At 53.0% G+C, this 70,394-nt stretch overlaps 1 protein-coding gene and 1 non-coding gene across 3 annotated transcripts; one reads left to right on the top strand and one right to left on the bottom strand.

Moving 5' to 3' along the window:
• The first annotated feature begins 9,070 nt into the window (after positions 1-9,070).
• On the top strand, positions 9,071-9,175 carry LOC131925922 (U6 spliceosomal RNA). Its single transcript, XR_009383415.1, has one exon. It is a non-coding gene; the product is annotated as a U6 spliceosomal RNA (small nuclear RNA).
• A 13,086-nt stretch (positions 9,176-22,261) lies between these two features.
• Positions 22,262-52,844, bottom strand: Cdk18 (cyclin dependent kinase 18). Of its 2 annotated transcripts, XM_059280615.1 has the most exons (16): positions 51,968-52,843; positions 29,962-30,110; positions 29,678-29,757; positions 29,084-29,209; positions 27,762-27,818; positions 26,900-27,014; positions 26,650-26,744; positions 26,305-26,367; positions 25,551-25,674; positions 25,275-25,395; positions 24,651-24,748; positions 24,349-24,454; positions 24,200-24,242; positions 23,579-23,669; positions 23,251-23,328; positions 22,262-22,669 (listed from the first exon to the last, which is right to left on the bottom strand). In XM_059280615.1, the coding sequence occupies exons 2-16, from the start codon at positions 30,083-30,085 to the stop codon at positions 22,635-22,637; spliced, it is 1,356 nt and encodes a 451-aa protein (XP_059136598.1). In that variant the 5' UTR covers positions 30,086-30,110; positions 51,968-52,843; the 3' UTR covers positions 22,262-22,634. The 2 variants fall into 2 exon arrangements, 1 of the variants encoding a protein (XP_059136598.1); XR_009383214.1 differs by lacking the exons at positions 22,262-22,669; positions 24,200-24,242 and having other exon boundaries at positions 51,968-52,844.
• Positions 52,845-70,394: the final 17,550 nt, after the last annotated feature.

The following is a 70,394-nucleotide window of genomic DNA, read 5'->3' as shown; positions in this document are numbered from 1 at the left end:
TGTCCTGTTAACCCATTAATTCCTGTGGAGGGCTGAATGAGAACGGCCCCCATAGGCTCATAGGTTTGAAAGTTTAGTCACCAGGGAGTGGAGCTGTTGATAGCATTAGAAGGATTAGGAGGCGTGGCCTTTGGAGGAAGTGTGTCACTAGCGGTGGGCTTGGAGTTTTCAAAAGCCCACGCCAGTTTTGCTCTCTGCCTGTGAATCAGGATGTGGCTCTCAGCTACTGCTCCAGCACGTGCCTGCATATCGCTATGCTCCCCGCCGTGATAATGGACTAAACCACTGGAACTGTAAGCCAACCCCAATCAAATGTTTTCTTTCATAAGACACCTTGGTCATGGTGTCTGTGACTAAGATAATCTCTTAATCCATTATTCAGTGATTGGATTAATCCCCTCAAGAACTAAGCCCTAGCGACTTCTGAGAGGCCCCACCTAGTCAAGCCCAGCTCTGAGAGGGCTCCTCTCTCCTGACCTGTCTGTCACACAGAGCCCCACACTTCTACTTACCTTTAGGCTCAGTGCTTTCTTGCCCTCTGCTTTGGCTGAGACACCCCCCTCCCCCAACACACACACACTCTGTGACGTCTTCTTTTCTCTGTTCTTCACCTTGTTCTTTTTTTTTTTTTCCCCCTACCATCTTCAGGGTAGGCAGTCGGTCTCAAAATGCTGTTGCTCTACCCTCAGACCTAAATGGGAATTTTTTACATTTAATTTTTATTTCTGACCGTCCACACCACATGGACCCTGGCTGGCCTCAAAGTCTCCATCCTCCTGGCTCAGCTTCTACAGTGGTGATGATAGGTGTGTGTCGCCATACCCAACTGGATGGTAATTTGGACAGCTGAATGCTTTGGTCTAAAACAGCTGCTTCATAACATGCTAGAGGCATTGTTCTGGCCTTTTCTAATGAGAATCCTGAGGCCAAGTTGCTGACTCTTTTTTTTTTTAATATGTCCATGAGTATTTTGCCTGCATGTATGTCTGTACATCATCTGCATGCAGTGCCTGAGGAGGCCAGAAGAGAATATAGATCCCCTGGAACTGGAGTTACAGATAGTTGTGAGTCACCATGTGGGTGCCGGGAACTGAACCTGGGTCTTCTGGAAGAGGAGTCAGTGCGCTTAACCCAAGAATGGCCCCTCCAGCCCCTCCTAAGTTACTATTTAGAAGCACAGTATTCTGCTAAATATATTATTTTTAGACAATTTATGTGTTTATCTACATACGCTCTGAATTCAGAAACTATTTTAATAAAGGTTGAATATGCCTTAGAGGTAATGCTTGAAACCTGAAGAATTTCAAGTTTAAGCTTTTTTTAGACTTTGGAATATCAACTTACATATCTAAGGAGATGTCTTGTGGACGAGGTCATAACTTACTTATGTTTAATGTACACTTTACACACATGACCTGAAGTCAGTGGCGGCGGATGCTGCTGTTTCTCGTCCTCTTCTTTCTATTATCGACATCATCATCATCATCATCATCATCATCATCATCGTCGTCGTCGTCATCGTCGTGCTGGAAAGTGAACCCAAAGCATTGCACAGGCTGAGCACACACCACTGAGCTGTATTCCTTGCCTGGAGGTAATCTCGACGACATTTTAGTGTACTTGCGTTTTAACTGCAACCTGGCTGGCATAGGAGGGCAAGTGTGGACTCTACTTGTGATGTCCGCCAGCGCTCCCAAAGGTCCAGATTCTGGAGTATTTTGCATCTTCAGTTTAGGGATGCTCAACTGGCAGAGCACAATCTTGATTATGAAACATGAATTTTGCTACACTAATGTGCCTAGAGCATCAGGGGTTACAGTTCAGTGATAGAGCACTGGCCTCTCACGTGGGAGGTCCTGGGTTCATCACCAGCACTGCAAAACAAAACAAATGAAAATACATACTGCCCATACATATTGTTCTAATTCTGTGTATGTGGTGTGTGTGTGTGTGTGTGTGTGTGTGTGTGTGTGTTGTCTGTGGATGTACATACCTGCACAATCTGTGCACATTCATCAAGAGGCTACAAAAGGATGTCCCATGAATTCCTCTATTGCTCCCGACATCATTGCCTTGAGACAGGGCCTCTTACTGGACTGGAAACTTGCCTTTTCAAGTAGGCTGGTACCACTGAGCTCCCAGGATCCACCTGTCCTTATTCCCATTACTGGGGTTATAGACACACAGCCATGCCTGTATTCTTACATGGGTCCTTTTGAACTCAAGTCTGTATGCTCGCACAGCAGGTGTTGCTGCCCACGGAGCCATCTCCCTGGCCTCCTACAGTACGTATTATGATCTATAATTTTGCATGTGGTATTAGGGATAAACCCAGGGCCTGTGACATGCTAAGAAATATACCACTGAGTTATAGGGTGACATGGAACTTGAGAGACTTTTGTTTCAGCCTTCTCAGCCTCTGGAGTCACTGGGTCTCCAGCTTGGCATTATTACACTTATCTGTATTATTGTGTGTGTATGTGTTTATGTGTCTTCGTGTTTGTGTGCACCTGCATTTGGACATGCTGTGTAAGCATGCATGTGGAGGTCAGAGGTCAAGACTGCATGTCATCCTCTGTTGTTCCTTGTCTTCGTTTTTGAGGCATGTCTCTCCTTGAACCTGTAGCTAACTGATTCAACTAGCCTGGCTTTCCAGATATGTACCACTATGCTGGCCTTCTACATGGGTGCTAGGGATCCAAATTCAAGCCTCCAAGTTTTATGGACTGATAAATCTCTCCATCCCCCTTTGTATATATTTTTAAAGTTTTATTTGTTTATTTTATGTGTATGTGTACCTTAGTATATGTGTGTGAACCCTGTGCATGCAGTACCCAAATATTATCAGCTTTCCTGGACCCAGAGTTATAGGTGGCTGTGAGCCATCTGATGTGAGTACTGGGAACTAAATTTGTTTCCTTTGGGAAGAGGAGCAAGTGCTCTTAACCACTGAGCCATCTCCCCAGTCCCTGTACACTTTTTTTTTTTTCGAGACAGGGTTTTTCTGTGTAGTTTTGGTGCCTGTCCTGGATCTCATTTTGTAGCCCAGGCTGGCCTCAAACTCACAGAGATCCACCTGGCTCTGCCTCCTGAGTACTGGGATCAAAGGCGTGAGCCACCACTGCCTGGCCCTGTACACTTGCGGAACTGAGAATTTCATACACACATATAATGTGTTGTGATCAAATCCACCTGTATTACCTCCCGTCCAGTTCTTTCACTACTCCCTCCCCACTCTTCCCTGCCAACTACTTTGTGTGCTCTTTCTCCCCCCGCTCCTTTCTCTCCTCTCTCTCTTCCTCTTCTCTCCTCTTTCTGTTTAACCCACTAAATTCACTTAATGCTGTTTTTATATACACAGGTGTAGGACCACCTACAAGAATGTTTATAAGAGAGCCTGAAAGCAAAGCATCCAAGTGTTTATTGGCAGCAATTAATTAGGGGGTTTTGCACATGAGTAGTAGTGATTTTTGTTTTCTTCTTTGCCCCCCCCCCACAACCTTTTTTTAGACAAGGGCTCATGTATCCCAGGTTTTTCTTGTATTTCCCATGTGAAGGATGTTCTTGCTCTCCTGATCTTCATCCCTCTACCACACCTTAAGGTGTGACCACAGCTGCCACCACGCCAGTTTGTGTGACAGCGTGTGTGTGTGTGTGTGTGTGTGTGTGTGTGTGTGTGTGTGTGTGTGAAACCCAGGTCTTCACGCTCAGTAGCCGGTCACTCTTCCAGCTGAGCTGCAGGCTTCTGTTTTGCTCCATTTTTTTTTTAAAGGACAAACATATATTGCTTCTAACAGTCGGTAGGTAATGATAATACCCCCTCGGCCTGTCCTGCTCACAGGGCCTCTGCCACGTGCAGTGGGAACCCCTGCTTGTCCCCTGTCCTCCCTTTCGTCTCCTAGGCTCCCCACAAGGGAGGTCTTACAATTCTCGGGACGTTGGCGGTTCTCCCTGGTTCTGCAGAAATGCGCTCAGCTTTGGGGTCTGGCTCAAACGTTACCACCCTCCAACAGAGTCAGTGTCTCCCTGTGACAGGGCAGCCACCTGTTTCCTGCTGGTCTGGATTCCTCTGGTGTGCGGACCTGGTAGTGTGAGTCACTGTGCTGCCAGGGGCAGGCCGGGCCCTGGCTCAGAATGAGGATGAGTGTTCCCGCAGCGGGCGTGGGGCCAGACTCTGCCGCTTCCTCCATCTCCTGGCAGATGGGTGAGGTCAGCACAGTGGGGCTAGCTCAGGTCCTCCTGTCACTCCCATGGCTCCTTTCTGATGGCGTCTCGGGTGCAGTCTTGGTGTTCTGCCTGATACGGCTGCAGTCCATATTCACCCATTGCTGGGGCTCTCTACCTAGTGGCTGAGGGGAGTGAACCTACGACCTTTTTGTATGGGAAGCATGTCTTCTACAGCGAGTTACCCTACTCCTCCCTATAAACACTGACTTAACAAAGAAAGCCTTTTTCTCTTCCCTTCCCTTCCTCCTTCCTCCCTCCAGGGTTTCTTGTAGCCTAGGCTGGCCTTGAACTCCAATCCTCATGCTTCCACCTCCCAAGTACTAGGATTACATGTACTTACACCTAGCTGCTTGTCTCCCTCCCTCTCCCTCCCCACTTTCTCCTCCCTTCCCCTCTCCTGCCTTCTCCCCTTCTTCCACCCATCCCTCCTTCCCACCCTCTTTCTTCTGAGCATGAATAGCAGGTCCTTTCACACTCCACTGAGCCACACCCAAGCCCTTCACAGCATCCTTTAGGCAGACAGTATCCTTACACCTACAGTGGGTACCACTCTTCTCCCCGTGGCCTGTGCCGAGGGGAAGGACTCTCGAAGAATGGTTGGCCTGCCTGAGAGCAGGGGTACGCGGCCTTCTGGAAGACTAAGTCGTGTTTGACCCAGAGACTTCCATATACCTCCCGAGAACCTCCCCAGCCCCTACTCAGTGGGTAATAGAGCAGACAAGAAGGCCTGAGCAGGGTCCCAGCCCAGTAGAGCTCCTCTGAGGAGGGAGGTGACTTACTGTCCCCTGGACTCAGGCAGGACAGAGCTGGCCGAGAATTCCATTCCTTCTCTAGTTTCTCAGGTGCAGAGATGCAGAGATTCACAATCTGCCCTGCCTGTCCCCTTCGCATGCGCCACCCTAAGCGCTGGGAGCTGAGCCTAAAGAAGGAGAAGCCTGCTTAAGAAACACTGGTGATAACACCCGCTAACCCAGCCAGTGCCACCTTGTCCTGACTCTTAGTCACAGGGAGATTTACCAAGAGGAGAAGAAGGCTCAGCCTGAGAACTTGATTCTTAGCATTGTTTTCATCGTCACGGGCAGCCAGGGCAGCCAGGGCTAACCTGAGATGTGGGCAGGACACAAGCAGAAACTCAGTTACAGACTCCCCTACATTCAAAATCTTTCCATTAGTAGACAGTCATGACTAATACTTAATACTCCGTAATGTGTGTCAAGCATGTCTTGAGTGCTTTGTCTGGGTTAGGAAGTGGATACATTTATTATAGTTTACACATAGGATACTGAGGTACAGAGAGGCAGACTTAAGTGGCCCAGGGTGGCTCACTTAGTAAGGTGTCCAGTGAGGATATGAGCCCTATGCCCTTAACCCAAGAATTTGTCCGGCCAGGGTTGTGGTGTCCGCTTCAGAGTTTTGCAAACATAACCTGACACTTGACCCTCTGTTCAGTGGCATCTAGGTCATGACTCTGGGACCTGACTATTCCCTTCACACCCAGCTCTCAACTCCCCAGCAGGATAAGGTGAGCATGAACCACAGGAGCCCACTGGATCCCTCTGGTGGTGTTTCCTGAAACACGTGAGAAGGCCCTCTGGTTCACTCAGAGACCACTGCACGCCTACTTTGCAGAGTGTGCCACAGTGATGGTGGAGAGTGGCGAGCTTATCTCCTCAGAGGTGTGAAGGACTGGGGTCCGGTGAGGTGCAGTCATGCAAAACCGCAGAGTGTCCAAGCAGGACTCGAACACAGAGCTCTCATGTCATACGCTGGCTTTTTTGATAAATCCACAGTGTGTGCTTCGCCGGGGTGCTCTAGCTTTGGGGTCTACGGAGATACTCACTCCTCAGGACCCCAAAGCTGTTCCATTCCCACTTCTCCTCAAGCTTCACTTGTGTTGAGATTGCAGGGGAGAAATCTTAAAGGAGAATCACCATCCCCCAGGAGGTGGGCCCCAGGGCTGTCTATTCTTAACACACCCTCAGACACTGTGAAGCAGGAGGGTCTTGCACCCCTGGTTCTGAGGAATCTGTTCCCAGGCCCCGAAGCCCTCCCTCATGGCAGGGAGTCGGTCAGTACAACAGAAGTCTCCCCACGAGTGAAGGACCCATTAGTCTTGATTTCGTTGTATAGGTGTCTCTCTTGGGGTGTGTGTGTGCTGAAACGGTCAGTCCCACTTTTCTACTGAGAATGTCTGAATTAGGGTTTGTGCTGGTGTGACCAAAAGCAACTCCGAGAGGAAAGGGTTTATTCCATCTTAGGTCACACGCCAGCACTGAGGGAAGTCAGGACAGGAGCCAAGGCAGAAACCGCGAGAAAACTCACTGGTTTGCTCATTTTGCTTTATTTATTTATTTATTTATTTGTTTGTTTGTTTGTTTGTTTGTTTATTTATTTATTATGTATACAGTGTTCTGCCTGCATGTATGCTTGCAGGCCAGAAGAGGGCGCCAGATCTCATTACAGATGGTTGTGAGCCACCATGTGGGTGCTGGGAATTGAACTCAGGACCTTTGGAAGAACAAGCAGTGCTCTTAACCTCTGAGCCATCTCTCCAGCCCTCATTTTGCTTTCTTATATACCGCAGGACAACCTGCCCGGGCATGGCGTCACCACAGTGGGCCCTTCCATGTCAATCAATCTTCTGGAAGCCCATCTGATGTGAGGAGGGGGGGCATTTCTTCAGTTGAGATTTCAGGTTTCAAGATATGCCTAGGTTTGTGTCAAATTGACAAAAAAACCATTGACCTGGAGGACCAATAGGTGCCCTCAGGACCTGGGTCACCCTCTCTAGGGGAAGGTCCTGAGGACTAGCAGCTATCTGGGGTTCTCAAGTTCTCTGACTAAGCTGTGCTTCCTGGCTGAGGTCCTAAAGCAGAGCCCCAAAGTGGTTTCTTAACCTGTGATACAACCACTTCAGATTATGCACTCACTGGAACTTTGAGTGACTTTGCTTAGGACATGTACTTTGGAGTGTCATAGACTTGGGTTCTAATCCCAGCTCTGCCACAAAGTAGTTAAGTGGTCTGAGTCAATTCTTAACCTCCTTGGGACTCTATTTCCGCATCTATATGAAATACGTACTTCCCAGATTTTTTGGTCTTGCTGTGAGCTAATCCTCACAGAGGGACTAATCTCTCTCTCTCTCTCTCTCTCTCTCTCTCTCTCTCTCTCTCTCTCTCTCTGTCTCTCTGTCTCTCTCTCTGTCTCTCTGTCTCTCTGTCTCTCTCTCTCTGTCTCTCTCTCTCTGTCTGTCTCTGTCTCTCTCTCTCTCTCTCTCTCTGTCTCTGTCACACACACACACACACACACACACACACCCTGATAAAGAGCGGCACAGACATAAACACGTTCTCTGGGGGGAACAGCTGTGAGTCAGTTTACAGCAGTCATCTCCCGGCAAACACTGCTCCAAAACAATTCTGAGTTCCCATTTCCTCTGGGATGGATTCAGTGGAGTTTTTGAAGGTGACCAGGTCCTTTCCCATCCTCAGGTGGGAGCCAGCTCGGGTTAGGGGTCAGGAACTGTGAATAAAATACAAAGCAATTCTGGCTGTCCCGATGTCCCCAGCTGTGCGTCTGTCTGCCACCAACTCCCTGCCAGATCTCCTCCACTTCCCATTCCCAAGCCCCCCATGGGCATCAGGCCAAGCCTGGGAGACCTCCTGGGCAAACCCTCAGCCTGTCAAGGTCCTTGGAACCTTCAACTTCGAAGCTGGCCTCCAGGGACTCCGGAATCTCCATTGTTGTCCTTCTAGACTCTTGCAGCCCAGCCAACCCAAAGGCATGGCAGAGGTTTTGAAAGCCTCAGCGTTCATAATGGGCCACTCCTCTCCGGAAATGTTCCCCAACTCCGCCGAGAGCCTGCCAGGAGACTTGGTGACGGTTGCTCTTGGCACACACAATAGACTGGGGTCAGAACAATGTCGAGGAGAGAAAACATCCGCCTGTCGCCTGCCCGTAGGCTGCCGTCCTCCTGGGACACCCCTCGCCCCTCGGCCAACTTGGGGCTCCCAGAGGAGGGAGGGAGGGGTACACCTTGAGGCCAGAGGCCAGCTGTGGCAACCAGCAGGGGCAGCGCAGGCTGGATGCACAGCTAAACATTCCCAGCTTGACAGCACTCTGAGCAGATGTGTGAGTCAGATTAGAAGTCAAATCTGCTTATCCTGTCTCCCCTGCCAGCCCCGGGAGCACTGCTCACAGCCCCAACACTGGACAGGATTAAAACCTAAGCCGGCACACAGAACAGTCCCAAGTACATGACTGAGGAAATCAGGACTCAGCAGGTGGGCGTGCTTAATTCACCATGTACAGGGAGCTAATGCGCCAGATGTTTCCACAGTCATCAAAAGGAGTCATTTCCATTTGCCTTCTCCGCCCTTGGAAAAGTTTTGAAGCAAAACTGGGCTACTGTGCATGAAATGCCTCAGTACTTAAAAGGAGTTACTTGGTCCTCAAGTAGTATTACCACCCTAACCAAGGCCTTGGGGGGAAAGGCTCTCCTGAGGAAGAGCACAGCCAAGTAGAGCACATGCCCTCTTCAGCACAGGTAGATCAGTCCAAGAGAACACCAACAGGCGCTGAAACCCTGAGGACCGGGGGCAGACCACACGAGATATAGAATTTCGAGATCATCTGGATTCAAGGGCTAGCAATGCTATTTCTCCCCTAAGTTCTGCGATGTTTAAATTGTGGGTATTTGGGTGGCCTTTGTAACAGTGAGCGAGTCCCATGGCCCTTGGTGTCAGCATTGTTGGAGGATGTAACACCAAGAAGGGCTTCCTGGTGGAGGGGAGTTGGAGACATGCGGGGGGGGGGGGGGGGGCAGCTCATGAGACACTGAAGAGCTCAGTTAGGCAGAATATAGAGTGAAAACGGAATGAGACAGGGAAGATTAGCATGGCCCCCGTGCAAGGGTGACACGCAGACTCACGAAGTGTTCCGCGTTTTCTTCTAATTTTCTCTATGTGCATATTTATGTGGAAGTGAGTGTAAGCAGATGTCATGAAACTGAAAGGGGCCCATGAAGGGTTGGAGGGGGAGGCTTTAATACAGTTCCTCATGTGGTGGTGACCCGCCCCCAACCATAAAACTATTTTGTTGCTACTCCATAACTGTGATTTTGTTACTGTTATGAATCATAATGTAAACATCTGTGCTTTCTGATGGTCTTAGGCAACCCCTGTGAAAGGTCAGTCGACTCCCAAAGGGGTCGCAACCCACTGGTTAAGAACCGCTGTTCTAGAGGGTATCAGTATGACAACATCAGTCATAGCAAATAATGTGACCCACCTGGGCAGTGGCCCAGGTCACAGTGCCAACTACTTGACATGCAGAGCCAAAATTCAGAGCCTGGATGACACAGAGCTTGTCTCTAAAATAAATAAATAGCCCTACCCAGGTTCTTCCCCAAAGAAGAAGCCAATAGCTACACCTCTCTATCCATCCCACCTCCAATCCTAGGAAGCCCCAAATGTATCAACCCTTTCAGCACCCATGTCCACTTCCCAGTGATGTCGGCCCATGACTTAGTAGGTGTGGGCTAGACAGCTAGAACCAGGCAAGAGGACACCTGCCCCTGCTCCCTGCTGGACTGGAAACTCCACAGACAGTCCTCCTCTTCCCCCAGCATCTCCCTGGTTCCCTGATTCTCTCTCACCACTCCCAGTTACCTGCCAGGCTGTCCTCAGTACCAGGGTAAATGTCACTCTGACTTAGCCCTGCCTACTCTCAAGAGCTCTGTCGTCCGTGGCTTTAGGGTGTGGTTTTTGCCTCTTCTCATGAGGTTTCAGTCCTCGAGGGATGAGGGATTGCCCATTAGTCATTATTTGACAAGTCCCTGGCCTGTACATAGCTCATTGATAGGATAATTGGTAAGCATGTGTAGAGCCCTGGGTTCCATTCCCCCATACCACATAAATAATACAAATAAATTGCCGAAGACTTTCTTCTTTTGATGCAAAAGAAACTTTTGGTAATGCCTGTGTGTTCCTTGGAGGAGGACCTACTAGTCCCAGCTTCCGGGGTTCAGAGTTGCAAACGTGGGGTCCCACAGCTTCCAACCCCTCTCCTATCCCCAATGCTGGGTCACTGTGGGCATGTCACATGACTGCTCTGCACCTTCATTTCCTTCTCTGGGAAACAGCTAATGATGGCGCTCTTCACAGTCTTCACAAGGGCCCGGCACACAGAGACCTCCATGCAGTCGTGGCTTGCTGCCACCTCTCTGCACGTTGTTACCCCCTCCTCACACCGGGAACTCCAGCTTGCTCTCCTCCCAGGGGATCCCAGCCCAGGAATTAAAACTGGAAACCACATTCATTTTTCTTTCATTCTTCACCCGTGATCGGGTCTCAGTAAGAATGTGTTAAGTGGAATTTACTTAAAATATCTTGTGAGGGGGCTGAAAAGATGGCTCAGGGGTTAAGAGCACTGGCTGCTCTTCCAGAGGTCCTGAGTTCCATTCCCAGCAACCACATGGTGGCTCACAACCATCTGTAATGACATCTGGTGCCCTCTTCTGGCCTGCAGGGACACGTTCAGGCAGAACACTGTATATGTAATAAATAAATCTTTAAAAAAAATCTTGTGGGGCTTCAAAAGATGACTTTAGGGATGAGCAGTAATGATGCATGCCTTTAATCCCATCGCTGAGAAGGCAGAGGTGGACGGATCTCTGTGAGTTCGAGGCCAGCCTGGTCTATAAGGCAAGTTCCAGGACAGCCAGGGCTACACAGAGAAACCTTGTCTCGAAAGACCAACCACCACCACCCACAACAATAACAACAAAACTAAAAAAGAGATGACTTCATCTGAGTTTTTTAATTTAAATTTTATTTTACGTGTGTGAGCGTTTTACCTGCACGTATGTCTGTGCAGCACTTACATGTCAGGTGCTTGTGGAAGCCGGAAGAGGGCAATAGATCCCCTGGAACAGGAGCTGCCACCTAGGTACTAGAAATGGAACCTGGAGCCTATAGAAGGGCAGCCAGTGACCTTAACCACTGAACTATATTGCCAGCTCTAGGTGTTTGTTTATTTGTTTGTTTTGCATTGTTTTCCCAGAGCTTTAAATGTGTCTGAAGTAAACATAGGAAGAAAGTTCATGACAAAAAGCATTGGCTCACAGGTTACTCAGTGCAGCCTGGCTACCTTCTGAGGGCGGGAGTGCTCCATCCCTAAGAGCGTTCAAGCAGACTGGGGGACTGGTGAGAAGACTGACAATTTGAGGGACACCCCACTGACTCCGACAGGTCACAACAGGTTCCTGAGGAAGGCAGCCAGATCCACTTCTGGTCTGATTCTGTGCCCCCCCCCCCCCCCCCCCCCCCCCCCCCCCCCCCCCGTCCCTTGTTTTGAGACAGAGTCTCGCCATGTAACCTTGGCTGGCCTTGAACTCATAGAGATCCATCCCTCAGCCTCTCCAGTACTGAGGTCAACAGTGTGCACCACCAAACCCGGCCTGACCCTGTTCCTTAAACTTCTCCCACTTGCTACACTGGGCAGCCAGGTATAACTGGCTCGTTAGACAGTTTCTAGGATTTCTCTAGTAAGACCCTGCGGAGGAATATGTCTGGGGAGCTTTCTCTGCTTGTGAAAGTCCCTCCTCCCTGGACTTCAGGATGAAGCCAGCTATTGGCTCTCAACCAGATGCCCTGTGAGGACCACGGATTAATCTGAGGTTCTGGGATTCCTGAAGCCAGAGTGTATGAGAGCAGGAGCCTGCCAGGAAGGAGTGAGAAGGGAGGCAGACCTGCTCTTTCTTCCTGCCTCAGGCAGACATCCTCAAGTGGCCGCCTTCAGTCACCTGCCATTGCTGACGGAATCCAGTGGCCAGAGCCCCAGCCAGTCCGGACCTGCCAGCAACAGGCCTGCGCCTCCCAGAATTACGGAGCTCACACACACATCCACCTGCCTCTGCCGCCTCAGTGCTGGATTAAAGGTGTGTGCCCCAACACCTGCTCAAAATCATTTTTTATTAAAACAAGAGTGTTAGAAAAAATTTTTAGAGTCCAGCGTGGTAAAACACTAGAAGTTAAAAAGTAAGTACAGGGATCTTTCCTTATAGTCCGATCAAGGAGAAAGCAGCTGTTTCAGAAATGACGAGCACGGCTCCAGGTGGGCGCTGCATCTTCGTTTCACGGACTTGAGCAGACATAAACAGGGGGAGCCGCTGATGCAGGAGACTGCAACAGTCCGCGGTGGCCGCCGCCGCAGGTGTTTCCAGTCTCCCGAACTCAAAGGTGTCTGAAAGTCTAGATGGATTACCATAAACAGGAAGCATCTGCTATACTGGGAACCTGTTGGAACCCACCTACCCTGCCAGGCCCCCCTCTCCGAGCAGCATGCTGGGGCCCCACACGGGAACCCACCTGCTCTGCCAAGCCCCGCCCCCAGGGGTCCCACTCTCTTGAGCTCAGCCTCTTTAGACTTCAATGTGTTTTCTTGTTCCCGCTCTATGCCCGCAGGTGTTCCTAGTCACAGAGAGGCTCTGGGGAGCTTCAGCACATGCTGCCGGCTGGCCTGTTAGCATCAATAAGGGGCTGTGCCCACTCCTCAGCAAGGCACCCTTGTCCTGCTCCCTTTTGCACGCTCTGCGGTCTCACAAATCGATGGCCCACCTACCCGGAAGGGGCCACGCTCCCCAATCCTTTGCACCTCTTGCCTGGATGCCCTTCCTACCCCTCTGCAGCACCTCTATCCCAGTGCTACTCAGTGAGCCTTAGTCAGGCAGGCCCCTTGCATATGCTGGGGACTCAATGCTCCCATCCCTATCATGAAAATGGGCCCTAGATGCCTGATTGTCCCGGAAGTGCTGGGGATGGAACCCATGCATGCTGAGCATGTGCTCTACCACTAACGTACAACCTCGGTTCCTAAAAATGGGTTCCAGCCGGGCGGTGGTGGCGCACGCCTTTAATCCCAGCACTCGGGAGGCAGAGCCAGGCGGATCTCTGTGAGTTCGAGGCCAGCCTGGTCTCCAAAGCGAGTTCCAGGAAAGGCGCAAAGCTACACAGAGAAACCCTGTCTCGAAAAACAAAAAACAAAACAAAACAAAACAAAAATGGGTTCCAGATGCCTTCAGAATGCCCTCCCTGTCTTGAATAGCTTGCCAACCTATCCCTACACTGGGCATGAACCCAGGGATTTGCACATGCTAGACAAGTATTCTACTGCTGAGCTACATTGCCTGCCCCACTTTAATGCTTTTCACTTAATTTTTAATCAGCATGCAAAGTAACAGATTTCCTTATGAGATATTCTTTTCGTGTGTGTGTGTGTGTGTGTGTGTGTGTGTGTGTGGTATATGTATGTACAGGTATTTGTTTGTGTATGGCACACGTGTGTTTACCAGATATCAACATCACCTTTGTCTCAATTGCTCTCACCTTGTTTTTTGAAGCAGGGTCTCTCACTGGATGTGGAGCTCTATGATTGGCTACACTAGCTGGCCAATAAACTAGGGATGAGATTCTGCCTGTGGTTGTGTGTGTCCCTTACCCTGCTGCCCACCCCACCCAGTGCTGATCCTGGCTTTTTACCTGAGTGGGAGAACACAACTCAGGCCTTCATGCTTATGCCACAGGCAGCTTACTGACTGGGCCACCTCTCAAGCCGCTACATCACTTTCTTTTTAAGATTATTTTTGTTTCAAGTGTCTGGATGTCTGTGTAACATGTGCATGCAGTTCCTGCAGAGACCAGAAGAGGGCATCGGATTCCCCTGGAACTGAAGTTAGAGACAGTTGGGAGCGGCCATGTGGGTACTGGGAATCAAACCCAGGTCCTCTGGAAGAGCAGCTGGTGCTCTTCACTGCTGAGCCGTCTCTCCACCCCAGCCCCCATGGCATTTTCATACATGATTTGTTTCGGATGCCCCCTCCACTTCCTCTCTCCACCTCCTGGCTTATACCATTCCACCCCCAGAATCCCCCTTCCCACTTTTACACCATACATCTTCTATTACTCTCCTAGTACCTACGTGGCAGCTCCTGTTCCAGAGGATCTATTGCCCTCTTCCGGCTTCCACAAGCACCTGACATGTAAGTGCTGCACAGACATACGTGCAGGTAAAACGCTCACACACGTAAAATAAAATTTAAATTAAAAAACTCAGATAAAGTCATCTCTTTTTTAGTTTTGTTGTTATTGTTGTGGGTGGTGGTGGTTGGTCTTTCGAGACAAGGTTTCTCTGTGTAGCCCTGGCTGTCCTGGAACTTGCCTTATAGACCCGGCTGGCCTCAAACTCACAGAGATCCGTCCACCTCTGCCTTCTCAGCGATGGGATTAAAGGCATGCGTCATTACTGCTCATCCCTAAAGTCATCTTTTGAAGCCCCACAAGATATTTTTTTAAAGATTTATTAATACATATACAGTGTTCTGCCTGAACGTGTCCCTGCAGGCCAGAAGAGGGCACCAGATCTCATTACAGATGGTTGTGAGCCACCATGTGGGTGCTGGGAATGGAACTCAGGACCTCTGGAAGAGCAGCCAGTGCTCTTAACCCCTGAGCCATCTTTTCAGCCCCCTCACAAGATATTTTAAGTAGATTCTACTTAACACATTCTTACTGAGACTCGCTCACGGGTGAAGAATGAAAGAAAAATGAATGTGATTTCCAGTTTTAATTCCTGGGCTGGGATCCCCTGGGAGGAGAGCAAGCTGGAGTTCCCGGTGTGAGGAGGGGGTAGCAACGTGCAGAGAGGTGGCAGCAAGCCACGACTGCATGGAGGTCTCCGTGTGCCGGGCCCTGTTTACATTATGATTCATAACAGTAACAAAATTACAGTTATGGAGTAGCAACGGAATAATTTTATGGCTGGGGGGGGGTGTCACCACCACATGAGGAACTGTATTAAAGGGTGGCAGCATTAGGAAGGCTGAGAAGCCCTGTGATGGAATCACCCAGGAAGACAAGCCTCCAGGCACACCTGGGATTAGATTGTTTGAGGTGTGAGGACCCAGACCAAAAGTGAGCTTGGGCCCTGGGCTGTATGAAAAGGAGATAGCAAGCCAATCAAAAGCCTTCATCACCCTCTGCTTCGTGACTGTAGATGGATGAGATGTCACTTCTGCAGTGTGGGACTGGTCCTTGAACTATGAGCTGGAATAAATCCTTTCTTCATTTTCCTTTGTTAGGGTACTTTAAACAAGTATTTATTTACTATTATTATTACTCCTGTGTGTGAGATGGGTGTGTGTGCTTGTGTGTATCTTATCGCTCCAATGGAAGCTAAAACAGAAGATCAATTATCACTGCTGTGACCAGCCTGACCACGTGGTTCTTAAGCCTCTGGAACTGATTTGTGGGAGGAATGTGGAACAGTCTCAGAGTTTAGCTAAAAGGCCCTAGCATGGAGGAAGCGGAGCCTATGGGTCATTCTTGTGGAAGCTTGGAACACACGAATGGCGCCAGAAACACTGGCCATGGAGTTCTGGCTCCTGTGGTTTCTGAGGGGGGACAAAGACTGTATCAGCATACCTGAGGCTCATTCAATATTTGGACCCAGAATCTGGTGTCTTAATTCGGACCCAGAATCTGGTGTCTTTCTACCTGTGTCATGAAAATGTGGGTGAAATTGAATTTAAAGATAATGGACCAATCTGTTTGGCAGAGAACATCTCAAGATAGAAGAGCTCTCAGGCTGGTGCTGTGGAAGCAGCTGTATGAGGTCAGCACCACTGCAGGGCGGCCTTCTGTACCGCACTGGGACAGTAAGAAAGGTGTCCTGAGGGCAGACCCCACCCACCCATCAGAGGTTCCATCCTGAGCGATGGCCGAGCTTAGTAGCATTATCCCCATGGTACAGATTCTGCAGGCATGAAAGGTGCCAATTCCAGAGCAAACTCCAAAAGGCAGTCCATATATCCAGAAAGGAGCTCAAGATGGACCAGAGGATCTCTGGCAGTTAGATAAAAGCCAAAATTTCTCAGACACTTGTGAAACCAGTTCCCATCTGCCAAAAGGAGGCATTTCTCTTACCCCTGGCTTAAGGGACATATGGCTACCCGTGGCTCCTTTCTGAATATCAAAGCTCATGCTGACCTCCAGGCTCCTTCAGAATCACAAGCAGCTGTTACACATTTCAAAGTCCATGCTGGCATCCCAGCCCTTCTCACCTCCTCCCATACCCTAAACTCCCTCCAGCTCACGGGCTTCTCTACCCCTAGCCATTATAGCCTTGCTAGTCTCACTATCTATCTATCTATCTATCTATCTATCTATCTATCTATCTATCTATCTATCTATCTATCCATCCATCCATCCATCTATCTATCTATCCGTCTGTCTGTCTCTCTCTCTCTATCTATCTATCATCTATCTCTATCTATCTATCTATCTATCTATCTATCTATCTATCTATCTATCTATCTATCTATCTTGTTCTCTTATTCTCTCACTATGCTCTAGCCTCCATCTCTCTCTTTTTTTTTTTTTAAATTTATTTACAGCATGTATGACTGCAGGCCAGAAGAGGGCACCAGATCTCATTACAGATGGTTGTGAGCCACCATGTGGTTGCTGGGAATTGAACTCAGGACCTCTGGAAGAGCAGTCAGTGCTCTTAACCTCTGAGCCATCTCTCCAGCCCTAGCCTCCATCTCTTGCTCTCTCTATATCCACTACTCTCTCCCACTTCCCTAGCTCTCGGCCATGTCCAGTCTGCAGGCCATGCTCAGTCTACGCCTTCTCTGCTCTGGTTTCTCCAGATGCCTCTGGATATCCCCCCCCCCTTTTTTTTTTTATCTACAATAAAAGTCTTAACCATATCATGGAACGGTCACGTCGGCAGTTTCTTCACTGTGCCCCTTGCGTACAAGGTACAAGATTCGGGGAGCTGTGGGATCTTGCTCCATTGTTACAGAGAGCAGCCATGGCCAGGAGATGTGTGGCAGAGTCAGAGTTCCTGCTAGTCAACTGTGGGAAACTGTGAAGTGAAGCCTGAGTTGCTATGGAGATCACAGGCTCCTGGAAATGTGTGAAATGTGGGCTGTCCACTGAGGAAACCTACGTGTAGAGTTGGGCTGACTCGAGAGAGAGATGGAGGGGTGAAGGGATACCCAGTCCTTTAGGAGTCCAGTTGATTTCATTAGGAGCCCCAAGTGCCAGACCTGGAGCTACAGGATTTAGTGTATGGGTTTGGGTATCTGTTCTGATCATTCCTTGCTGTCCCCGGGTTCCTCCCTTGCTGGATAGACATGCTGACTCTGTGCCGTTATGTGTTAGAGGTATGTAACTTATTTCTTATTTTATAAGACCTCACATGGAAGAGATTGCTTTGAGCCTCAGATGAGACTTGAACTTTGGACTTTTAAAAGGTGTTAAAATTATTAAAGACTGGAGGGCTTTTGAAGTTGAATTAAATGGTGGGGTTTTTTGTATTATAAAAGTCATGAGATTATGAAAGGTTATGAGTTAAGTGATGTGTCTGTGTCAACTTGACGAAGGAGAGGCTTGTGGCGGGTGGTGTCAGCCTGGCATGATCTAAAACCGCATGGGAGACAAGCCGCCAGGCACACCTGTGATGGATTATTCAGCCTCCGGGCATGCCTGGCAGTGACTGATAGGTTAATGCAGAAGGGAGAGCCACCCTAAAAGTGGGCTTGGGTGCTGGACGGTCTAAGAAAGAGAAAGTGAGACACACACAAGCACTCATCACTCTGCTTCCTGAGGGTGGGTGCCACATGATCAGCTGCTTCGAGCTCCGTTGCCTTGGCCTCCCTGCCATGATGGACAGTGTCACTGAACCGTGAGCTGGAGCTGTCTCTCCCTTCAGTTCCCTCTGTCAGCGTATTTTATCACAGAAACGGGAGAAGAAACTAAGTCAGGGTGTGAGTGCCACACAGTCACTGAGTGGGTAGGACCTAGCATCCCAGAGCGAGAGAGAAAGACAGCCACAGCGGGACAAGAGCAAGCATCTGAGATGGAGGGAAGTGGCTGGGGCGTCACGTCACGTTGCTGTGCTTGTGCACGCTGGCCTGTCCGTCGGAGGACACACTCATCTGGAGCGAGCCACTGACCACCAGCAGAGCGTGCCACCAGCCAGTGTCACCGCAGCTGGAACAGGAACAGGGCCTGCTGCCCTTTTACGTGGATGAGGGGCAGTGGGCCCGGGAACCCAGGGGAGGGATGGGTGAAGGTAGGGACACTTGATAGAGCAGGGGACAGTAACTTCTGGCCACTGTTGGGCTGGCTCTGCTTTTGGCCTGTGTGTCTTGCTCAGTCTGGAGCACATGCTCTTCAGGACTTCTGCTGAACTATTCTCCCTGGCTGTCCACCCAGCTTCCCCCATTACCGTCCCTACCCCACCCCCATTAGAGGCCTTTGACCTCACCAGCATGCCAGCCCTCACATCTCCTGCTGCTGCTGCTGGTGCTGCTCCTGCTCCAGCTTCCCTCGTTGGACTTCTGGCCAGTGTCCAGCTGGGCAAAGCTCATTTCCCTGGTTGCTCAACTGCTCTATCCCCGGAGCCAAGCACACCACCTGGAGCACAGAAATCTGTCTGAAGACAGGCCAGCTTGACCTGCGGGTCTGGGCTATCGGAATCGAGGAGGAGTATCTTGTACCTGATGACTGTCCTGGTGCCCAGCCCAGGGCCAGGGAATGGACGCTGTGACCAATGCCTACACTGATGATTTGCTTTGCATACAGAGGACTCAAAGAGTGTCGTGGAGTCTCATACCAGAAGCAAATGTCTAAACAAAGGTGAAAAGAAATGGACCACAAGCAGCCCAACCACTTTGAGGAACTGAAGAAGGGGACCAGGTCTCAAAACAGTGCTGACTGACAGGTGGCTGGCCACAGAGGCCAAGAGCAGTGAACAAGGGTGGTTTGCCAGGCGTCAGCCGGACCTGCAGCTCCAGGCTTCAGAGCAAGGTGTAGAAGCCCCCGCATCTTCCAGAACCTTCCTGTGTGAGACATGAGTCTGTGAGGAGTCATCACACCCAAGGAGCTGGTTTAGAAGGCTGACAGGGTCTAGGGATGGATTCCGAAGGAGAGGCCTGTGGTACCTGGAAGAATGGGGCGGGGAGAGCCAACCCTAGGTCCCATCAGTGGGAGCGGCAGTCCTGCTCTGCAGCAGCCAACAAATGGGACCTAGTGACAGCAGCTGTTAAGTGGGCATGGGGGAGAGAAGGTCAGATGGAGCTCTGGGCATTCCTGACCCAGGAATGAGGACAGTAAATGTGATGCCAGAGGGGACAATGACTCACCAGGGACACCAGCAGCAAGGCTTCTGTTTAGGAGAGTTGCACATCATCAGGAAATGACTTCTGGATACCCAGGAAACAGGGCTCCAGGGTCTGGGACTGAGGTTGGTCCCTAGGGGACTAGCCTTGGCTCCTGGAGCCCACCAGCCCTGGCAGCTCATGGCTGGTCACTCAGCCTTGCCTCGCTCCTGTATCCAGCTTTTTTCTCCAGAGCCAGCATCTCTCCCGGTATATGCAAACCTGGGGTAAGCCTGACCTGCAGGGTCTAGCTCCCATCCCTCAGCATTATCGGCTTTCTAGGGCGAAAGTTCCTTGACCCAGACACCCCTCCCTGTATCTCCACAACCACAGCCACAGCACAGGGATGGCTGCATAGGAAGGCTCCGGAAGACGCAGGGGCTTCTGCTCATGGTGGGCCCACAGGGAGATAAATGTTGGCCTCCACGGTGCTGCTCCAGGAAGCTGCATCTTCTTCCTAGGCCCTCCTTGTACCTGCTTCCCAGGTCTCGCTGTTTACATGATCCCTTTCTCTCTCCTCTCCCCTCCTCAAAGACCAAGGAGGGCTGGGCTGCACACAGACCTGGAGTTCTGGAATTCGTTTTTTGCCGATCTTGTTTTTCCTGGTGCTGAGGATGGAACTTGGGGGCCCCTACAACGCAGGGTACATGGTACATGGTAGGCAGAGCCTCTACCTCTGAGCCACACCCCCAGGTCCTAACAAACTTGGGATTCTAATTTGTTATGTGACCTGAGGCCAGTCACTTCCTCCCTGGGAACTCCAGTGTTTGCATGTGGGATCAGGGAGAAAGGTTGTGGTGGAGACTTGGTAAGATGGACCCAAGCATTGGAGGTGGGCACAGGGAAGGCAGCTTCGTATATGGGCTGTCCTAGTCATCTTCTCCCTGGAGCTCAGCCTGTGTGTTGTCTGGCCTTTCCCTTATAGGAAGTGCTAATTATTGCCCGAGAAGTTCTGCACTTTGATGCTCTGATGGGGACCAGTGTGGGAAATGGTGTGGGGCCAAGGACCAAGTCCTGGCCTACTCCAACTTCCATGGCTTTGGCAAGGAAGCAGGAGCCCCCTCAAGTTCAAAGACACAGAAAGATCAGGAGGCCTGCCTTAGGGCTTGGCATCCTGATGATCTTGGAGCAGATTTGAGCAGTGGATTAGAAAACAGCTGGGTTCTCAGCACTTAAGATCTGTGTGACAGGAAGGAGGGCCAGATCTGAGGGAGGCATTTGAGAGCAGCAGGAAGTGGGTTCGAGAACTAGTAAGGTCTGCGCTTGCCACTGCCCTGGCCGTGGCTACCTCAACACCAACTCACCACACATTCTCTCTCTCTCTCTCTCTCTCTCTCTCTCTCTCTCTCTCTCTCTCTCTCTCTCTCCACACACACACACACACACACACACACACACACACACACACACACACCTGTCTCCCTCAGTCCTGGGGTTAAAGGTGTACATCACTACCCCCGGGCCAATTCTCTTTTTATCTTTGTGCCCTTCTGTCTCAAGAAGCCAAGGAGCCACGTGGTGTTGGCAAAGCAGAGTGATCCACGGAAGCCAGACCCCATGCTCTTCCTCAGGGTTCTCTCTGGGCTATCCTCACTGGTCCCACCTCATAGACACACCCTGGGCTAAGGACAGGACACAGAACACCGATGCCCAGACCTATGCATTTTCTGCTTCACCCCATGACCTTTGGGAGGCTTTACCAGAGTTGAAATGGCCTCAGACGTAGCGGGGAAGGTAATCCTGCTACAAAATCCCCCCTCCCCCCAGCCCAGGGCAGGTTCAGAGATGTACCCAGACCAGACTCTCTTCACCGGTTTGTATGTATGCATAGGCAAGCCCAGACACTTGAGTCTTTAGCTCCTCTGACTTTGGTATGGTTCTATTAGTCACCTTTTCTGAATGAGACTGCTCACCACTTTCCGTACAACATGAATTAAATATATTCTCTGTCTTTGCTCTGAGTCACAGGACATTCACAGTCAGTGGGGAAAGGGGGGGGGCAGAACCCAGGCTCCAAGGGGTTGGGATGGGCGTGGGGCCTGCGGAGGAAACATGGGCTTGACCTCCCCTTGGCCTTTGCCCTTCAAGTTCAGCCAAGTGTTGGAGACCCTGGAAGATGAGATGGGTGCTGAGGAAGGGTGCCTTCTCCAGGTTAGGCTGTAATGCCAGCACAGTTTCTCTCAGGACCAGCCTCTCTGGAGGCTGGTGCCAGGGCCAGGTGGACAGGTCTAGGAAGGAGGCGGGGCATGGGGGAGAGGCTGCACCAGCCCCACAGAGTCAAAGCCACCTTGGTACCAGTGTCAGGGTGACCTTGCATAGCTGGGTGCCAGCCTCAGGACCCTGAGACGGGGTCGACTTATCATCCCTCGGGGCTGATAACACCCGTGTGTGGGAGTGGCTTAGGGAGGAAAGGACAGAGGTGCTAGGTCGGAGCTCCCAGAACAGTGTACACTCTACCACCTGCCTGCTTAAGGCAACCCTTTCCAGACTGGGGGATGGGCAGGGGGACGGCCGAGGCAGCAGGAGTACAGCTGGGAGTCCCAGATCCCCTCCAGATGCAGCTGGACATGGGCAGCATGCTGGGCTTTTTTAGCCTTGGTTCAAGCCAGAGGGTACAGCGCTCCTGGCAAGCATATGCATGTTGGGGATGGTGACAAGAGGGGATACTTTTTTTTTTTTTTTTTGATGCTCTAGGGATGTCTGCCTTTGGGTGGGGTTTGCACACACACTGGCACAATTCCAGGGTCCCGGTGCCTTGTGCCTGGACTCTTCCTTGTTCTCAGAGGAGAAGAAGGTAAAGCGAGTGTCCAGAGGACAAGAAAGGGGTCTATCGAGCTGATGAGCCAGGCAAGCCCAGGGTCCCCAGATTCCCCCCAGCACCTCTGCCGGGAAGGGGTCCCAGGTCCCTCCTCGCCCCTCCCTTCCTCTCAGGGAAGTAGCTCATGCCCCATCCCAGAGTGGACGGCAAAGGGGTTGGTGTCCAGGTAGAGGCCATCCCAGAGGTGTGTGGCAAGCAAGGAAAAAGGAAGCGACCGCTACCACCAGGGCTGCCAAGTGGTCCTCCAGACTGGCCACAGGCGTTCATTGCTCAGCCCTCGGATGGCCACACAGGCCCCATACTTCCTGAATCCATGTTCCGTGTGGCCTCTCGCCCCGTGAGTTGCAGCAGGGTGGACGTAACTCAGAAGATGCTCTGCCGCCTGCTCTTCCCTCGCCCTGCAGAACGGAGGGGGGCAGGAAGGAACAGGGGAAGGGGACGGGGATCAGAGGGGCACTTGCCCTTCACATGCTCCGATCCAGTGAGCAAGGGCAGGCAGGCAGGCCCTGGGATTCAGGTCTCGTCTCTGGTGCTCGTGAGCTGTGTGGAACTGTGCCTTAACTTCCAGGGGCCTGGGTTTACCGAAGCGGAGAACATTTGGAGTGCCAGCCCCACAGGGTGTTTTAAAGATTGTATGGGACAATGCATGGGAACCACTGTCAGTCCAAGGCCACTGGCTGTGCTAAGGACAAAGTTTGGACTGGCCAGGAGCTCAGGGTCTTCACAAAGAACACACCAGGCACAGGGCACACCCTTGCCAGGGCTTCTGTAAAAGGCAGTGTTCCATCTGGGTGGGGGTAGGTGAGGGAAGAACCTCCCATAAGGTATGTATGTGGGGGTGTTGACTCCCCATCCCAAGGGTAGACTGCTGGGCCCATCTCTTTCTTAAAGGAGTGTCCTCCCCCCCCCCCCCCCCGCTGGGAAAAAGTGGCCTGCTTGGCTACTTCTAACAGAGTATAGGGAGAGCATATGGCCCTACCTGGGTGCTGGAAGGCCAGGCCACGATAGCCCGGGTCCTTTTGGAGCTGGATCTCTTTCAGGGAGAAGATGGAGGCGGCTGGGCAAGAGAAGAGGGTGGGGGAGGCCTGGGTGGAGCCACTCTGCTTGCTCCTGTACCCCACTTCCACTAAATCCGCAGAACCGAGGCACCCTCTAGTCCAGACTCAGTTCTCCAAATGAGAACCGTGAAGGGGAAGCCATGTGTCCGAGACCACTCACCTGGACCCGAGGGTCCAGCCTCTGCTATAGCCCCACCCGTGTCCGCTGCCCCTCCCCTTGTTCTGGCCGGCCCTGAGCCCGACACTCACTGTCATCAAGCTGGTGTACACGTTCTCCCAGAGACAGGAAGTAGGGGTGACTTAGGGCCGCCTCTGCTGACATGCGACTCTTGGATTCGTACTGAAAGGCACAGGGTAGGCTCTTGGGCCCTGCGGGAGAACCTTCTAGAAAACGGGACTCCCGTGCTAAGTTAGAGAGCCAAGGTGGGAGAAACTCCCATCTGACCCAAACCAGGCAGCCTCAGTTAGGATACCAGGGTTCAGACACCAGAGAAAACCTGAAACGGGGATTCATGGGAGAGTGACTGCCTCTTGGGATAGGTATACACGAGAAGGCCATGACAACCATCACCTGAGTGAGCATCGGCAGTCAACTACCCTTTATCCCGGGCTTGCTCCCAGGGAGGCGCTGTGCCCTCCCCATAATCTCGGTGTATCCCCAGCATCTTCTCAAGGACGAACTGATATCCTCCGTCATCATGCAGTTGAGAAAACTGAGCCTCCCGTCCTCAGGAAATGCCCAACCAGGCCTTGGGGGCCAAGCACAGAGACTAGCGTCCCCGTTGGACTTTGGAGTCACAGGTGGTATCTGAGCTAGCGGCCTGTCTGTCTGTGGTTGTCTCTCCCTGGGGAGGATGGGAGGACACTCACCAGGAGGAGGCTGGTCAGGAGGTTGATGCCGTCCGTATCCAACCTGCAAGGAGGAGGCGCTGGCACAGGCGCAGCCAGGGGCAGGCTGGGGACCTGAACCTCTGGGAGGGAGATCACAATGGGGAGCGAGGGGCCTGGCGAGGGACTACCTGGGAGCGTGGCTGAGCAGCGGCTGCGGCAGGTACCGGGGGAAGTTGTAGGCTCGAAACTCGGAGAGGGACGTCACACCCGGCCAGGTCTCTTCTGTAGGAGTCCCTGGAGACACAGGACCGGTAGGAAGTCTGAGTGGAGGGCTGAGGCCAACATGGCGAGGGTGCAACATTGAAGGAGACAGCAAAGAGTAGTAGCCAAAGCTCGCTGGTCCCCACCCTGCCCAGTCCTCCATGCTCCTGGGTGGACAGAGTTCTGGCGCCCCCTGATGGCCAGGTGGAGGGTACAGACGGAAACTAACCCAGGAGACGGAAGATGAGGTGTAATTCCTCCTTGACGGTGGAGCCTGGGAAGAGGGGCTTCCCGGTAGCCATCTCATAGAGTATGCAGCCCACGCCCCTGGGGAGGCAAGGGCAACGGTGAGGACAGGAAGCACAACCACCCCTCCAATGACACCCTAACACAAGCCTGAGAGGTCACATCTGGGACTTGAAAAAGGCTCCTAGAACCAACCAGACTCCCCACTACAGTCTCTCTCTGTGAGCCCTGGGTCCCCTTAATTCTGCTAGGCAGAAAGACAGATGCATATTCTCACACTCTGGGGAGCCTTGGGCTCGGCCAGAAACCTGGTCTGGCTTTCGTGGTTTTCATTTGACACCAAACCATATATTTGTCGATATTAACAATAAAATAGAATGTCTCTTCCAAGATGTTCTGGGGGAAGACTCATCTACCCTCTGGCAATTCCCACCTCTACCCCTGGGGAAGCATTTCAGAAGTACAGCACTAGAAGGTCTATAAGCTCAGAGACCCTGATGTATTTCAGACTTAATTTTCTAACGGCAGCGCAGCAGGGGTCTTCCCGGGCAGAGTCTAAAGGTATGGACAGTCTTTCCTACACCCCTCTGCTGCTCTGCTCACTCACCACATGTCAATGGGGGTGGAGTACTCTGTGGATCCCAGCAGCACATCTGGAGGCCTGTACCAGAGGGTTACCACCTCATTGGAATACGTCTTTGTAGGCACTGATTTGGCCCGGGCCAGGCCTAGGAACAGACAAGTCACTGAACCTCTGCTAAAGGGTCCTGAAGAACCAGGTATTCAGGTACCCCTCAGAATCCCTACATCCTGAGGAGGCTGTGTACCCCAGGGGTCAGACCCACTTGACAACCCTGACCCCTGACCCGGGCATCAGCCTCACCAAAGTCAGCCAGCTTCAGCTCGCCCCTATCATTGATGAGCAGGTTCTGGGGCTTCAGGTCTCGGTGCAGGATCTTGCGGCGGTGGCAGTAGGCTAGACCCCGGAGCAGCTGGAACATGAAAATCTGGAGGAGACAGAGGAGGAACGAGAAGTGTGGCAGGGTTAGGTCCCACGTGGGAGACCCTGCACCTCTGTCTCAGGCTGGAGAGGAATGGAGGATCAGCACAAGTCTCTAGGAAGGCTCCCTGGTTCTGTTGCCCACCCTGCAGGCCACCTGGGACCTGTACACACCAGGGAATCACATATGGAGGCAGAGGCCAGGTATGGAGAGGAGGCAGGGAACGTGAGGGGGCTGGTGAGGTCTCCAGATGTGAAGTACGAAAGTATAGTGAGTAGGGGTCCCATAGGTGGGGATGTATGTGCTTGGTTATTAATCACCAGAGCTGGCCATTTATCCTCCTAGCTTCTCAGAAGCCTCCCTTCACTCTCGCAGGTAACTCATGCATGCTTGATACTCAGAGTTAAGAGACAGATCTGTATCAGTAGCTAGTCAGGAGTGGAGGGTACGTCCGTTCTTGGCTGGGATGCTCAGGATGGCTTCTAGACTAGCCGAGTGGCCTTTCCCTCCCTTCCAGTATTTGAGGCTCCGAGCAACCTCAGCAGCTGGTGCCAAGAGGAGCATCCCACACTGGGCCTGATGACAGATGATGCCCTGGGCTGGCCATGCTGAGGCCCCTACCTTAGAGGCCCTCACCTTGACATTGTGCATGTTCATGAGGTTTCCACAGTGGTCTAGATACTGTTTCAGGTCACTGTCCTGGAACAGACAGTCAGGGTCAGTCCTGCCCCCTGCCTGGCCAGTCAGTGGTCTGGACCCAGGCTGAAAGGAAGCCCTCTTCAGTCTGGACCCATGCCTGCTGGCGGCCCAAGGCCCCAGCTCTGAACCCTTGGCCCACTTACTTCACATGGGAATTTAACCGGCAAACAAAGGCTTGGGTCCTTCCCTCACCCCAGCCCTCCCAGTCCCTCTCTCCCTCTTCTTCCCTACCCCACTTCACCCACCACAGGGGAAGAGGCTGCCAGCCCCAGGCCAGCTCACCAGGTACTCAAACACCAGGGTGAGGGACCGATCTGTGTGAATGAGGTCATGCAGGGTCACAATATTGGCGTGTTTCAGGTCCTTCAGCAGAGACACTGGGGAGACAGGCCCACCTGGGTCCCCAGGCCCACCAGTACCTCCCACTATCCCTTCCTGGGGCCAGCAATGGCCCTCCACCCAGGCTCCCACCAGGTGTGGGTTGTTGAGCTCCTCCTCCCAGACGCCCGGGGTGCAGACCCAGACATTGTACCCTCTCGAATGGCAGTACAGGGTGCCCCTTCCTCATGCTCCAGCCGGATCTCCTTCAGGGCCACGAGGTTCTCCGTCAGCTTGCTGCGCCCCTTGAAGACGGTGGCATAGGTACCCTGGGACAGGGAGCATCCCTCGTCAGCCCCAGCAGTAGCTTGCCCCTGCTCTCCTTCCAACTCCACCCCTTACGTTTCTGCGTGAGTTAGGATTCAAGCCCTACTCCTTCTGTCCAAATTCTGTTGGTTCCAAAGTCTGCTTCTCCTTAACATCTCCCTATTAACTCCCTGGTTGGAACGGACCGCCCATTCCTCTTTTCCCATGCTGGCTGCCCCTCTGTTGTTAAGCTCAGCCTTGCTCTTAGGTCATGGTCATATGGCTCTTGAAAGACAGGGCCTTCTTCCTCTTCGCAAACCTATACCCACTCCAGGCCACAAAGCCTGACATGGCGATCCACAAGCAGTTTAGCCACAGGGCGCTTGCCATGTGCCAGGCACCAGGAACGTGTACACAAGCTTCCTCTGGGACTCTACAATCCCCCCAACGGTAAAAGAACTACTTTCATCCTTTGACAGAGAATGAAACTGAGGCAAGAAGAGAGGTCCTGGGACATGCCACGGTCATGGAGCTAGAAAATGGTGGAATTGGGGTTCGAATCCAGGCCATAGCTACTTGAAAGAGGAAAGTCCTGTCCAGAGAGCTCTGTCCTCTAGGCCTCCGTCAAGATCAGGGGTCACTTCAACAGCTGTTGAAGGCTACGCCAGGCTGCCTGGACAAGACAGTGTGACTCTGTCCGGAGCCGCGAGGGGCATAGGAGAGTCAAAACCATCCTACCTGCTGCCCAGACGGAACCACACCGGCCTTACCTCCCCCAGTTTGTCCAGTTTCACGTATGTTTCCAGTTTCCCAAAGCCGATATCTGACTGGGAAGGAGACAGGGAGACCGTGAGACTCAAAGCCCCAGGAGATCTTTCTAGCCCACGTTTCCTCCCGGTCCTCAGGAGGGAAGAAGTGACACATCCACCGTACAGAGAGGATCCAAGGAGGACAACTTCAGAGCCTTCTTTTTCTCCTCTCCCTTCATCCTCATGAGAGGTGAGGGACCCCTTCAATGGCGGCTCCTTCCTCCATGAGTCACAGATGGACACACTGAGCTGCACTGCCTTCCCAGGACCCACCTCACCGCCTGCCTGGCTTCTCTTGCTCAATAGGTTACTGACTCCTCCGGGGCACGCCTGTCATCCTCCCCTGTGTGCAGTTAACTCCAGACCCCACCCCAGTTCATCTCTCCTCAGTTCATCTCTTCTGGCTCAGGACAGGATGTGTCTTAAAAAGTCAGAGTTCCGAGACCCACTCACCAGAGAGGCTCCCAGGAGCGCCTCACAGGAAGCTGGGACCTGACAGCATGTGATGATGGCTGATCTGATGGGTCGGTCTTTTTTTATTTTATTGGAGAGGTCTTTCATTCTTATTAAGCATTCCATAACATATGCGTGCTATATAAAGACTGCAGGGCCTTCCAGCAGGAATAGATGGCCATGGCTGAGTTTTTTGTTTTTCTCCTCAGCCAGGAAAAGGCTTCCCTAATCAGTGTTCTCCAAGCCCCTGAACACACGGTAGTGACTGACTCCAGAAACGTGCCTATCTCTTTCCACCAAAGACCACTGGTGAGCAAGTGGAAACTCTCTAGTCTTGGTTCCCGTTAGTGCATTAGTGAACTTGTGGGTGTACACGCGGATGACGAAACACATGCCCACAACAGTGAGGCCAGGGGGAGTCTCGAACCACGTCTCTGCACAGTGAAACACAACCTGAACCCTATCTGGTTCCTCCGGGTTTTGTTTTTTTTTTTTGAGACACGGTTTTACTGTGTAGCCCAGGCTGGCCTTGAATTCTTGGAACTCCTTCTGCATCAGCCTCCCAGGGAATGCTGGGAGTACAGACATGAGTCCCAACACTGGTTTACGGGTCTTAACCTGGGAAACCTGGGGTCTACCTAGGTACCCAGGTGAGTCACTGACTCAAGGAGACGGTTTACTGGAATCCACAGAGGCCAGCAGGTGGCGCCAAGGCCACAGGAATCTTTCTGGAAATCACTGTCGTCCTCAGCTGGGGTGAACAAGGCCGGTAACGCTCTACCCACACTGGTGTCTCCCGCTCAGCAAACGCTGACCCTCCTTGGGCTCACCAGGGAGGCACGACGGGACATTCGGGTGAGTGGCTTGGGCAGCCCTGGGTTCTCCAGCTGTAGCTTCTGCAGGAATTCCTGGGGCAGGCGGATATCCATGGGCAGGGAGAGCCTCTTGTTGAGGTCCTGAGGTGGCAGATAGGAGGGGAACACCCGCGTTGGTCCCAGGAGGCCCGTGCCTCTCACCTTGGATTTATCTGTCCCTGTAGAGCAGGGCCAAGCCACAGGCTGTGGCCTCAGGCTCACAGCTACCTGAAGGGTATACATATGTGAACCTACAAGGATTACTGTGTGACCTTTAGGAACTTCCTTCCCCTCTCTGGGCCACAGTAGCACTGACTGTAGAACATACGTCTCACACCCTCACAACGTAATTCTGTAAGCATATTTCTCCTACACTTGGCATAGGTAACCGGGTCATAAGAACAGTCAATGTCTAGCCAGGAATGTTCTAGCACTTGGCATGTATTCTCACGGAATCCCCACAAAAACCTACTCCAATTTGAGCCCTCGGAGACTGACTCTACAGGAACCACCCTGCTACGTCTACCGCTGAGGATGCGCCTGACCGTGGAGCCTGAGGGGCACCCTCACCTCCATGGAGAAGCGGCGCTGACTCTGTCGTTGTTGATACTGCATGCCAGGGGACAGGTGCCCAGGCTCGTCCCCGCCATCTGTGGGGGAGAGCATGCTTGGTTTCAGCCCACAGGACTGAGCAGCATGTCTGAGTAGGACAGGTGTCGGTTCTTCCCTCCCACTCCGCGGTCTGTCCACAGCCCAGGGCACCCCACCCCCCCACCCCGTCATGTACTGGGCGGCCAGTCAGCAGGGCTCACAGGGAGTCTGGGTGGGAAAGAGCGAGGTGGCCTGACCCTCACCCTCCTTCCTCTGGGTGTGGAGCTGGTTGAACTGCTCGGTGAACTCAGCCAGGGACTCCTCAATGGTCTCTGGGCGGGGCACGGACAGGGAAAGCCTTCTCTTGAAGTTCTTCATCTTGTTCATGGTCAGCAGGGGCCCGTTGTGAGTCCTAGGACAGAGAGGAGAGAACGAGGCAATGTGGCCACTCTAGACCCATGGGAGCCAGGCACACTTTCGGTCACCCCGACCAGAGCTCTATGATGGCAGGGATCTAACCCTGTTCCTTCCTCCAGTGTCTTTTCCGTCCATGAATACTCCCTTCCCGGCCATCACAGCCTCAAGGGTCTAGCTACAGGTTTGCAAGACGCCACTGCAGACATTCAGCCTTCCGCTGGGGTGTCTGGAGATCGCTGAGACAGGACACCAGAACTGGATGGCCCTCAGGCCATTGGCTCTTTCTGAAAGAGCCTAACTGGTTGGTGCCCACTTGTCAATAGGTTTCAAACTCCACGATACCTGATACGGATCCCAGAATGTCCCCCTCTCTCATCCTGGATCCTCAGGGAGGAGATCAAGGGAGAGCATGTCCCAGCCTAACCTCGGCTCCGGCTTCAGTATGCCAGTCAGGAGCAGCGTGGGAAACTCAGGCAGCCCAGGAAAAGGGAAGCCGGAGCTGCTGGCCCCTCCCTCGCCTCAGTCCTCTGAGCAGGCCTGGATGCCCTGGGCTGAGGACACAGTGGAGTGGGAGCCGCCCTGTTCTATTGCCTTCTAAGTTCTGACCTCCGGATGGCACCACGAATGTTATACTGCTGCTTGCCACAGACGGATGCTCCGTTCTCTCTTTCCCTCTCTCCCTCCTTCCTCTTTCCCTCCCTCCTTCCCTCCCTCCTTCCCTCCCTCTCTCCTTTATCTCTATTTGAGACAGAGTCTCACTGTGTATTTCTGCCTGGCCTGGAACTTGTTATATAGACCAGGCTGGCCTCAAGCTCACAGAGATCCATCTGCCTCAGCCTCCTGAGTGCTGGGATTAAAGGCGTGGGCCACCACGCTTTGCCCGAAGGCCCCACCCTCCGCAGGCTTCAAAAGCACCCATGCACAGGCACATGGCCATCCTCCTAGGCCCCATACTGCCTTCAGCTACAATGGGCTGCAGGCACCAGAGGCCCCTGTTTGGGAGGGGCCATCTGCACTCTTCCCTAGGCCTACTTATAACCCACTTCTGGAGGATGCTCAGGCCTGCGGCAGGCCAGCACCCAGTTGCCAAGGCAACCAGGCCCCTCCTGAATCCTCCTGGTTTAAAGGATTATGGGTCAGTAACATGTTTGCTTTGCTTAACGATCATATCCTCTGTGAGCCTGGAAAAGGTCCTCTCCCTGGCACTCCATGCTCCTGGCTGCCCCTACCACTACGGAGCTGGGCCCTCGGGCTCTCTGACCCAGGCCTGTGCCTTTCCAAACAGAAGGCTCTGGCCGCCACTGCCAGTTGAGACCTCTTCTGCTGAGAAGCTTGCAGATCGTGTCAGTTCAGGATGGCCTTGCCCACCTGGGTCCACCCTGGATTCCCACATGGCCTCAGCCTGTATGACGTCACAGGCCTGCCTTCTGCAGAACTCTGAAAGCTCCCAGAGGATAGCCACCCTGCTACACGCCCTTGTGTGTGGCATCCAGCTGAAAGGACCCAACAGAGGCTCTGTGATGGTGACAGGACAGATGGGCTCCAGTGACAAAAAGGCTCAGACACGCCACACGCCCGGCCTGGTAACTCATTCCCAGCAAGACTAGAGGGCAGCGATCACTCTGTGTACACGTTCACTGCTGTCCAGCTGAATGCTAGGGTGACCAGGGACATCGGACACATTCTAACTACCAGCTTCTGGAACTAGGGCCTGGGAAAGTGCTTGGGATTGAACCCAGGGCCTTGCAAGTGGTAGGCAAGGAAAATGCCTTCAGGATTTTTAAAAATTCGTGTGTGTGTGTGTGTGTGTGTGTGTGTGTGTGTGTGTTTGTATGTGTTTGTGTGTGTGTGTATGTTGTATGTATATGCCACATGTATGCACGTGCCCCTAGGGAGGGCAGAAGAGGGAGTTGGGTCCTCTAGAGTTGAAATTTCAGACATCTGTGAGCTGCCTGAAATGCGCTCTAGGAACTGAACTCAGGTCCTCTGGAAGAGCAGCAAGACCTCTTAACCACTGAGCCATGGTCCCAGCCCGTTCTTCTTTGGCCATGGGTATTTCGATGCAGCCCTGGCTAGATTTGGATTTCCAATCTTCCTGCCTCGGTCTCTCAAGGGCTAGGATTGCAGGCCTGTCTTTCCAAGACAGGCAGAGAAGATATGTATTTAAAACAGGGTCTCCAATAATCAACATGGGAAGACAAGGTTGGCCGTATCTGGGGTTCAGGTGAGGGCTGACTGTCACCCCACCCTTCCAATCTACCATCTGGGCTAGGAGGGGAACCCTTGGAACTGGAGCTGCAGAGGACGCAGGAGGGAGACAGACACAGCTTCAGGAGCCCCACAGGGGAGCTGCTATGGCTGGGGACCACACATAGAGACTTCCTAAGCTCCAGGAGCAAGCCAAGGGGAATGGTGTGTGCGCACCACCATAGCTTCCTGAGGGGATATGGTCAAGCCTCTCAAGGGATTCAGGGGACACATACACTTGGCTATTCGTGATTTCAGCTCTACCAAGATGGACTAGCCCTGTCCAAAAACAACTCTCCCATAAGGCCATCCCACAGTGTGGGCTTATGGGATGGTGTGATGGGATGCTGGCTCGGGATCTCCCAGGAGCTGCTGTGATTTACACCCTGGTTTTTGTTCAGGGCAGATAATTTCTTCAAGACAAGGATCAAGCCGAAATCCCATCTGCTCTTTCTAGGTTCAGTGGGGAGTAAAGAGCCAATAGCTGGCCTAGATGGAGTGGAGGGCAGAAGAGGGAGGGAGGGAGGGCTGGAAATGCAGAATGGAACCGAGGCTCTAGGCTCCAGGCTTGACCTGAGCTGTGTTGTTAGACTACTGCATAGCAACAGCAACCAGCTGTTCTCTCTGCCGGAGAAGAGGCCAAGAGGAAATGGCTGTCACTGCAGCATGAGGAATCGAGGTCAGACGTGAGGATGGACTTCCTGATGGTGACATGGAGCAGGCAGCAGGAATGGTGACCACAGCAGAGAGTGGCTACTTCTCTCTACTAGGGACAATTAGGGCATTGAAGCCAATAGGGTCTTGGGTGTGACAGGACAGTCAGGGCAGTGAATGGTTTGTTGTTCCCCAACTCAAGACATAAGACGCTCTGTCACTCTTGCCTTGGGAGAATCAACTCCTCGTGTTTGGGGGCTGAGGGGGAAGGGAGACAGGAAAAGGGCCTGTCACCTTGGTGCTGTCTGCTCCTCGTCCCCAACTAGGGACAGAAAGGCCCAGTGTGACCCAGCCTCAGGCCCGCCCAGGGCCAGGCACAGTGTGGCCTTTGTCCCCAGGCCAAAGAGCCATCTGGGTCTGTCCCGTGCAACTGGTGCCAGGGGAAGAGAAGTGTGGTGTAGGGGTGCCACCCAGCAGGGTGGCGTGGGGGAGGTCGCAGCAGAGGCCCCTCTGGAGCTGTGGGCTGGGTAGGCAGACCCTGGCCAGCCCGCCTCCCACCTCCTGCCCAGGTAAGCCTCTGTCTCCTAGGCACACACCAGCTGCCAGCACTTCCTGTTGGTGCCAGAGACAAGGGTGTCGCAGGGGAAGGGAGGAGGAGCCGGGCCTGGAGGAAAGGAAGGCTTTGCTAGGGGCCACTGCATATCGCGAGAAAGGCCAGACTCCCAGGCCAGCCGGGAGCCAGCAAGGAAGGGGCAGGTGCTTAGGGAGCGCTTCAGTCAGCATCCACAGACTGCAAGAAGGGTCTGCCCTGCTCGAATGGAGGCAGCGATTTGATTTCCTGGTTGTCAAGCGCATGACAGTGACCACATCACTCCTCCCCTCTAGCTGAGGTCCCCCACCCCCACCCCGAAGTCCTGTCCCCTCCCTGAGACCTAGGCTGTTCCTTCCCAGCTCAGTCAACAGTCAGGCAAGCACCCTACAGCCTAGCCACACTCCAGCCTGGCCTCGTGCCTTCTGAGGGGGTGAAGAGATAAACAGCCAGGAAAATGGGCAGAGTTGTAGCGGGCAACAAGCGAACCAAGGAAAATCAAGTGGGAAGGAGAGACAGGGGAAGAGGCGTGAGTTTAAACAGGGCGATCAGAAAGGGCTCCCTGGGGCTGGAGAGATGGCTCAGTGGTTAAGCGCACTGGCTGCTCTTCCAGAAGTCCCAGGTTCGATTCCCAGCACCTCACAACATGGCAGCCCACAACTGTCTGTGACTCCAATTCCAGGGGATCCGACACCCTCACACAGACATACATGCAGGCAAAACACCAGTGCACATAAAATAAGAATAATAAATTATTAAAATGAAGGGCTTCGTAAGAAGGTAAAGCCTCAGAAGTAGTTCAGAGTAGAATGTGGGGGGGGGGGGGCGCGGCAGGACCTGAGTGTTAGCCTTTTCAGCTGTACTAGGGAGTTCGAGGCAGGGGGATGCAGAGCAGCTACTGTGTTGAGAACCTAAGCATGAGTGGCAAGATCCCACTGATGTCTGAATGGACTCCCTTTGGCTGCTATGCTAACACCAGACTGTGCAGTCCTGTCAGGCGGCTCCAGTAGAAACCCAGGTGAGAGACAGTGGCCTGGACCCAACACGGCAGCAGTGGAGAGAGGGAAGTAGTGGCTGGGGGGATGGGGGGTGGGGTGGGGTAGATTTTATGTGGGGCAAGAAAGCAGTCAAGGACATGTGGCTGAGCAGTTAGAGCAGGGAGGAGTCCCTGGGCGCGGTGGGAGTCCTGGGAACTTAGGTTTATGTGGAAAGACCAGGAGCTGGATGGAGCAGGTAAGTTTCTGATACCAGATGTCCTCTGAACGGAGAGGCTGGGTGAGCGGGCATCACTTGGGCAACATCAGCGCAGCCCCACCTGGCTCCTGGTGCTGCTTCAACCTGACCACACAGCCCCGCCCACTGTCTCCCCACTGGCCCAGACGCCAGCAGGGAAGAGGGCAGGCCCTAGGGACAAGCAGTTCGGGTACACTGAGGAGTCGATGTTTGAGGAGGCGGGCCCCCTCCTCAGACCACTCTGCAGGTCACACAGGGCCGTGCCAAGCAGAGGACAGGCTCTTACACCCCTCTTAAAAGGAAGCAAGCGCCATGCAGTAGCTCAGACCGGCTGTAGAGGCCCATGGTCCAGAGGGAGGGTACACTTAGCCTGTTGTCTCCCGGCCCAGGTCAACCCCAGATACCTCCTACCCCTGTCCTGAGCTTGGGACTCTAGCCAGGAGAACATGGAGGATGAGGAGGTTGACAGAACACAGGGGTAGGAGCCAAGGGTCGAGTGAGTATCTCTTCTTAACTTCAGAGGCCAGCCCTGAGAATCCGCTCAGCGAACACCTTCCAGGACTCCGGGGCCTCCCCCCTAGACAGGACTGCAGTTACCCAGCCTGCACCAAGCATTGTCGGGATCTGGGCCTTCCTGACTGGCTTCCCGCCTCACGAGTCCTGCTCCACAGGGCTCTGCCTCCAGCGGGCTTTACACATGTGCTTTGGGTCTTGCGTTTTGTCAGCCCCAACCCAGGACAGCTGGGTGCCCTGCCTCCAGTGGGGCCTGACTTGTCCCCACACCAGGGCACTGTGGTTCCTGTACTTTGCTGGCACCAGACAGCAGCCACGTGTGGACACCTACTCCGTGTGCGGCATTTGGGGGTGAGGCTTTGTGTTGGCATCCATCTCTGGGTCTGCAGCCAGAAGCTGAAAGATATAATTAGGGGCTGCCCACGTTCCGAAGCCCCAGAGGCTCTGACCCTCAGTCCCCAAGGCAGACCAACATCTGGGGACGCCCCAACACTCTGCTTCCCCTGCCCTGTCCATATCTCAGGCACCTAGCCACTGAACGAGAACTGCAGGTAACAGCTGACCAACTTTGCAGACGTCATAAGCAGGGCCTCAACACACAGTCACCTTCAGGGAGAGCTGTACTTCAGGGAGCTGGCAGATTCCATCATCCTCTGCCCGCCACCTGACCCTGCTGGAGGATGGGGCACAGGGAAGCTGGCTGCCCTGGCTGCCTGGGGGCAACGGCAGCAGCCGGAACTTGCCTCCCTGACACCCTATCCCAGCTGGATAAGAAAGGCTGTGGTCCTGGGTCCTTTAGGGTGGCCAGAGCTGAGGAGGACAGATAGGCCTGCAGTCACTGCACCAAGGAACAGATGCTGTGGACAGTGACTGAACTCAGAGAACATTCCTGCAGATTCTGGAATGCAGGAAGCAGGAGAAGGCCTTCTGTGACCACGCTGGGCAAAACCTACAGGAAGTCAGGTCAGGAGGCCGAGTGTCGGGCTCTGGGCCCTGCAGCATCTTTTGTCCGGCTTTGGTGCTGGGATGTAGCTCAGCGGTCAGATGTGCACAGTGTCTCATTCTGACCAGAAAGATCCCATGGTGACAGCCATGCCATGAGCCCCACTCGCCAAAGTTCCCCATCTGTGTCAGAGAACGTGCACATCCTGGCAGTGTGAGCTGGAAGGTACCCGTGTTGTAGTCTTGCCTGTTGGCAGAAGTAATGCCTAGCCTCTAATCCAACTGTGATGGACACCTATGCTCCGCCTCCGTATGTTTCCTTCCAACATGACGCCCTGACATGCTGAACATCCCTCAAGTGAGCACAGCCTTCACAGGAAGCCCAAACTCCAGGGTCCAGCACACAGGACTCTGGTGTCTGGATCCCTTGCCGCCTCCTCCTCCTCTTCCTCCTCCTCCTCTTCCTCCTCCTCCTCCTCCTCCTCCTCGTCCTCCTCCTCCTCCTCGTCCTCCTCATCCTCTTCCTCCTTCTCCTTCTCCTCCTCCTCTTTTCCTTTTGGTGGTGTTTTTGAGACAGGGTCTCTCTATGTAGTCCTGGAGTCCTTACTCTGTAGACCAGGCTGGCACTGAACTCACAGAGATCCTCCTGCCTCTGCCTCCCGAGTGCTGAGATCAAAGGTGTGCACCGCCCACATCTTGTCTTCTTGAGGGTCTGCTCTTAGCCCTTCCAGGAGGGTCCCATTCGGTTGACCACCCCCTGCCATCCTCACACCCCACTGCTCTGCACACAGCACCCTTCTGGAATGTTCTTCCTCATTTCCCCCCTTGGTGCCGCCACCTGGGGAAGCTGTACACAAGCAAATCCTGCCTCCAGGTGAAATGAGAGGCTTTCTCTTGCCACCCTCTGCACAGCCTGCATGTGCTCAGAACTGGGCCTGATGTCCTTCCGGACAAGGAGAGGGCCCTCCTTACTCACTGTGTGGCCCTATTGCCTTACACACAGCGGTGCCTCGACTCAGCAGCTCCTCAGAAGGAATAAACAAGTGACTAAGGAGGCTGCTGGGCCCCCAGGTCACAGCAGCTTCAGGCTTCTTTCTTCTTAGACAGACACAAGCACTAGACTCCTTGGTCAACTGTGAGCTCCAGGACCCACTGCCACGTGTAGTCAGGGACTGGCGTCCTTCCTACCTCTTTCAGGCAGCCAGAGACCTGTGGCTAGGTTTATCTTCCCCTCGGTAGGGCCATAGGAGGGCACATCTGGCTCTGCTCTCTCCTTGGGTACCCTAGAACAAGCTATACAGCCCCCCCCCCACACACACACTGAATTCTCTCCCTTGGCTCTCTTTGGCTTCAGAGGGAACTGGATTGTAGTGATGGGTGGGCCAGGGACCAGGGGAGAACCAGCTACTCACCCTCCAGGCGCACGTCAAGTATGACCTCTCCCCACAGTGCCTCTGACATCTCCTCCAGCCTGGGACGTGGGGGTCCCCAGCCATATCATTTTAGCACACCTGGCAGGGCACCTGAACCTGCTCACTTCCCATGCTTGCCCGTGCATAGACAAGGGCTGGGGCTAACTCATCACACCACCCATGATCATGGTCTGCCCAGAGCCATCGGTGAACATGTAAAGGCTAGGCTCAAGGCTCCCGTTATACCCTAGCCCTCCTCATCTGCATCTGTGGCAGTGGGCATGGGAAGATGGGGCAGAAGGGACAGCTTCCTGGCCAGTAGACAGTCTCACAGGAAGTCACACAGCGTCGAAGTTGGAGGCGTTCCAGTGTGGGCGGACAGTGAAAAGAACCAAATGCATCTGGCTGCTTCCAGAGCTGTGCTATGGGCTGGTGCTGTTCTGGGGCCTCTTTTTAGACTCCCATCACTCACAGGCAGAGTATACCAGAGGCTCACAGGGCAGGTGCTCCATGAGACACAGACCTGGCTACAACCCCACTCCTAGCTAGCCCTCCTTGTGGACACTGTATCAGCCCTCCTGATATCCACCCTCTGTACCTCTTGGCTTCCTGGAGCTCAGGGACCTCTGCACATATGGGATCTAATAGCTTTTTCTTGTGCGAGAGGGATGGGCCGGGTACTTGGTTAAGGTCCACCTGTCATTTTCCAGGAGGTTCTGGGTTTCCTGGTGATGAGTTAGGACAAACTGCCTCCTTTCCTCTGTCAACTCTGGGCCTGCTCGACAGAACAAACCATCTATCTGGGCTGACAGGGCCTTCCTCAATCTTTCCCTTGGCAAAACCACTCCCAAACTCAACTAAAGTGCCACTTCCCTGAGAAGCAGCCAGTACATGACCACACCACAGCCTGGAGCAGGGGCAGGGCAGGCCCAGCCTCCATCTCCTGTCTCCTCTGCTCCCACTCAGAACCCCCTTTTATCTCTCCTGCTCCCCTTGGCCCTCCACCCTAAAGGTCATCACCCAGACGCCTCCCCAAATCTGTGACCCAGCAATCCTGCTGTTAGGGTATATACCCACAGGAAGGGAACTCTGCCTGAAGAACCTCTTCACTGACACATTGCTCTTGGTGCCCATGAAATACGACAGCCAAGAAAGTCTGGGGCACATGCGTGGATTTTAAAATCGGGACTGCTCTGAAACCGTTAAGAAGGAAACCTTGCTGTTTATGCCATGACGAACCAAGTGGGTATGATCTTTTTCAGTGCAGTAAGACAAGACACAGACACAAACAGCAAGCTGCTCGTGTAGAAGTGGACAGTAGAACGATGGGTACCAGGGGCTGGGGCAGACAGACGGTAGGAAAAGGGAGAGCCAGCAGGACAGAGCTGGAGCAGGGTAAGTAAATCCTGCTGTCGTGCACAGGATGGAGGCTAGAACTAGCTAGAAAAGACTGAGGAGCCTTCATACCGCAAAGTGACGATAATACCCAGATTTGATCACTACGCAATGGATACATGTAACAAAACATCACCCTGTCCTCAATCTATGAGTAATTCTTATTAGACAACTAAAAATAAATCTGTGTATTTTTTTTTTTTCAAATCCAAATTCTGCAACCTTATCTGGGGTTTTCTTTAAATCCTAAAGGAGCATCTGTTTCCCTTCCTTCCACATCTGCAGACACCACCACCACCATCATCACAACAAACAGCAGAAACATAAGATGTCAAGTTCAGGCCCCTTTGATTTTCCTCGGTGGCCTATCACATCTCACGTTTTGTCTCCGTGCCTAACTTTAGCACAGTGTACTGCAGGGGCCTTTAAACACTCGTGTCTCGGGGGACCTCGTAGTCCCACGAGCAGGGAGTGTGTGTAGATGGGAATTTCCTGGCTGCTTTCAACCACAGTCCTATTTAGTCTCCACCCCCCACCCACCAGCCTGGCCCACGCTAACCCCTACCCACCTTCTGAGGGGTCCCTGTCTTCTAACCTCCCTTGTTCCCATCAAGAGTAGGGCTGCTCTCAAACATCAGTGTGTCACACTCCCACAAACACCACCAGGCTCTACTGCCTAGCCCAGGCTTTGGGTAATTACACCAACCCTTTCTCCTTCTTGAACTCCACACAGCCTCCCCTTGGGACTGGCCCAGGTGACCACCCTGACCCGGGCCCATTTCCCACTCCTCCATGCCTCCTCTAGAGAGCCTCTGGGTGGCCCTGGCTGTTCCACTGTTCTCTAAATATCCCTGTCAGTATCACTCAGCATCCAGGGCACATGCCCCTCGAGGGCTCCCTTCCACTTCCTGGGCTCACAAGCACATGGTCGGCTCCAGGCCCTCCCCCATGCCCTCAACTCCTGGGCCTCCTCCCTTTCTTCCCTTCCCCCCTCCCCCCATGTCTAGTGAACTCACTTCCTCACCTGTCCCTGAACGGCAGCACGCTCCAAGTTCCCTCTTTGGCTCTTTGCTCTTCTTCCTCTCTACAATAGATTTCCTGGGTGATCTCATCCTCTCCTGGGGTGGAAACCACAACCCCCAACCCCCGTGCTGGTGACTCTCAGACCCACAGCTCCAGAACCCCCAAGCCCTGGGCCTCAGCACGCAAGGGCCGGCTATCTACCAGGAACCTCTGGCTGAATGTCTCCCATGAGTCCAGGTTGAGAGCCATTTTCAAGTAAAAAGGGCAGCTGTGTGATGCGCCCCCCCAACCCCCACCCCCGCCCTGCCATGTACATATAAACACCATCGCAGCAGACGTAAAGCAGGCAATTGGTCTAAATGCCATCAGTGGTCAGCTGGGTTCTAGAGCTGTGGGTGGTTTTCGTTTCTCCTCATCTGCATCTTCTAACATCTCCATACTGAACACTTAACGCTTACCTAGTAAGAAAACAGCAATACCTCTTTGTAAATAAGAAGTATTTTTAGCGTGAGTTTCCAGAATGATTTAGTGCAAGGCCAAGAGAACAGTATGATTACTTTGAGCAAGGGTCAGCAAGGTTTTCCTGTAAAAAGTCAGCCAGCCACTATTCCCAGGCTTGTGGCTTACACTCTCTGCTGCAGCCCTGCAATGCCAACCTTGTGAAGGATGAGTGTCCTGTGTTTTAGGAAACTTTTACTTAAAGACACTAAGATTTCAATTTTACAGATTTAAATGCCATAAAATATTATTCTCTTCTTTTGAATTTTTCCCAACCACTTAAAAAAAATATAAAAGCTACTCTTCGGCCTGGAGTGGTAGTACATGCCTCATGAATGAGAGACAGGAAGATTGCCACAAGTTCAAGGCCAACCTGGTCTACACAGCAAGTTCCAGGGCAGCCAGGGCTACACAGCAAGACACTGTCTTGAAAAGTCAAAACGGGGCCTACAGATATAGTTCAGTGGGCAAAGTTCTTGCCTAGCATGCATGAGGCCCTGGGTTCAATCCCTGTACTACATAAACTATAAATGGTAGCACAGGCCAAGACAAAGGAGGACTGGAATTTCAAGTTGCCCCCGGCTATTTAGTGAGTTCCAGGATAGCATGGGCATACATAAGACCCCAACTCAAAAGATAAACAAATAAAACAAAACTATTCTTAGTTCATAGCACTCAAAAGCAGGCGAGATTTGAAAGGGGCCGTAGCTCACAGCCCCGCCCTGGACTACCCAACATCTAGGCAGCATTTGAATCCTACATCTACTTCTTGGTAATACTTTTCTCCTCCTATCTGACTGGAGGGTGAGGCCTCCTCGAGTTTCCTTGCCCCTCTGAGCCATGGCAAGGACTGAGTACCCAGACTTCAGTGGAGAGAAGTTTCTGGGCTGTGAAGTTTGGAGGGTCGCAAGGCTGAGACCCTCCTGGGACCTCACAACACAGCTCACCAACAAAAGATGGCGGCATAAGACGGGGCCTTGATGGGGTGTAGAAATCCCTGGCCTGTGCTTCCATGTCTCAGACAAGACAGTTATTTGTCCAAGGCTCTTCAGAGTGACAGAGCAGAGCTGAGACCAGAAGTGAGCTTGTGACATAGATTTCAATGTCCTTTCTGCTCCCCACAGCTACTGGGTACCATTGTCAAGGAAGCCAGCAGCCCCCTCTGTCTGCCTTGCTTGGCGATGAAGCTTTATGAGAGAATCAGCTCAGAACGTGGCACCCAGCTTAAATGCAGCAGTTAGATCAGGGAGAGGCTCTGTGACCCCCTGGCTGGCCGTACCTAGTCTGGGGACCCTGCCCTCCACCACACACCCTCTTCCAGGCAGAGCATCCCACCAGTACATAGAAAGGGTAGCTAAGTGCCCTAGGTCTATTCACCCTGCAAGAATCTCCTTTTCTGGGTGGCTGGCACCAGGGGAAAGAAGGCTTGGTTCCTGAAGGGACTCCCCAGACAGAAGAGGGAGTGATGTAGAGTGTGTAGGCAGAAATCCCCGGAGCGCTCTCAGGATTTCCTGTGATAACAAGATAGAGCAGGTGTTCAAAGCGAGGGAAGGAATCCTGTCAGAGAATTCTCTTCCTACTTTGGGGACTGAGCCTTGTGTCCCTACCAGGAAAGATTCAGGTGCAGGCCCAGAAACTCCATGCACCATCACCCCTCCGTGATGACATCAGGTAAGGCAAGAAGGCGAGGCACACGCAAGACATGACGTCACTGTGATCCTCCCAACCACACCAACCACTGGGAATCAGGGGGCTGAAGCTTGCAGGGAGCAGACTGCTTGCCCAAAGGCAACCAGACATTGAGCGGCAGGGGTGGATTCTATACCAAGCCTCAGGCCGCACCAGCGGCCAGCAGAAGACATGCACATGTAAACAGTGAATGAACAAGTCAATCGCCTCTTCTGGGCCATTCCACTTCAGCTGTCTTCCAGGGAAGACTTCAGCTGATGGCGGGGAGAGGGAGGACATGGGTTCAAATCTCCAGCATCTATGGAGAAGCCAGACACGGCCGTGTAGGCTTATAACCCCATTATCAGGCAGCAGAAACAGGTGACTCAAAGGACAGGTGGCTGGCCAGTCAGCCTAAGACTCGAGGCTCAGCAAGAGACTGGCTCAAGAAATGAAAAGATTAAAAAAAAAAAAAAAAAAAGTGGGGCAGACACCTGACATCAGTCTCTGGCCTAAACACACATACCTTTTTTTTTTTAAAAAAAAGAAGAAGAAGAAGAAGAAGAAGAAGAAGAAGAAGAAGAAGAAGAAGAAGAAGAAGAAGAAGAAGAAGAAAAAGGATCAGTTTGGTATGGTGGCACACACCTTTAGTCCCATCATTTGGGAGGGCAGAGGCAGGCCGATCTCTGTGAGATTAAAGCCAGCCTGGTCTACATTGTGAGTTTGAGGACAGCCAGGGCTATGTAGAGAGACCCTGTCTCAATAGGGGGATTCAGTATATCCAGGGTGTGTATCACCGCGGTCCCTCGGGACAACGTCTTCCATGGCAGTCTCCTGACTTATCAGGGTCCTGCTGGCTGTCAGGTGGCTTTGTGACCTTCTTCAGTTCAAAGCCAAACTTCAGACTGCCTCCCAAGCCCACCTCCTCAGCTGACAGGGCCTTGGGAACATCAGCAGTAGATGCTTCCTGCAGGCAGTAGGTTAGGCTGAAATGCACCCACATCTCCCCCCTTTCTCCTGCTGCTGTGCCGCAGGCTAGTTCCACCAGGCCTGGCCACCAGCCCTTAAGTGATCCTGGACCTCTGGCCATCCGAGAGCTACAGTGTGTGTGTGTGTGTGTGTGTGTGTGTGTGTGTGTGTGTGTGTGCGCACGCGCATGGCTTGGGGTCAGCTAGAAGTAGACTGATCACACCTCTACATCGCCTTGGGAACCTGTGCGCAGGTGCGGGAGTGATTACTCATAAGCACATGCCGCTGTAGGAGCCAGGGCTAACCTTGGTGTGTTCCTACCCTCTGAGATGGGAAAGTGCCTGTTCAGCAGCAAATGCCTAGAGAGCGAAGGTGAAGGGTCCAGGGAAGGAGAGAGAAAGGGTTACTGGGGACACAGAGCCCAGGGAAAGAACCGTGACTTATCCCAAAGGAGTGAAGCTAGGCAGGGAGGTCTGGAACTCTGCCAGCCAGTCCCTCCTGGGCAGCAAAGCAAGGGGACTCTTCAGATTATGCAAATAATGAAGAGCCAGTGAGGGGCCTTTCTCTCCAGGAGGAGGGCCCTGCTACAGGGCTGCAGTCTGGCAGTTCCATGCCTACCTGACCCACCAGTCCAAGCACAGAGTGCTGGCCCTTCCTGGCATGTTTCCATTAAGCTCCCCCATTCTCTTAGAGGGAACCTTCTTCTCCAACCAAAAGGGACAAAACTTGTAGCTAAGGCCTTGGCTTGATGGGGCTTCATGGTCTTTGACCCTAGAGTCAGCCCAGGGCATCCCTGAGAGATTCCCAATCCTTACCACACACACACACACACACACACACACACACACACACACACACACACACGAGATCCCCTCTGCTTCCGTGTGTTATCTCATGGAAGAGTATCTACAGTCCACACAACAGCGCCCTCCTCTCAGAAGCCCCTCTTCACACAGGAGTTTGCTGGGAGCCACGGCATCAACGGGAGCAGGACATGGGTTCCGATAATGGTTTAGGTCTGGCCATCTTTCTTCCCCTTAGGGTCCCAAACTCAGTTAGGGGAGGAAAGAAGGAACCAGAGGAGGGGGAGGGAAGGGAAGAGAGGCAAAAGGAGGGCCTAAAGTGAGGTAGGGTCAGAAGACAAGCCGGGCGCTGAGTGCAGGCTGGATTAACCAGCAGAGAACATCTAGTCTGTAGAGAAATACAGCCCCATCCCCTCTGGATCCCAGGGCAGGGATCCCCTCCCTGCACAACCCCAGACTAGGAATCTACTTGCTTCTCAGAGCTTGCCCCTCTGGTAAAGCCTGGTTCTATCTGCCTGGCACAGGACAGGGGAGCCTGATTAGAGAACTCCCCCCAATCATTCCTTCCTGAGGATTCCAGCACAGGCTGGGCCCTGCCCAGGTGGAGCAGGGGTTGAGAGCAGGCTTGGGGTCAGCCAGAAGTAGACTGATCACAGCTCTACATCATCATCGCCTTGGGAACATTCATCCCAGGGTCTGTTCCCTGGCTAGTGAAACGGTGATAACGACGCTCAGGAAATATCACGAGATTATTGTGATACCTTGCTTGGCACACAACAGGGACTGGGGACCGGAGCTTGGCTGGGGCAAAAGAAACCTCTCTCTGGGTCTTTCAGGATGCAGCCCAAACTCACAGCCACAGCTCCCTGTTGGCCAAACCCCAGAAGATACCCCAGGCCCAAGGCATGATAAAGACAGGAGTTCTCTAGGACGCAAGGATTTGGCTCCCGGGGGGGGGGGGGGGGGGGGCACCCCCCCACCTCACTGTGTGCTCTGTGTCTGCGCTGAATCTCACATCTGATGTGGTGGGGGCCAGCTGGTAGTGTTTGTGAACCACAGGGCCCAGGCCACAGACCACAGCTGGGTAGGCTGGGGAAGGTTGTTGAGGGCTGAGCTGGCCAGGATAGGAAAGCGGGACTGACAGCAGCAGTCAGAACGCAAAAGGTTCTGAGGACTGCCTCTATCCCGCAATCCTACCCGCTGCTCCCGTGAAAGGCTTAGAGAGAAATACATGAGGCCACTGGGGCCTAGAAGGGTGCTGACCCCTCGGCACAGAAAAACAACCACAAGGCCTGCAGAAGCCAGGGGCCTGTCCCCCAACAGGGTGGCACGGGGCCCCTGACACACCCCGTTTTCAGAGTCCTGTTTGTGTCCTCCGAACGCAGCAGTCAAGCTTCGACTCCGGAGCTCAGGTCTTGCGAGGCCAAACCATCCACCCGCCTTCTTTTCCACACTCTATCAGCTGCTGTCCCTAGCTGATGAAGTGGGGACGGTCATTGCCTCTCTGGATTTCCCCAAGAGATAAGAGACACGCGTTCCCGAGAGACCCTATTCACCACGCAGCCAACGCTGGGAGCTACAGGCTTCACCTGTCCTCGGTTTTCCCCAGGTCTCTGGCCTACCACCCACGGCCTGTGGAGCTGGAAAGTTCACTAAAGCCCAGAAAGCCCTTCAAGGAGGCAATCAGGCCCTACACTCCAGGGTCCCTTCGTTATCCGGGACTCTTGACCCTTGTCCTTCCCAGAAGGAAGGTACTTAGCGTCTGGCTTGCGCCTGGGTGGGAACTTTTGCTTTGGTAGGGTTCCGACGGAGCCCAGGGCCAAAGGGAGTCCCCGATCAGGAGTCCCCGCGGGGCACGCGTTCTGCCTCAGCACCTGGAACTTGGGAGTGGCTTTCCCAGGGCATCCTTCACCCCCCCCCCCCCCCAAAACACAAGCGCGCCCAGCTGTCGCCCATCGCCCACAGCAGCTAGGGAATTTTGCTCCAATCTCTCGCTCCAGAGCAAAGGCAGACGGCCCCTTTAAGGGCCGCCCGGCTTACCTTTGCTCAGCTTGCCCGGCGCGGTGCCCCTCTCCGGCCGCCGCGCAGTCCGCGCGTGTCCCGGTCGCGGCGAGCCGGCTCCTGCCCGCCGCGGCCGCGCTGCCAAGGCTGGGTGCCCTGCCCCGCGCCCCGCGCCCTGCCGGGGTCCCTACTCGGGACCCTGGCTCTTCCCGGCTCTGGAAAGGTGAGCAGTTCCCCCCAAAGAAGCTGCCACCTGAGCTGCAGGAGGAGGGAGAAGGGAGGGGTGCAGGAAGGTGGGGAAGAGGAGGAGGAAGAGGAGGAGGAGGAAGGCAAAAGCCCGGCCCCAGCCAGAGTTTTTCACGTGTACAAGTTGACTCCGCCCTTGTCCGGACCGGCCCTGCCCACAGCCGCTGCCAATCCCCTGCTCTCCCTCTGTCCTTGTGGTCACCCCTTTCTCCTACTCTGAGAACTGGGGCCGGTACTTCTTCCTGTTGTCTTCAAAGCTGTCCCTGAGTACAGGGTGAGGCCCTCTGGCCTGGACCACACTGGGAGGGGTCTCTAAATGCCCCTACCCAACCTGCTGAGTGCCAACTTGCACACTACACACACACACACACACACACACACACACACACACACACACACACACAGCGCCTAGCGCCTAAGAGCTAATGTGCAAGCACAGGGCATAGGGCAGTTGGCCCTTCTCCTATCTTCTCTAAACGAAGTGTAAGATGGTCAGTTATCTGCTCATGGCTCTCTGAACCCCCCTCCCCTGTCCCCAGCTCTGCCTCTCCATGGCCTGGAGAAGAACTCCTTCCACGCACACCATTCCACTTCCATTGTGAAAAGGAGCGCTGTCCTTTTGTCCAACTGAATCATCTAAGATGTTTGCAAACAGCAATGCTAATTGGGTTCTCATTTTACACAAGAGGAAACTGAGGCTCAGAAAGAGACTGAAGAGGCCCAAAGTCCTGCAGGGTATGCACAGGGAGTCAGGATTAGAACCAGGTTGAGGATGATTCTATCCACACCATCTAACTTCAGGGGTCAAAAGAACCACCTCCCGTGCCCCCCACCCCCCAGGTGGTGGGGACTGGAGAGACGGTTCAACAGTTAAGAGCACTGGCTCCTCTTGCACAGGACCCAGGTTCAGTTCCCAGTCCCTATATGAGAGCTCACAACTATCTGTAGCTCCTATTCTGGGGTATCTGACACCTTCTTCTGGTCTCCATAGCATCGAGAACATATGTTCTCACACACATAGACGCAGGTAAAACACACATACACATGAGCTAAAAATAATAAATATTTTTAAAAGCACACACAGCAACAAGAAGCTGGGGTGGCTTGAAGGACAGTGTTCTCATGCAGGGCCCCTCTAGCCTTATTTCCTGTGCTCTGAGGGGACTCGGTCAAGGAGGCCTATGTCCCCAGTCACAGGCCTATGTCCTATGGCTTCCACAATCTGGTGCCCTTGAGAAGGGTCCGTTGAATCAAACTGTTGACTGAGGAGAATGCAATGTTGGGAACAGGACAGTTTTCTAAAAGACGTGGGCCTGAGGTCACAACCACAGCTGGAGACAGGAGAAAGAAGAACCACACAGGGCCTAGGCACGAGAGTGACGTACCGGTGATCGACTCCCCACAAGGGGCCTCCCCACTCTGCCTGTTTTCTCTACCAGGGCATACAGAGTTTTTCTGGGCATGAGCACTTTATAAAACTGTGGCTGCTCCAAGCTGGAGGGCTGCAGAGAGTGGTCGCAGTCAGGACCTCTGGGGTTGGGGCGGAGGCTACACCCTGCCCTGCTCCATGAGTAAAAACGAATGGGGTAGGTGTAGGGGCACAGGCCTGTAAACCCAGCATACAGGAGGAAAAGGCAGATCGACCTGGTCTCCAGAGTGAGTTCCAGGCCGGCCAAGGCTACACAGTGAGACCCGGTCTCAAGAAGACAAGAAGAGGAAGAGGAGGAGGGGGAGGAGGAGGAGGGAGAGGAGGAGGGGGAGGGGGAGGGGAACAGTAACAGGGAGCAGGAAGGCAATGTCAAGTCCAGGGAGGGTTGGAGGGCTGGACTATGGCTAAGCATCCAGGGGATTAGAGATGATGGGACCAAAGGGTAGAGTTTCAGAGAGCCAGGGGGTAAGGTCAAAAGGACTCACAAACAGTTCTGAATATCTTCTGCATGTCAAGCAGTAGCCAGGCCTCTGAGCACAGAGGATAAATAAAACCCGGACACTACTCTCCAGGAGCTTTGTGGGGTAGGGATGCAAATGGGGTGGTCAAGTCCACTTTCCGTTGCTATATCAAATACCTGAGAGAGCCAGCTTATGAAGAGAACATGGGAGGGAGGGAAAGAGAGAGGGAGAAGGAGGGAGGGAAGGAGGGAGAGAGAGAGAGAGAGGGAGAGGAGAGAGAGAGAGAGAGAGAGAGAGAGAGAGAGAGAGAGAGAGAGAGAGAGAGAGAGTGCAAACATGGTTTTGGAGAAAACAACTCTGTTGCTTCCAGAACTGTGGCAGCATAGTACGTCATGGTTGGGAGCAGGTGGAAGATCGGAACCACTCATCTCGGGGCTTGAAAGCCAAAGAGAGAAAAGAATCGGGCTGGGGTCCCACTGTCCCCTCAGGGGTTCACGTTCAGTCACCACCCAAGCCCTGCCGTGTGGCCACAGGATGGCAACTGAGCCTTCAGAACATGGCCCATTGTGGCACTACCACGGCACAGAGGTCAGCGCCGGGTGGCCCAGGGACAGTCCCTGCGCTCCGTCTGAGCTGAGGGCCACTGGGAGAGAAGTGGGGAGGGCAGAAGGGCCTTTCTGTTTTTCCAGCCTGGCTGATACTGAAGCCAGGATGACATGGAGCCGCGTAGAGCATCTCAGGGAAGAGATCTATCTCACCAGGTCACCTTAGGACACTCCAGCAGCCGAGTGGAAGGATGCTGGAGGGGCAAAGCCCGAGATGGAAATCCCAGCCAGGGGCCAGTCCTAGTGAAGAGCGATGCAGTCTCAGACTGTGGCAACCCTGGCCATGGAGAGAGGGGACCTGATCTGAGAGATGATTAGAACAGTCACAGGACTGTGTGTCTGTTTGTGTCGCAAGATCAAAGAGTGTTAAGAGAGTAAAGGTTGGGAGCAGCAGTGTGATAAGCTGGACAGGGCCTTGAGGCTTCTTAAGGGTGCCTTCATCCCCAGCACTCCCTTGGATCACTGTGTGATCTTGGGCAAGTGACCTAACCTCTCTGAGTCTAAATTTTGCAGTCTACAGGACAAAGACGCTGAAGTCAATCTCATGTGGTTGTGGTGCATATCAGGGGTAATGTATGCTAAGGGCCTAGCCCAGGGCTTGGCTCACAAGGACTCAATAAGCAGCAGAGATAATTACCATCATTTGTTCACCCAACAAACATTTATGAAGCGCTTTCTGTATGCCAAAGATACTGGGTCCTTGGGCTCAGCCCCTGTTCTCATGGAGCTCACTGTCCCCGGGGGTGGGGTGGGGTGGGGTGGGGGGGGTATGTGTGTGCAGAGGAACTGTCACACGTCAAGACAACGTTGCCTGGGGCAAAGGACAGAAGCCTTATTCTGCCCCAGCGTAACTTGACAAAGGACAGATGACAGTGTAAACAGTATAAGGTCATCTACCTGGCACAAGACTGTCAAATCATCTCATCTCCATTTGGGAGTTGCATTCAGAATTTTGAAACCACCCCCTTTGAAGACATTGTCTTAGAGGGGCTTATGGCTGCAGCTCCTGCTCCTCAGGAGGCAGAGGCATAAGGATGGGAAGTTCAAGGGCTGTCTGGTCTACATGTGGAGTCCAATCCAGTCTGGGTATCTAAAGAATGCAAAGGGCTAGGGGTATAACTCAGTGGTAGAGTGCTTGCAGAGCAGGTGTACGGCCCTAGGTTCAATTCCCCGTACCAATAATAAAAAATAATTTTAAAAAAATAGTGACATTGTCTTAGCTGGGTATGGTGGCACCTGTGATCCCAACCTTGGGGGAGCTGAGGCAAGAGGATAATGAGCTGGAGGCTAGCCTGGACTACTTAGTGAGATCTCGTCTCCAAATAAAACCTAAATAAAGGCGTCAGTGGCTGCAGATGGGTATCTATATGAAGCCCAGAGAATGGCACACAGCGGGTCAACATTCCCAGGAAAAGCCTCGGGAAGAAGGGTTAAGCTAGGTAAGAGTGGAGGTCTGATGTGGGCAGGGCTCCAGCTAGGTCGTGAGTATGCAGCGGGCACTTCCTGCCCCTCCAGGCATATGAACTGACATGTGAAGCTTGAGCCATCCCCATCTGCTCCCATCTGTATCCTTCTAAGACTTCCTCCCAAACCTTTTGGTACCCCCCACTCAACCATGCCTATTTTCTTGCACACATCTCTCCAGACAGTTCGGCAGTTGCAATACTACCTGGGGCCTCCCACTAAGGTGGGACATCCATTCTGGGAGCCTCTGATCAAGAAAGACCTCAGGCTATAAAGCCTCTATAGTCTGTGTGACCTTGGCCTGTTCTCGCTCTGGCTTGTTTTCTCTCTGTACAGGGGATGGTAACAGTCCCTGTTTCATGGAGCTGCTGTGAGTTCAGCGAGATGTAAAGTTGGCACCCCACACCCCATCAATATTCCTTCCCTTCTCTGCAGCCCATCTGCCCCCATCTTTGCAGAGGATCAGAGACAAGGGTTCTCAACTGGGAGTGTTCCTAGCACCCCTGCTCCTGGGGTCTTTCCTCCAGCATCCCCTTCCTTCTCTCGGGGGGAACTTGGGAGTATTCCTGGGAGGCCGGGGTAGTCCTGGCAGTGGCCTGATTCTGGCAGACCTGGGCAGCACAGGGTGGGGGTGAGGAGCAACCCAACTTGCCCCTCTCTGTTCCCAGCAACATGGCACTGCTCTGCAGATAGGATGGCATCCTGAGGCGCCTGAGGGATATGTGGGGAATCGGGAAACTGCTCTCCCTCACAGACTGTGTGGGCAGCACATTTGAATAATTTCTGTAAACCTAAAGTTCAAGCTTGTTCTACTTCTTTCCCCAAAGGCTCACAGCATCCAACAGGGAAAACTTGGCCAGCTGTGAGGCTCTTCTGGTGTACACACACACACACACACACACACACACACACACACACACAGGTAGGTGGTCTCCAAAAGCACTTCAGGGACCCTTGGAAGACCGGAGCCCTGAGTCTTCCATGAAAATGCAGGGGGTGCTCTAGCTAGCCAGGCCCCAGTCTCAATTTTTCTCTTCACCAGAATGGCACAGTCTGACTGTCTGTGTCTTGGGGCATCAGGATTTAAAGGGGCATGACTCCCATAGGCTGAGCGAGCTGCAGAGCCATCTGCTTGAGGCTTGGGAGTCCAGTGAAGGTTTCCAAAGTAAGAAAAGGCAATCGGAGTGGCTTACCCTAAGAACAGGCATGTCCTTGGCAGGGACGACAGAGATGGACTGCAGAGACCTCAGGCTAGATCAACCTGCCTCAGCCCAAGTGGCCTCAGGTCTATTAATCGGTAGGGACAACAGGACCTGGCAGGACAGAGCCCATTTTAATCCCTGGTCATTGTTTTCAAATGATATATAGAGACAGGGAATAATATGCAGAAAAACGTCATTCCAGTGTGGTTTCAGCTGAGTTCAGGATTTTTGGTTTTATCACTGTACCAGGTGTCTTATCCTGCCTTTCCCAGTGTGCTAAATGCCCAGGCATGTGTATGCTCACACACACACACACACACACACACACACACACACACACACACACACACCCCTTGCATAACCACTCTAGACTTCATTGGAATGACAGCTTTGTTCCCAGAGGGCTTTAAGACAGAGTAGACACACCTGTCTTGTTGACCCTGGCAATCATCAAATTAGAACCCCACCCCTGCATTCAGCGGTAGTCCCAACACTTACCACACACAAGAGTATGTTCTCTCTCTCCCTCTCCCTCTCCCTCTCCAGATTGATGCATTGCCATGGCAACAAAGCCATCCCACAGAGCCTGAGTAAATGGGAAGGTGTCCCTTAGCAACAAGCCTGGAGCTGGGGTTGGTGAGGCTGGCAGGGCAGGCAGGCCACTGAGAGGCTCTCCTGGCAGGGTCCAAAGGAACAGTTCTTGGAGCTGGGTCTGGGGCTTGCTCATTCCTGGGATGGGGTTGAAGACTCGTCCCTCTATTACAGCATGTACTCCGAGCATACAGTCACTTTCCAACTCATCAATGGGATGAGAGCAATAGACTTCCTTCTCGGAAAAAAAAAAAACCTTAAAAATGTTGAAACTTTGAGGTACAAGAGTTGATTGACTGCTAGAAAGACCTACGCCAAACCCTAAAACTCATCATGTTAAGTTTATCGTAGAGTGGCCTCAAGTCCAGGTGAAAAACATCTGCTCGGTTGTCTACCCTGTGAAGAAGCCGGGTATTGGTTTCAGATGTGGTCAGGCAGACTGTGAGAACATCCTGGTGGAAACCTGTGGACATGTCCAGGAGAGTATTGGACGGGCCGGGAGCTGGGAGATGGAGACACTCTGTGGGCTGGCTGCCCTGGGGAGGCCGACCCCACCGGCTGCGCTTGGAAACCGACCCTCACTTTGACCTCTTACAACTCCTGCTTCAGTTGGCCACTGGAGACGGTGACTAAAAATAAAGGTCCGACAGTGAGTTCCTCTGCCCAGTGGCTTCCAGTGGAGGCTGGGGTCACCCAGTGTGTCTTTGGAATCTGAGGACCCCCCTTTCCTAAAATCAAACCCACATATGCACCAGAGCCTTTTCATGTTTAGGGGCTGTGGGCCTCTTCAAGCAAGCGGCTTTGTCATAGAGGCGTGACACACCAGGTCCTTTGTGACCTGACCATGCCTTCCCTCAGGCTCACCTTGACTCTCTCCCTCTTAGGCTGTATGCCCAGTTGCATCAAATTACGTTCATTTCTCTTTTATTCAACTCTACTTATCACTCTCAAGCTTCCCACGTATTCCTACCCCCTAGAGAGGCTTTCTCCTTCACCTCTGGCCTAGTAAACTCCTATTCATCCTTCAAAACCCAGCTCAGTTACTGTGTCCCTGACACACATGGTCCCTGATGCTGTGTAGACAGGCTTGGTCACTCCTCATCCCGAAGCACTTGTATTGTACATAGAGTGCTCGTTGCGTATCTTCCAAGCACGGGGTTTCCACGTCTGTTTTACTGGCTTGTGAGCTGCTCAAGACCAGAGTCTCTGTCTTTCCCCAGTATCCAGCACAGAACAAACAGGGATTCTCCAGGGTCTGGAAAACCAAGATGGTGGAACTGAAGAACAGGAGCTAACTGGAGAAGAGGGGGAGCAGAGGAGAAGGTAGAACTGGAGCCAAGAGGAGGGGAAGTAGTGAGGGGAGTCAGGAGGCGCTGAAGGCCCAGGCTGTTAACGACCACAAGGCAGCATTGAACTTGACAACCCGGAAGCTTTGGGGAGATGGCCTGCTGTCTTGGTTTGCCCAGGACTTGCCTAGTCCTGGCGTGAGATGGGCCTGATCACCTGACTGGTGACCTCTTCCAGGGCAGGTCTGGCGTCAGGAGCAGGCCCCAAGCCAGAGTGCTAGTCCAAGAGGGGAATGGAGGGCGGGGAAGGAAGGCTGAGGAGACTGTGGATGCTAAGCCACTCATACCCAAAGGAGGAGGGGCCTGACATTGTGCCAGCCTCCCGGGCCATCTCCTGCCTTCTACCCTGCCGAGAAAGCAAACAAAGTGACATCCTGTTCACACATCATGGCTTCCTCCTTAACACCAAGCCCCAAGCCCACTACCTGGGTCACTCAACTCGTCCTGCCACGCCCTAGTCCCCAGAGGACTAGCAGTCCTGTGTCTCCTGACATGCTGGGCAAGCATCTGGGGGCTCTGTTCAGTTTGCACCATGGTTCCTGCTTGGATTAAGGCAGCTCTTCTCCTTCTCTGTAGAAGTGTTGTCTAAAGCCTCATTTGGGGGCTGGAGTGTGGCTCAGCAGCAGAGCACTTACCTGCGGTGCGGAAGGCTTTGAGCTCCGTCTGTTCCTAGCACTACACAAGCACACGCACCTTGCATTGTATAGTTGACCCAGCCTGAAGACGGGGATGGGCCTCCCCGCTTCTTTCCCCCCCACCCCCTGTTCTCTTCTCTTAGTAGGCACTGAGTCCTGCTTGTTTCAGTGGTCAGCACTTCTGGGGACCCAGCCTCCTGACCTCCCAAGGGAAGGGGATGTTACACCCCTGAGCTGCAGGAGGGCTCCAGATGTGACTTCCGCAAACAGTTTACAAACCCATCCTGGAGACTATGAGAGAGGGACATATGAAATACAGGGACGGGGGACTTGTTCATCTAAAGAGTGAGTCTCCGCACATTAGCATGCTCGAGCAGTCCTTCTGCTGGGTTCCAGTCTATCTAGGTGATGAATCGCTACCTTGTGCCTCAGTCTCTTAGTCTGTAGAATGGGGGAGAATAGTGTCATTCTTACAGGGTCGTATGATAGTGGATGGAACGTGACTCAGTGTGGTTCTTGGAGTATGTAAGGCCCTGTCCCCTGAGCTGAGCTGCCATCATTCCCCTGAGATCCACTGTACCCTGTGGACCACCGACAGGTGGGGAGGGTCGTAACCACTCCTCTCAGTCAATCATGTGCAGCCTTGGGGTCTCAGGTAGGGACTCAAGTACTTAGGCTGGAAATATCGGGGGACTAGGGTTCATCTATGCAGCTATGGGGAAACATCATCATGCTGGGGTCAGACCTTCTAGTCAGCTGCTTTGGGGTCACCTGTGCTCCCGACAGGAAGCCCTCATCCATGCTCCCTACAAGTAAACCCCACAGACTCATTGGATGAACCGTGGTGGAATTGAACTTTGGTTTGTCATTAGGACATTAGGAGGAGGGAGCAGGTGTCGTTTACGTTTCCCCCCAGGGAAGGAATTTTAGCTTTTAGTGACAGCCTAATGAGCTGAATCATTAGCTGTTGTCAGTTTGCAGAGAGAAAGTTTTTGTGGGGGTCTCAGAAGGTTCTAAGATCCCCCCTGTAGGTGACAGACACCCCCCACATACCATGTGGCAGCTTCTGAGGCAGGTGCTGATGAGGACTTGTCTGAGGTGCGGTCGGGGACCTTGAAGTTCCTTTCTCCATCATCCTGTGCCAAACAGTGTCCAAACAGGACACTGCTCTGAACAGCCGCTCAGAATTAAAGGCCACTGGAACTCACCCCCCAGTGCCGCTGAGAAGTGTGCCATGTTGCAACACGTTTGAGAAAGACCAGAATTCAACCCCCTACCCCTTAGTTGAGTCAGAAAAAGCCGGAGAGGCTTTTGCTCTGATGGAGTTAAAGGCACTCACCCCCACTGTAATCAGGTCCCTAAATTACAGAGCCCACCTGCCAGCTGCCTGGTACCATCTCATTAGCCGGGTGCTGGGAGAAGGTGCCATATGCCCTAAGGGAGCACCTGACCGCCAAGTTCCTGCTCCATAATTAAACTCAAAACCCCCGACCTCACCCACTCCTAACCCCTTCGCAGGAAACAACAAAGTTGAGGCCATTCCCCTCCCCTGTTCCAGGGAAGAGAAACTCACGGTGTGAGTTAGGAGCTTCCAGCCTGGCGCTCCTGCCCCCATGACTATGGGCTTGAGGGAGACTTGGGGGAGGTCATGTAGAACAGGAGTGAGCCCTACATCTTGCCACAGGGGTAACCCAGAACCCAGCAAAAGGCAGCAGGACACACTCATAGACACATACACTCATATACACATTACTGAAAAACACAAGCACAATTGCATGTATTCCCCTATCATACACAGAGCATGCGCACATGTGTGTACGCACATACACTCATATACACATTACCGAAAAACACAAGTGCAATTGCATGTATTCCCTCATCATACACAGAGCATGTGCACACACACACACACACACACACACACACACACACACACCATAAAAGTAAATTTTAAAGGAAAAGAGCAGGGGCAGGAGTAATCCTGGCTCGAAGTTTGTCCTAGAACAGTTAAGCACACCCACACACAACCTCACCCCGCCCCCTACACTCCAGTGAAGGATGCATGGATGCCAGGTGACTGACAGAGTCAGCTGGGATACTCTCAGGGTCTTCTAGCCAGAGCTGTGTGAGCTGTGTCTGGCTGACAGACCCACAGAGTGTCTCGGCATGGGGGTGGAAGTGTGGGAGGAGAAATGGATTCGCAGGCGAGTGTCCCTCACTGAAGAGGCTTCCCTAGAGCCAGAGTGCTGGGCTGACCAGACAGTGGGGAGGTACCAAGTGATCGGCTTGCCATAAATGCCCTCATGGCTCCAGCCAGCCAGCTGTGACCAGCAGCCAGAGAAGAGAGGAATGGACAACCCCAGCATCTAAATCCTCTGCAGATACTGCTGCCCAGAGAGAGGGTAGGAGCTGGAGGACAAGAGGGAGGTCATTGGCCTGGGCCCGGAGAGGAAGCACCTCTTCCCATCCTTACCCCAGAATTCTCTGGTCCCCTGTTTGAGCCTCCTGGGTTTGCATGATGCCAAGTTGCATGGGCTAGCTCGAGATTTGGTGGGAAGAACAGAGCTATAAAGAAAACTGTCCAGCCTAAGGGAGAAGGTGAGTTTACTGGGACAGACAGGATCAGGGCTTCCAGGCCTCTGCAGCAGAGGTATGAGTTGTGGCTTCGGCTGGCGTTTTATATTAAAGCCAAGTGCTTGACTGCACTCAGCTCCCAGACAGAGCCCAAGAACTCGCCTCTGCTGTTAACAGCCAGGAAATGTCCAGAACCTTCTCCAGCCCTGCCACTCCCCAAGGTGAGTCGGGCTCTGATTGGCACCGTGCCAATACTGATTTTGCCCTCCACCCCCCACTCCCCCCAATATGGGGATGCAGAGGTGAAGACAGCCTTGTGGTCATGAGTCATGGCCTCTGAGGGTTAGCACAACCCAGAGGAATGCCTAGGCAGGCTGTGCCCCCTTACCACTTGTTCAAAGTCCCAGCTCTTGGAAAGGACTGGGCCAGGCCAGACATGTCCCGAGGGCCAGGGGGAATGCTACTGTCCGAGGCCCTGCACTAGACCTGGAGACCGTAGGGTGTCCTTTGCAGTCACATCAGGTGAACCCAGCCCTGGGAAGATTGTAGTCTGCAGTTGTTTGCTGGTTTCCCTAATTTCCTCTCTGGCTAGCTTCCCCTTTTCCTGCAGCCTAGGAGCCCCTGGGGCCCCAGCGCAGCCAGGTGTGGCTTGAGTGATGGTAGGGCCTGGTAGAACAGGGAAGGGTCAACAGGCGTCAGCATCAGGAGTCACTGTGGACAGGCACAGGACACTGAAGAGTGAGGAGGAGGAAGGGGCTTAGCTTTATATCCGGTTTCTTCCGGGACGAGCCCTGTGACCCGAGGACTGTGAGGCCCTAGAGTCTCCCAGGAGCACAACCTGACTATATGGTCTGACAGACCGGCTCGCTGGCACCCGTCTGAGTGATCAGCTTGGTCCAGGGGACCTTATACCTGAATGATTCAGGCATGTCTGAATGTGCGGTCACTGACAGGTGAATGCTCAGGTGACCAAACAGTGGTGGCGTGACCAGGTACAATACCTAAAATACCAGGCCGTCCTGAATCGGACAGGTGCCAAATGGACTGGCAAGAAACTACCCCCTCCAGAGGCCTGCATTCCAAGTGCCCAGCCCAGCCTCACGAGTTGGTGGCACCAGACAGAGGCTCACGTAGCCAGGGGGAGGAAGGAATTTGTGGCTTGTGCTTCCTTAGAGCTACTGCTGGCCCCAGGGAGCCTGCCAACAGCTCCCGTGGACACAGCTATCTCTGAGCATTTCTTCCCAGGATCTCCCTGCCACTCATGAGCCATGACTGACTGCTCTTAATTAAACAACTGGTAGATGAATTTAATCTAATATTTACTCCTGGAGAGAGAGAAGGAACACGCATCATCCAGGCAGCCTGGGGGTCAGTGGGCCAGGCTTCTCTCTTCTCTGGAGTACCAGGAGGTTCTCAGACCTGAGGTTTCCTTCTACCTACCCTTTGTCTTCTCTTCCCTGCAGGGTAGGAAGGGCTTGGAGGGGCTCTTTGTCCTTGAGAAGAGTGAAAGCTGAGAGGATGAGGGATATCAAGGCAGGGCTCAGCAGAAACACAAACCGCCCTCTTGAGACCAAAGGCACCCGGAACTGTCCTGACCAGGTACCAGATGGAAGCTTCCAGAAAGGGAGGCACCCCACAGGAAAGGGCTGGACTCTCTTCCCTGAGAGGAGACAAGGGGCAAAACAGGGACCAGGGCGAGACCTTTGTTGTGTGACGGAATAAACGAGGACCTTCCGCAAAGGGAGGACTGTGGTAAGAATCCAGCACAGGCTGATTTCCCCCACAGTTGACATTTCCTTTTATTTCCCCCTGGTGTGAGTGCAGTAACCCTGGAGATCCAGGAGATACACTGGGAGCTGTTTAAGGAGTGGCAGCTGAGAACCCTGGCCAGTGCCCCTGGAGGAGAAGCCGGGCAGATAGAGAACAGATCTGTGCGGCTTCAGAGGAGGGCTGGGTAGCACAGACTCAAAGACGAGCCCCAGTGATGCCCTGAAGAGGCGCACATGGCAGTTATGTGGCGGGTCACGTTTAATCCCAGGGTTAGACAAATGCTATGATTTCATTTTAGGGATGTGAAGACTGGGGCTAGCAGGGGTGAGCGACTTTCTCAGTCACTCATTTCCTGCAGATGTGTCTATCCAGAGCAGGTGTGCTTTTCGTCCATGGCTGAAGCTAGGTCCCCTGCAAGGCAGTCTGGGGCTGGTCAAACTCCAGGATGTGTGTGGTGGATCTCTGCCACACTTCAGAGTGCACCTCCATCCCCATTGGGACTCTGTGAGTCATAGACCATAGAGCCGCTGGAGAAAGAAATGTTCTCTGAGCACAGGAGGGTCTGGCCTAGATACTGTCAGGATGGCCTGTGGCCTTGGGCACTGGGTTGACTCCCTACATTTTGCTTTCCATAAAGAAAATGTGGTCTGACTACTTCTAGAGTCATTTGAAAGTTAAGTGAAATATTGTTTATAAAACGTCTAGCATGGGCTGGGGGCAGGTCCGTTGCTGTGCAACCTTGAGAACCTGAGTTTGAAACCCCACTGTCACATTAAAAGCCCACTGTGGCTGTGCACACACATGCCTCTGACCCTAGTTCTGGGGGTGTGGTGGGGCAGAGACAAGGGGATCCCTGTGGTATTCTGGCTAGCTCCAGGTTTCAGTGAGAGACCCTGTCTCAAAGGAATAAGGTGGAGGGTAATAGAGGAGGACAGCCAACATCCCCCTCTGGCCTTGTGCACACACTACAACACACACACACACACACACACACACACACACACACACACACACACACACCCCACATTGTAGATTGCTTAAGAAATGGTAATTCTCACCAGGAGGTGGTGGTACACCTTTTATCCCAGCCTTCAGGAGGCAGAGGCAGGAGATCCCTGAGTTCAAGGTCAGCCTGGTCTACATCATGAGTTCCAGGACAGCCAAGACTACACAGAGAAATCCTGTCTCAAAAAAACAAAAACAAAAACAAAAACAAACAAACAAAAAAACCCCAAAACGACAAAGAAGAAGTAATTCTCTGAGCGGGAGAGATGGCTCAGTAGGCAAGAGCACTTGAATTTCTTGAAGAGGACCCAGGTTCAGTTCCCAGTACCTTCATGGCAGCTCACAACTTTTTCAATCTCAATTCCAGGGGATTCAATGCCCTCTTCTGGCCTCTTCAGATACCAGACACACATGTGATGCATGTACATACATGTAGGCAAACATTGATACATATACAATAAAAATAAATAAAATCTTTAAAGAGAAAAGAAAGAGTCCTCAGCCTCAGAGTATGTGACTCATCCTGCAGTCACCTGAGCCCTGAATCAGCAGGGTCCCTCAGCGGTCCCATGCCTGGCTGAGTGGCCTATTGTTGACTCTTGAGAGTCTCTACAGTGCCCAGGCTGGCCTTGAACTTTTAATCTTCCTTGCCTCAGCCTCTGGAGTTATGAAATTGCAGGGATGTAACCACCACACCTGGCTAAATTATTTTTTGTTTTTGTTGTTTCTGAGACAGAGTCTCTTTGTGTAGCCCTGGCTGGCCTAGAACTTGTTATGTAGACTCAGCTGGCACGAAACTCATAGAGATCTGATGGCTTCTACCTCCAGAGTGTTGGGATTAAAAACTAAAGATGTGCTCACCACCTCCAGCTTTCTGATTAAATTCTCTCCCCCTTCCCCGAGACAGGGTTTCTCTGTGTAACAGTCCTAGCTGCCCCAGAACTCACTCTGTAGACCAGGCTGACCTCGAACTCACAGAGATCCGCCTGCCTCTGCCTTCCAAGTGCTGGGATCAAAGGTGTGCGCCACCACTGCCCAGGCTGATTAAATTCTTAGTACCACTGAACAAAGGACCCTGCATTTTTTTTTCATTTTCCTGTGGGTCCCCCAAATGATCTGGCTCATCCTGGATCTCACTTTGGGTTCAGCTCCCTGAACCCAGAAGGATTATGGTACCCAGCTCGAAACCAAGGTGCCATCTCTCCCTCCCATGATGCCCCAGGTGCAGGCAGTATCCCTCTGCCCCTCCCCAGTGTACTCTGTCACTTACGTGAAACCGAAGCTCGGCAGAATTGCATCTCTCCTTGGCCTTCTGGACCCCGCAGAAGGATGCTTCCGAGGAGAGGGACTTCACCCAGAGCTTGAGCCCTGGCACCTGGTCATCAAGGGACATTCCCCAGGTGCCACCAGCTCAATTAAGGATCAAGTGCCTTTCAGAGTGCGGAGTCTGCTGTTCCCAGGGTGTTGTGGCCCACTGGGCACCAGCTGGGGCAAGGGCTGCAGGAGCAGCAGAGGCAAAGCACAAGGTCGGGAGCCAGTCTGCAGGCCTGCAGGAGGCTAGCCCACTGCCTTTCTCGGCTTACACTGCTCCAGGCCTCTGACCTCCTGGGTTGCCCCTTAGTTGTTTTTAGATTTCTGCTCCCAGGGGTCCTTGCAGTTGCTAATTCGGCAGTCTTGGCCTCCTGATTTCTGAGAAGCAATACTGCCTGGAAGAGGGAAGAAGGGAGGTGTACTGAGAGGCTGGGGACTGGGCTACTCTCCTTTTTTAACCCATGTCCAGCTCTAGGGGACACTGACTCTAGGCCAGCTTTCACTTTTCACAGTGCTGCTCCCCACTGTGTGGGCTGAGAGAGGAGACTCCGCCAGGCCTAGGGGCACGAATCTCAGTACTTCCACATAGGAAATTCTCCTCGAGCAGGAAGTCACTGCTCTTGGATCTAAATCCTGCCCTCCTCCAGCCAGCTCTGTGGGTTAGCGCACGTCTGAGGCTGTGCACTTGGAGAGCCATGCGTGGGTCAGGAGATTCACAGGACAGGAAGCAGTCTGGGCGAAGAACATCCCTAAGGGTCCAAAACAGAAAGTGGTGCTGGGAGAGGGTGCTGGTGGAGGAGAGCTGGCCCCAGACCGGTAGCTGGCTCTTCCCACCGTGCCATCCAAATCCCGAGGCTCCTGGGGCAGTACGGTGATGCTGCTTCTGCCGGTGGCTTAGGTGAGTCCCAGGCTTAGATCTCGGGGGCCTCCTCTTGGAAAGGAGGGACCGGAGGGCTCCCTTTCAGGAATGATTTTGAAGATAATCATCATATGGTGGACCTGAGGGTACGAGCCTGTAACCCCAGCAACTCAGGATGCTGAAGCAGGAAGATTACAAGTTCAAGGCCTGCCTGGGCTACAGAATGAGTTCCAGTTCAGTTTGGGTAACAGTGAGACTTTCTCAAAAGTCTCAAAATAAAAGTGAAAAAAAAAAAGTAAATAACCATAGTAATTGTTATTAAATGTTTCTAAACATTCTCCAAGTGCCAAACACTTCCATGTACATCCAGCACTCACCCAATTCCATGAAATAACGCCACCAGTATTGTCCATATATGTACTCAATCATCGCCTAGATATCATATATCCATATATATTTTAAAGTTTTATTTCTTATTTGAGACAAGGTCTCAATATGTAGCCCAAACTGGCCTATACACTCAAAATCCTCCTGCCTCAACCTCATGCTCCACTATGTCTGGATCTTTGTCTCTAAGAGGAGACTGAAACATGGACACATGGCCACACAGCCCCATCCAGCTGGGATTTGGGCACAGGCAACCTCGGAGCGGGTAGCTCACTCTCCCCAGCTCTGCTCCGGTGATCGCGGCTTTGAGTTCCTCTTGTCCATATATCCGTTTCGCCTATCCAGTAGGTTTTTAGTTGAAAAGCCCCAGGAGAACCACTTCCCTCAGATTCAGGCTCCCGCTTTCCTGCCTTGTGGATCACAGTCGCCCAACACAGGAGGTAAATCCAACAACATCCCTTCGTAGTCTCAAAGAACCCTCCTCGGTGACCTCTGCTGCCACCTGCTGGCCTACCGGTCTTGGGGTGTTTTAGAGTTCTTTTTCTCTAAGTGACATCATCCTTTCCCCATAGCTGTGGGACCATTTCCGGTGTCTATGGGACTATTGACCCTTTGACTCCCAGGCGGCCTTCTCTTCCGAGATCCAGGTTGGTATATCCCCGTGCAAAAGGCTCTAACCCTCTAGCATCCCACCAAGTAACATGCCCCTGAGTGTCGATCAGGCCAACGGACTGCGTAGTCACTGCACCAGGAGTCCCCAAAGGAAAACGACACAGACCCTGTACGGACTGGCAGCCAGGCAGGGTTTAGATCCAAATCGGAGAGGTGATAAAACAGTTGCTTTCTCTAGCACGCTGTGTGACCCACGGACCCCTGGACCACACGGCGATGGAAATGTGAGCCCAAGCTTTCTGCAGAGGTTGGGCACGTGCTCTCGGCTGGGGCATGGCCTGAAGGGGTGCTTGCGGGGTTCCCGATCAGTGGAAACTGGAAATGATGGGTCCCATGAAGAGAAGACGGAGCGGGAGCAGGACCGTGGAGGGGTTCTGATGAGAGGGGCGGAAAAAGAAATGGAACAATGGGAAGGGCCTAAGAAGGAGCCGTCAGACCAGAGCGGAACCAGAATGAATATATGTGGTGGAGACTCCCACATCTTAGAGCAATGGTGGGGGTTACAGCTTGCCGCCTGTTTTTGTACACCTGCAAGGTAAGAGCGGTTGCTCTTTTTCTTTGAATGCTAAGGATTGCACCCAAGGCCTTAGGCAAGACTTTTCATTTTTAAAATGCTTGAAAAAGATACAAGAGATTTTTCTTTTTGGTAATGAATGAAAGTAGTATGAGGCTCCAAGGTTCAATGTTTGTAAATAAAGTTTTATTGACACATAGCCATGCTGTTAGTTAGCCTTTGTCCTGGACTGCTTCCTGTGAGCAGAGGTGGGTAGTTGCAAGGCAGGCCTCCTCACAGTCTTAAAGCATTTATTATTTCTCCCTTTACCGAAAAGCTTGCAGTACTATACCCTAGAAGAAAAGGGTGGTGGGCCTCGGAGAAGAGCCATGGGAAAGAAGGGGGACCTTAGGCTTCTGATGGAGGTGGAGGGCACAGGAGCAGTGCATAGGCTGGGTTCCCCAAGGGCCTTTCTAGATTCTGCCACAATAAAAATTTTCCCGTAGTCATGAACCTGGGTCTTCCCGGGCCTGTTTCCCACGGCTTGCTCCACCACTGTGAAGGCAGTTCTAGACCTCTAAGCCTGAAGATCCCTGTCCGTACTACGGGACGACAGTGCAGACATTGAAGGTTTGTTACAACTTCTGTAAGATAACAGCTCTCTTCCGGCCTTGGCGGTGTTACCATCAAATGACAAGGTTGTGAGGTGCATTCACTTCCCAAGTCGTCCACTAGAGGGCAGGAAGGCCCTGCTGGCTGCTCCGAGGTCTGCAAGGTACCCAGCCTGGGGAGAAATGCCCTCCCCTGCTGTTTACAACCGTGCCCTTTGATCCGCTCCTGCTCTCTCACAGCCTGCCAAGGACCAGGCTAATGCAGAGCTTCCCACTGGGGCCGGCTAGGCTTCGTTCTTGCCCTTTCTCTGTTTCTACCTCGCAGAACCGACTGAGGTGAGTCCTCCAGGTAAATGCTCCCTGCACAGGTCTGCTTGCAGTTTGCAAAGTCTTTTCTTTCTTCACCTTGCAGGAGCCTCCAGTGGCCCTGTGACTCGGCAGGGCAGGTGACATAATACTCTTTCACTGGGGCGAGGGAAATGGAGTTCGGAGAGACTGAGTGACTTGCTCACACTGTGAGCTGGAGAGTAGGGCGTGGGGGCTCAGAGCTGGGATAGTGATGCCCTGCAGAAGGCTGTGCTTACTGACCACAGTTTCCAAGGAGACTGACGCCATCTTCCATCGCTTCTCTTTGTGCCCCTGCTCCCACATTGGGAGGAAAGCTGGTAAAACTTCCCAGCGTCCCCTTCTACACCCACCCAAAGGTCCTTCAGACATGAGTTCATTTCCACGGACTTGGGCTCCCCTGGGGTTAGTGAATAGGGGTGGTTCTCCAGGAGAAGTTGAGAACACACACATTCACACACTCATATATTCTCTCTCTCTCCTATACAGACACACACACACATGTGTTCTCAAAGTCACAAACACACACTCATCTACAATCACACATGCCCACATACTCATACGTATACACTTTTACACACACACACACATATGCACATGCATACTTCCATACACAAATTGACACATACTCTCACACATACACACACTTGCAAATGCACACAGTTACACTTTCAGAAACATTTGCACACATGTGTGCATGCACACACACACACACACACACAGAGTCAAAGGTCAGACAGAAACAAAGAAGCCATGGGGCTGAAGTGGTCAGGGAAGGTGGCCTGGGCAGGGAGTTGTCTATCTCAGACAGGAGGATGTGTCATATTTACAAGTGTCTTCAGGCACAAAGGACATGTTCCTCTTTGCTCATACCCAACACCGGGACAGTTCTGCATCTGTCTACCTGCATGCCCTTCTGCAGAGAATGACCTGCCTCCCTCCTACCGGGCAGCTGAAGACATGCTGGGTGAAGGAGATTGGCAGCTCTGCACTTCCAGAGGCAGTGGGCACTCTGCCCTCAACATGGCACACAAGCTGCTCCAAGGAACGAGATCTTCTAAGCAGGTCGGCATTTCAGTCTAAGAGACTGTGGCTGCCGAGAATTTCCTGCATGGAGGGGCTTCCCCACATGCAGATGCCTGCCCTGGCATGACCTGACAGGCAGGGAAAGTAGACAGAATAGCTCCAGGAACCAACTGCTTTAGCTTAAAGTATTCCAGAAACATCTCACTGAGCCCTCCAAGGGTGCCCCTGAAGAACTGTGCTCCAGGACCTATGGGCTCCCGGCCCTGTGGGAGTGTGAGCCAGGCTGGGTCAGGAGAGTCTAGGCTATCTGTTCTCAGAGAAAGTCCCTCCTAGTCCAAAGTGCTGCCTGTCCCCCCATCCCCCATATTCCCAGCTTCCCCTACATGGGAGTGCCCTCTGGGACTTCTCAGTGGGTCACCTTGCAACTGCTGGTACAGATTGCCACAGAGTCTCCTTCAGTTTGGTACAGGTTCACTTCTGGGGTTAGAGTCACACACCATGACCTTGTCACGTGGAAGGAGGTCACATCCCAGTGTCAGGAAAAACCTTGGGACCCTCCATCCCACCTTCTGAAGAGCTCAGGGGCTGGCAGGAGCTGGTGGAAGGCCTGTCTTGCCCCTCCAGAGGAGTCATACTGTAGGAGGAGGGACCCTGGATGAGCAAAGGGTCTGGGGGATCCAGGCTTCTTTAAGAAACAGTGGCTTCCCTGAGGGAACAGGGGACCTGGGGGAAATGGGACAGGGAGGGAGGTACAGGGGACCATGAGGCTGCATCTCCACCCGGGTGTCCCACAGGGACCTCCCAGGTAAGCGTGTCCCAGCCTGAACCCAGTGACCTCCTGAAGGCCTTTCTCTGTTCCTGCAGCCTGGCTGCTTGGTGGCAGGCACACCCTCCCCTCAAGCACCCTGCCAGAAACAGGCAGATCCCCCTCACACCTCCCTCTTCCCAGCTTTGCGCTCCTGCCAGCTTCACAGTTTGCCGAGTTTACCTCTCAGCTTTCTCAAATCCACCCCTCCTCCTCCAGCAGCCCCTTTGCCTTCTTCCTGCCTGCAGTGGCCTCCCGCCTCCCTCCGCAGCTGCTCCTGTCCCTGGGGGATGATGGCAGCTCCTCAGCACTGCTAAAGGAATGGACTTTACCTTCTGCCGGCCGCGGTAGCACCGTGTGGGGTTAGAGGCTAACTAACGCCAGGTATCTTAGGTTCAAATCCATCCTGCCGATTTACAGCTGGACAAGCCTACTTTATATCTAGAGAAAGCGAGAGTCTTGCTGTCACCATCCCTCATCAGGGAAATCAGAACTTAACAAAATAGGTCTCAGACCTGCCCTGAGGAGTAACGGGCTTCTCTGCGTGTGAGTTCCTAGCTCCGCCCATTTCCTCTCCTGCTCCCCCTCTGCTTAATACTCAGCCCTCTTCTTCCTCCTCCTCCCTCCCCTCCACCCCCTGTCATACCCACCTCAGTGGACCTGCATGTTCTGTCTCCTCTTCCCCTGCTCATTGTATACTGCTCTCCCCACCATGCTGCCCCCACCCCCTGCCACTTCCCTGGCCAGTGACCACCCCATTCTTCTTGGTCTCCCCTCTAAGACTGAGGGCTGCTGGACAGACCTGGGTCCTCAGAGCTCTCATTCCGGTCTGCGCTGTAGCCATGATGCTTGCAAGTGCTAGGAGATTCTGTGAGCTACAGTCCAGGTATGCTTGCAACATCTGTGCGTTCCCCAGCCTCCATTGCTGCTCTGTTGCCTAGGGCACTGAGGATGCCATGAGGACCAAGCAGGAAGGGGATACATCATGGCCTCGGGGATCCACTGGGGACTTCTGAGCAGAGTGGCCAGCAGCGGGAGGGACAAAAGGAAAGGAGAGTGTGGCCAGAGGCTGCTGGCTCTCACTTTCCTAGGGCCAGGAGGGGTTCCTGGGATCCACCGGACTGGACCCACTGTGATGCAAAAGCGTTTTCTGGGCTGGAGTCAGAGCTAGGATCTATTCCAAGGTTCAGCCAGACTGGCGCAGAGCCCGGAGGTAGGTGGTAGCTTCTAGACTGGCTTCCTGTGGGGCTAGGATTCGTCCATTCACGCTTCTTCACCCATCCAATCCATCCTTCAGAGCTTTGTGTATGTGTGAATGTATGTGCACATGTGTGTACAGGCGTGCCACGGGCATGTAGGTGCCAGACATCAACTTTGGGTGTCTTTTCCTCCACCCTGGTAGCAAGTCCCCAGGATCCGCCTCTCTTTCTTCCATGTGGCCGCGTGCCCTCTCAGTGCTAGGAACCCCAACTCAGGTCCTCACACTTGACCATGAACACCTCAGTAATGTTTATGTTATCACTGTTACCATCGCCTGTTGCCAGTCGCTTCTGGCAACGGAACCCACAGCCTCTTGCTTGCTGGTCAAGCACTCTCTATTTAGAGTCACCCCAGTCTCACTCACTAACTTGATTGCATCGTTTGGGGAGCTGGGCATAGCACTAGATACAAGACCCGAGACACTGATAAGCCACATTCAGAGCCTGGCAGTGGTGACACACACCTTTGGTCCCAGCACTCGGGAGGCAGAGGCAGGCGGATCTCTGTGAGTTCAAGGCCAGCCTGGTCTACAGAGAGAGTTCCAGGACAGCTAAAGCTATACAGAGAAACCCTGTCTCAAACAATCAAAATAAATAAATAAATGACGCATTCAGCACTGGCACCCGGCGAGTGTGACGTCCTGAGAGACCAGCATCAGAGAAGGAAGCTACAGTGTGCCCACCACCATCGACATGGTGTGGAGCACGGTGCCTTAATGGGACAGACAGGCTGTCTGCCACTCAGTGGTGATGCCCAAGACAGTCTCTGTAGTCAGCCCTGGGGCAACGCGCCTTCCTGACCTGCGGGACTTCAACAGACCCCTCCAGCTCTAGGTGTCCAGAGCCAGGTTTAAGCTGATCAAGACGTCTGAAAAGTGACACCCAAGTTCCAGCCATCCCCGAGCTGCCCCCACCCCCGCCCCGGGCAGCTGTGACACCTGTCTCCGTGCCCCTTCCCCATGCTCATCTAGAATAGATCAGACGTGTTTAAAATCTTGGCCCTGCAGCGGGACAGCCTGGGTTTCAATCCCATTTCAACCCTGGGTTGGCTGTGTGACCTTGGACAAGCCTCCTACCCTCTCTGAGCTGTGTTTGCAACAATGCCCAGTAGTGCCTGCGTGTGGCTAGCTCTCTGTTTCATGAGGCTTCCCTTGCTTTTGCTACATTGTGTGCTGTGGGACTTGCCTTCCTAGGTTAAGGTTCTGGAGAGGAAGGATAGTTTGACTTCTTTCATAGTCTTGGTACCCCCAGGGAGTGGCAGGGAGCTTCACTCAGAGTAGGCAGGTGGAGATACTTGTTGAATGACTTCAAATGGTCAGAATGGGGCTGGGTGAGGACAGAGCACCCTGGCTGCCCAGGAGTGGACAGTGGTCCTCCACAAGTCACAGGGTGCTGACAGGGGTGATGGCTAGCCATGTTTTATTTTTCCTGTTCACAGATCCTAGGACATGGTGGCCATCCAGCCGTGAAAGGCAGGCTAGGTGCATCCTCTGAAGCAGGTGCCCAGGGAAGGACTGACTGCCCACCATTGAGCTTCTGGACCAGGGACGGCTAAAGGGACAATCCACATGGCCCTGCTCAGAGGAGAGGCAGTCTGCCAGTACGGGAAAAGGGTACCCCAGGGATTTTGAGGTTCCAGGAAAGACAGGGTACACCTAGTAATCACCATAATAAAGTGGGAAGGAGGTTTGTACCTTCTGGGACAGAACATGGACTACCGGCAGAGCAGGCCCCGTGAGGAGCAGTGGAGTGGAGGAGCCCCATGGTTTCCCAGCTGGCTCAGGGCTCAGGCTCCGATCACCCCATGCTTTCTGGCGTCATGAAACACAGAGAGGTTGCCCACTCTTGGGCCTGGAAGCTCAGCAGATCCCTGAGTGAGCTCAGTAGGGCTCTCAGCCTCTGCTCTTAGCACACCCCCAGGAGGACGATAGCACCTTCTCATGGGGAGGGATTGCGTTCTAAGCTGAGAACTAGATTTCCTTTTGTCTAATATGAGGCATCGAGTCCTGAGTTCAGTCCTCAGAACCTCCAAACAAACAAACAAACAAACAAACAAACAATAAAGGTAAATTAAGGTAGGGTAAAGGAAGGGAAGGGGTTTCTTGGCTAATGGTCAAGAGAGAACTGGAATGTTTGATTTCAGGTGAAGACTGTCCTTCTGCTCAAACCTGCTCTGAAAATGGCCAACGCCAACTTCTGTTTTCTCCTGTCAGCCTTTAAACCACGATAGATAGGACCGCTATGCAACAAACAGCCGGAAGTGCCCCCCTCGTGCCCCGCCATCCTGCAGAAGGGACAGAGGGACCTCAAGGGACCGAGACTCATAGGAGGGGCTTCTCAGGCCAAAGGACCCACGAGAGGAAGCTAAAGGGTGCGCATCTACCTTTCATTCATTTTCAGATTAACTGATGGTCTATTGCAGAGACCCAACACATGGTTCTTGACCCCTTTGGGGGTGGAATGACCCTTCCACAGGGGTCACACATCAGATATCCTACGTATCAGATATTTACATTATAATTCATAACAGTAGCAAAATTATAGTCATGAAGTAGCAACAAAAATAATTGTATGGTTGGGGTTCACCACAACATGAGGAAACTGTATTAAAGGGTCGCAGCATTAGGAAGGTTGAGAACCACGGTTTTTGTTTGGTTGTTTGATTGGTTGGTTTTTTTAAGATAAGTTTTCTCTGTGTAACTGCTCTGGATATCCTGGAACTCACTCTGTAAACTAGGCTGGCTTCGAACTCAGAGTCCCCACCTGTCACTGCCCCCAGAGTGCAGGGATTAAAGGTGTGTGTCACCACAGCCTGGTACCAAACTATTTTCAAAGCATCTGTACCGCTGTACATTCCCATCAGCCTTGGATGAGGCATGGCGAGCTGAGGCAAGGTTTCCTTGTTTGGAGTTTATTTGGGGTTTTGTGTTTGAGAAAAGGCCTTGCTATATCTCCCAGGCTGCCCTGGAACTCTCAATCCTCCTGCCTCAGTCTTCCCAGCTCTGGGGTTACAGAGTGCATCACCGTGCCTTTGCTGAGGCCACGTTTTCTTTGTAGAACTTTATTTAAGAAGTGGTCCCAGAGTACAGGCAGAGGCGTAGGGAGGGAAGGGAAAGACAGTTCCCAGGCAGTGAGGGTCAGTGGGTCACGGAAACACCAGGCTGCTGAGTGACTCTGAAGCCAGCACGGAGAACTTACACTTCAGCACTGAGAATCAGTCAGGCCAGGGCACAATG

The sequence above is a fragment of the Peromyscus eremicus genome, chromosome 15 (assembly GCF_949786415.1).
Source record: "Peromyscus eremicus chromosome 15, PerEre_H2_v1, whole genome shotgun sequence".
NCBI classification, from domain to species: Eukaryota; Metazoa; Chordata; class Mammalia; order Rodentia; family Cricetidae; genus Peromyscus; species Peromyscus eremicus.
Note: the sequence above shows the minus strand (reverse complement) of the source record. Positions and strands in the feature narration are given on the sequence as shown.

What these genes read in the sequence shown, in the direction of transcription:
- Cdk18 (XM_059280615.1), bottom strand. Translation starts at nt 30,085, where the DNA reads ATGAACAAGATGAAGAACTTCAAGAGAAGGCTTTCCCTGTCCGTGCCC. An exon ending in TCCACCCCCATTGACATGTG is followed by an intron (nt 24,749 to 25,274) that starts GTGAGTGAGCAG and finishes TTGCCTCCCCAG; the next exon opens with GGGCGTGGGCTGCATACTCT. An exon ending in TCCTGACCAGCCTCCTCCTG is followed by an intron (nt 23,670 to 24,199) that starts GTGAGTGTCCTC and finishes TGTGCCTTTCAG; the next exon opens with TACGAATCCAAGAGTCGCAT.